The sequence below is a fragment of the Passer montanus genome, unplaced genomic scaffold (genome assembly GCF_014805655.1).
Source record: "Passer montanus isolate IOZ18808 unplaced genomic scaffold, ASM1480565v1 scaffold17, whole genome shotgun sequence".
Lineage (NCBI taxonomy): Eukaryota > Metazoa > Chordata > Aves > Passeriformes > Passeridae > Passer > Passer montanus.
The window spans coordinates 8,342,410-8,414,498 of record NW_024364270.1 but is presented as its reverse complement, the minus strand read 5'-3'; the positions used below and the strand labels follow the sequence as shown (position 1 = coordinate 8,414,498).

General features: G+C 35.6%; 1 protein-coding gene across 1 annotated transcript; it reads right to left on the bottom strand.

The window, feature by feature from the left end:
- Nucleotides 1-53,651: 53,651 nt before the first annotated feature.
- ALX1 (ALX homeobox 1) lies at nt 53,652-71,839 on the bottom strand. The gene is made up of 4 exons (XM_039704112.1): nt 71,575-71,839; nt 69,029-69,333; nt 65,367-65,495; nt 53,652-54,240 (listed from the first exon to the last, which is right to left on the bottom strand). The coding sequence occupies exons 1-4, from the start codon at nt 71,804-71,806 to the stop codon at nt 53,920-53,922; spliced, it is 987 nt and encodes a 328-aa protein (XP_039560046.1). The 5' UTR covers nt 71,807-71,839; the 3' UTR covers nt 53,652-53,919.
- Nucleotides 71,840-72,089: the final 250 nt, after the last annotated feature.

Here is a 72,089-nt window from a genome sequence, read left to right as displayed (position 1 = left end):
AAATGCTGTTAATTAGAAACAGGGACATTACAAGAGAGGACAATTTAAGAATTCAAATGAGTGAGAAATCCCAAACAACCCTACCCACTTTTTGTTTACCCAACAATATTGTAAGTAGGAATCTGACACCATCAGTGTTACATTTCACCAGTTATCTGATAAACCAAAACAAGAGACACATTGACACGCTGGGTAGTCCTGTCAGTCACTGCTAACTAGTATACAAATAGCTCCACAGGATATCCAGACTATGCAGATATATGGTTTAATCTGGTGGGAAGGAAACTTTTCCTTAATTAATCTTCTAAATAAGTATTTTTAAAGAAACATTTCAGTCCATTAAGCTAGGCCTCAAATTTAAGCCAGAGTAGATCACTGAATTTTTTTCTAACCAAATTTTAATAATATACAGACATCCATACAACTTTTGTTTTGGTTTAACTTTCAGAAGTGACTTTCCAGGAAAAAAAAAGTCTGCAGAAAAAAATCCAGAAGGAAAAAGCAACCCTTCTACCTGTGGTTCTTGGGAGAAAAGGAAAAAAAAAATAAAAAGAATGAAAGAAAAAGGTGAGCTATTTAGTGGCCTGAATATATCTCAAATACTGTTACCAAATGGAATTGAAGGGGAAAGGTATTACATGTAAGATGGCCACATGTCCATAGGGTCAGGAAAATAATTAAATTTATTTAAATTCTTTTCAAAACTAACCTTGAACTTTCATGGTTCCCTTTTTGCTCTGTATTGTATTTGCTTTGGTTTTTTGGATGTTCTTACATCTATTGTCCTCCATCCAATAAACATTTTTTTTGGTTTTTGCTGTTTAATCTTAATAGCTGTATAAATTATTTAAGGTTTGGCCCTCAGTGTTTCTGGATAGTAGGAAAGGTCTTTAAAAAGGATTTCTGGGTGTGGATTGTGTTTTTCAAGGAAAGCTTGGAACTCTTAGCAAGCAACTATTTCTTAATCTAAATTAAAAAACAAAATTAGCCCTAATAATAACTGAATGGTATCCAGAAATCAATGTGTTTCAGACTCTATAGTTAAGTAAATGCTAGGGAAGAAAATTAGTAGATTAATTTCAAAACTACACCCTTAATTTACATTTGTTGTATTTAGTCACCAAATTAAAAATAAGGCACTTCCCACTGAGATTAACATTTTGTTTTTTCACTTTTTGCTTGTTTGTTTGTTTTGTTTTGGGTTTTTTTTTAATATATCTTGGCTCAACCTTCTGTTCCCAAAAATTTCCCATTCATGTAATTCATGTCATAGAAAGAAGAACACAGGATGGCTTATGATGGATATTTTCAGCTTTTTACAGATATATATATATGTGTGTCGTCATCTAACCTTTCAGAGAGCCCTTCCACATGACACAAAGCACCAGTTGAGGTTATTCCATTTACCATTTTTAGCATCTATGCCCCTGTACTTGAGCACTGGGGGTTTCTAACTGTAACTAAATTAAGGAAAGCAATGATCTGAATTAAATACCTCAATAAATAGAGCAGAAGGGCATGAACATTTCTGTGAAATTTGTGTATTTAATCCATAAAATTTTATTTAAAACAGAAATTGTATAATTTTTTTTTTAAAAACTTTAAACTAACTTTTCTATGATCTTTGAATATAAAAACTTTGCATAAATTAAGAAATTTTGCTAGGGCAACTTTCCTTATCCTGTAATATCTGAGTATAATAAAGCTAATGGGTGGTTTTGAGATACAAGTGGTCATTCATTAAGTATATGTGTTTCATCAAATTTTAGTTTCATTGAAATTAAAAAAGTTAAAACATTATTCTTTTTTTCCATATCTTCCCAGTAAAATTTTAGAAATAATGTTGTCATTTTAGCAATTTGTATATCCTGAATATTGAAATATACAATACTTAGTTTATTTCTTTATACCAACAGAAATACAAAATTTAGCACTTTATAATTACCAATACTTACTCCATTTTCTTTGTAATACAGGATATTGAGTATACTGAGGATAATAAAATCTTCTTTAAATTGCATTTCCACAGGTTTATTTCCCCAGGTGAAACAAATTTTTTTCTTTTATTTTTTTGAAATTAAGCAATATTGTGACTCTTTCTTGAGAAATTGTTAGATAAACTGAAGTAATTAAAATCTCTATCTCTTCTCTGAGCAACCTTTACTTTCACAGTAGGTCAAAAAACAATCAATAATTAAAACTCTATATCTAAATTAGATTACAGTACTTCAAATCCTGTCATCTATTGCTTCATTCTCCTCTATAATGCTGTTAGGTAGCAATAATTATACTGAACGTCTGCTTGCAAATTCCACAGGGCATTAACCATAGCATATGGTTTTGAGTTTGGGTAGACTATTCCCTCATTTCAAATTGAAGTGCTATATGGTATGCATTTAGAGCAAATATTACTGCCTCAAGTACAAAACTTGTCTATCATTTATAGCTAGAAATTGCATAAAGACCCTTTCCATAATACATTTTTTATTATTCTGTAAGAGTGTGTAGTAATTTCACAGTCTAATAAAACAGCAGTGATATTCCTCACATATGTATGATTCAACAATGTTGAACATGTTCTTTCCCTGGCATCAGCTGAAATTAATTTGGATCTCTCATTAACAAGAACACCATCACAAACCAAATCCATAATGTTAAAAATTGGTTTTCTAGCAAAAAAATTAGATTTCTTCCCAAGTGATGATTAATATTCTTGGTATGGGTTTGAGTTTTTTTTTTCTCATCTGAATGAATTTAATAACTAACCAATGCTCTGGAACTTATTGATTATGTAGGTTCTTCATAAGCAAACTATAAAAACCTAACAAATATTGGTTTTAATCAAAGCCATATTTTATCTACTTTTCTGTTCTTCAAATTTCAGTAACGCATACATTGGAAAGGAATGTGGATGTTTATTGAAACAAGAAGTTTTGTTGCTTTAGTGTTTTCCCTTTGAGTCATCTTGATTGTTTTTGCATTACAAGCTAAAATAGGTCATAGGACAGTGTTGGTTGCCCAAGTGAACATGAGAACAAAAAAAGGCAAATCACTGATTCTGCACTGTGATCTGACTGTGGATGATCACTGAGGTCGCAGTCAGTGCTGCCCCATTAATCTGTAGAGCACAGCATCAATATTTTTTTCAGTCTGATCAGCTAAATGTCATACAAGCTGATATGTGAGAATGTGTGAAGGTCAGCAGTGTTTCAGAAGCCAATGAACTAGATCATAGCTAGCGAGAAAAAAAAAATCCTAGCAAAATTTTACTAGGAAAGGCCTGGAGACTTGTAGCACAACCAGAGACAGTAAATCCTTCAATCTATTTGGGTTACAGTAGTGCCCTACATTCTGTACAGAAATCATATGCAAACAGTTGTGTATCTTTACAAGTATTACCTCACACCTTATCTTACCAACTCTTAAAACTAACTAGTCAACTGTTGAGTAGATGAATCCTAATTTTGCTTGAGGGGGTAAGGAGGGGAAGATCAGAAAAGTGTATTGTGAAGTCTTGCATCAGAGTTGAACGGAAAAGTGCTGACATTTTAACAAAAATATCTTTTGTCCAGAGTCCTTAGAAGTTGGAGAGCAGTCAGTAGGAAAAAATGGACCTAATTCCTTTATCAACCTCTGAAGACTGAGATGGCCTCACTGAAGTCAATTCATTGGAATTGTAGAATACCATGGAGAACAAACCTTGAAAAAGCTTTTTTTCCTTCAAATTTTCCTCTATAACACTATAATTTGGGCAGAGATGTTAATAACAATAACATGAAAAGTGCTGCTGCCATATTATCTGCCATCCTCTCAAAAGTTGTATTATGCCATTTCTCTAGGAACCTGATTCATCTGACTGAGAAGTATTTCATCTGCAAATCATTGAGGACAGGTAGGAACAGATAGGCCAAATTCATTCTATCGTAAAGTAGAGGTGTAGTCTCAAATAAATCAGGCAAACCCTGCCTTAAAAGTTCTGGTTCTAATTTGCTAATTGATGTGACACTTCATATTATTAACTCAGGTATAGGAGTCAGCTGTGTTGGTCCACAGCCACCAACACAGTCACTTTTAGGAGGCCACAATATATTTTGGTGATTCATATGTATATAAAGGAAATCCTTCTTGTTTCTTTTTCTTCTTTAGCCTGCAGTCCATGCCCAAGAAAGGAGCAGGAGAGACGCCAAGGATGACACCTTCTTTCAAAGCTGATAATGGAATGGAGACTCCATTCCTGTTTTTCTGATTAAGTTTTTGGGTAAGTCGTGTTTGATGACAATATCTATTGTCAACATTCTAAACCTCTATCACTTTGCTATAGTTTTGCTAGTAATTATCTTTAAATGCTCATAGGAGAGCATTACTGTTACTCTTGCAAAGTGGCTTTGGTCTGAAATAGGTAGACTCCTGCCATGCTTCTCCATAAATTTCAAAGGAATTTTTAATGCATCAGCAATCCAGCAGTGAATATTTTGTCTGCTGTTAATTGTCCACATTTTTATAAATACCACATGACTTATTTGACAGCTCATTTGCCTCATTGAGGGCTTAAAAGAAATGTGTTATTTAATAAGTTTGTTGCATTCCTTTCTGATGTGTAAAATTTGCTTATTACAAAAGAGAAAGAAAAATATGAACTGAGAATTGAGAAATCCCTTTTTAAAGTCACATGTTGTTTAATTCTACACATGTCAGTATGAGTATGGGTAAATGTACTTACTGGTACTCAAATATTTTAAAATCCTAAAGTAATGGGGCTTAAGACCATGGGTTTGAAATATTGTACAAACTTTAATTCAAAGTGCTTGGTATTTATAAACTAGATTTACCTTAGCCCTACAAAAAAATCTTAATTAAATTAACTTAATCAGCCAAATTCAAGCTATGAAGCTCTTGAGGACAGTTGTGCTACTTAATTACATTCCGATTTACTATATTAACTTGATGTCACATACTGTAACAAAAGTCTTAAGCTATTTTTTTAATTAAACGGAAAAATATGCAGACGTGAAATTGGTGGTGTAGATCAGATCTGTTTAATTTAACTTCATGGCTTTGTCACATCATTTTCCTTCTTTGAAGCATGCTGAGTATGTGTAGTTTTCCTTCTATAACAGGGGTGATTCGTAATAATAGAGTGAGGGAGATGGCTTTTGGACTGTTTCTTCCCTCAGCTCTGTCTGTCTTCACATCATCACATTTCCAGGAAGAAGAATTGGCTGAAAAATGACTCTGAGTAAGCCCCGCTTAGTGCTTTTTCAGTGTAAAACTTAAAAGTGACATTATGGTATCAGGCAGCTGCCTTTTTTTTTTTTCCCTTTTTTTTCCTCCACCAGATGCAAGGGCAATGATATGAAACTGAAAGAAACCACAGCTCAATCGTCTGCCTTCCACTTAATTTTTCATACAAATTTAAGGTCAGGTTGTGGCCTGGTAACCAGTGAGGTGTATGTAACATTAGAACAGTAATACTCTGAAACTGATTATGAAGAGAAACCAGGAAGAATGGACTGGAGCCTGCTCTTGGTTAAACTCAAACTAGATCAACTCTATTACTGTATGAAGTAATGCACCTCTTCAGATTTATACTATTGATAAGAAAATGAGGAATACATCAGAGGATAACAGTGGCACACTTATGCTACACTTTCAATAAAATTATTTTTTATGTTTATGTATATGTGTTTCATCTAATTTACATATTATATAAAAGTTGTGTGTATAAAAGACATACCTTCAGGTATTAGAGCATCCCAATAGGACACTGGCTTCTGCATATTTCTGACTAGATAAAAAAAGCATTGCTTTTAGTAGAAAACTTGTTATTTACACAAACAAAAGTAGCAGTAGAGCAACATTTTAAAAGTTGCTATTGTTTTTTACATTTATTTGGTAATTAGAACACCTCCTTGTGCTTATTCTTTGTGAAAACATTTACATCTCTTCTACTTAAGAGAATATATATACATGTCATGACAAAATATTCTTGTGAGTGCTGTTTTCAGATTTTTTCTGTATTGTTAGGAAAATGTAACAGAATTTACTAAATCTACTTTCTCTTAGTCTTATTGCAGTGCAATAGATCAATTCTGAGCTAAAGTTGTAGGGAGGTTTACAGGCTGGTGGGGAACCCTCAGTGGTTATATTAAGATCCATGGTGCACATTCAAGTTTGAAATTAAATGCAGTGAAATTATTTTCTTTAAATGTTTGTCTTTTATCCTTGTATCAGGCAGGCCAAAATTTCTGCAAATGTGAGAACCATACTTCCATTTTCCGAAAGTCCAGCTGGTAAAATCTGCCTTCCAAATAGTAGTCACTTCTTTGTTATTGTAATGCACAGAAAGAGAAAGGGTCTTATTATTCTGCATAGTTTTAATTCATTTTCAAGACTTACCTCTGAAAAAATTATTGTGCTTCAGTGTTAGTATGAACTGCATAATAATGATTTCTATCTGGTTCTTGAGCAACCAGTGGTGGGGGAATATGATTTTTAAATTGTTAAATGGGTAAAAAGTGAAAAAGCAGATCATATTACAGGAGACATTTTTGATTTCTGCTAAATCACTAAAGAAAAGTCTTCTCATTAAGGCAGAGACCATCTAAATACAATAATCTTCAAGGCAATATTTACTGATTTTTCCACCTCTTCATTCACCATATCGTGAATAAAATTTATTTTACATTGCTCCCTGTTTACAATACCATTGAAGGCAACTGAAACCCTGAAAGGTCAAACCAGACCTCAAAGAAAGGACCTTGATAATATGCAAGATAAATTTATAACTGACTTATAGTGTCTCAAATTTATTCAAGCCAGTTGCAGCAAGGTTCATTCAACTGACAAAATTTACAATGAAGTTAAAGACAGTGAAAAGCATAACCAGCTGGAAAAGTACCATGATTTTCTAGCCACTTCTCTAAATGAATGTTCTGAAGGCAGAAAACTGCCAGTGTTAGATAACATTCATTCCTCTCTCAATGGTCAAAGCAATAGTGGTTTTATTGCAACCATATTCTCAGCTTGACTTAACAGAACCTCAACGTTGCTGAAATAATTTTGAATTTTACCATTAATTTCTGTGAGGTTTTCAATTCCCCTTTTAGGCTTTTAGTACAGTGGGAATGCTGTTGACATTCATGAAAGGTGAAGATATCGGTAAAAAAAAATAACCCTTACATTGCAAAAATTCAATAAAATAATGCATCACAGATGAACAGAATAGCTTAAAAAGAGTGAATAATTTCCTGTTTAGATATTAAAGGGAGACCTAGCATTTCCAGCACTTTAAGCAGTACTGTATATAAACTTTATAAAGGTATAGCACATTCAGCTTGTGAAAGTAGTGTATTTTACGTGAAAATAAAAAAGTGCTGATGTGTAATTGCTCAGTAATATTTTCAAATGAATTCTTACTGTTACACAGTTTGTTTCAGTTCTGCTTGATAATTTTCTTTTTCATTATTTAATGTCCAGGAATGGAACCAAAAAATTCTAATTGCTACTTGTAATTTTCTCAATCGAACTCTGAACTCTTTCCTTAACATTTTCAACAATTCTAGCATGTGGTACTTGAGATAACCCTGAACCCAGTAAGTTTTCCTGATGGCTAGATTTGCCTGTCACTAGTGTTTGCTTACCAGCAGTATCATATGAATGAGGTGAATTTTCATTGGAAGAAGCATATTGAAAACGTGTGTGTATTCTGCTTTGTTAAATCTGTGTAAGGTTCCCCCCCTTCCACTGCAACAGTCCTTACTTTCTTTTAATCTTGCAAAGAAATGTAAAAGTGCAATAGCTGACCCCATGTTCAAAGTCGTTGTCAGAGACAATGAAGTCATAGGCTTCTGTTTTTAATAATGTCTTGCAAAACACAAAGCATCATTAATCATATTCAGAGGATAAAAGACACACAGATTTCCTAGTCTCAAACTTTTCTGAAGCATTGAAGACTTCAGTGTTGTAGATTCACATAGATAACATCCCCCTGCACAGAAAAGGAAATCAGCAAAGCAAATGTGAAACAAAACCAGTTTTATTCCAGTATATAAAAACTGAGACTGTCTTTTATGCAAAACAAAATAAACTAGAATGGCTGTTCTGTAATAGCAGTTCAACAACAGATGACATCTGTAAACAGATTCTCTTATTCCCCCTTTTGGGATGGATTCAGTTAAACTACAGCTAGTAACATAAATAAGAGTGTCTATACAAGAAAAAAGACAGATAATAATCATGCTGTTGCAATATTAACTTTCTTACTTCCTTCCCAAATACATCCACTGTGAGTCCTATGTTTTATTGAGTTTAGATGAATGGCAGAAGCAAAACTGGATTACAAATTCCTCTAAATATTACTGTCCTATCCAATGGTCCAGACTTTCATATCAAGCTGAATTCTGCAAAAACCAATTACCTTAGAATTTGAATCACTTTTGTCTGGAAATACACTCTTACTTCATCTGCACATTAAGAACTCAGGAAAATAATTTTGCTCCAAAAGGAGGAAAATGTAATAGTACAGTTGAAATTTGGCCCTCTTCAACATAGCGTGTGCCAAGCTGGAAAGAAAAAATAGCCATGATGATGTGTTTAGAGATGTTCGTTCAGCAAAGTGTTTGAGAATAGGCTTCACTCTGGCTTAAGTTTAAACATGTGCTTAAAATGCTATGATGAGTTAGGACTATGTTGTCAATGTGCATGCAAGCTGACAATAAGAAAGGAAATGTATAATGCATGCATAATATATGCTACGCTTGCATTTGTCTGATAAGTGAGTAAAGAAGACTTTAACTTGCCTACAGTTACAGATCATGTTGTCCCAGACAAAAGGAGGAACAGCTAGTCTCAGTGTAGTCTCCAGGGGGAAATTCAGCTTCTGTGAAGGCCATGTGAGACTTAACACTCATTTCAGAACAAACACGATTTCACTTTCAGAGTGACACCACTTCGCACTAGGATAGATTTATTCAATGGAAGATTTCTCTCCACTTGCAACAGCGAGAGAATGCAGTGTAATGCTATGCAGAGCAATTGGGTGGAATGGAGAGGACGACCACTGGAAGTCATCAACAAACGAGTGAAATAATCAGTATCAGTTTTTGTAGAAAAAAGCCTCAGAGAAATTTCCACAAATTAAATTGTCCTGCCCCATCAGCCAGAAAGTGAGACCTCAACACTCTCAGCTCAGCACCCAGCAGATCCCATAGACACCAGTGCTCCACACATCCATTCACTGTTAGAGCTGTCTATCTAATCCACCTTAATCCACCTTTTGGGATTGTCTTTATGCACTGAAGTAGTCAACTAACTATATGATCTATTGCTAGGTCAATTTGTATAATAACATCTTCTCAAGGTACTGTACATAATTTGATGTAATAGATAAATTGCCCGATTTGTAAGATATGCAAGGTTATATTTGGAAGAAACAATAATATGTTAAAAAATAAGATAGCTATATCACTCCTAACGAGAGAGATGAAGTGGAAAAAAACCCAGATCATCATTCTATCTTGTCTATGTAACATTTTTTTAAACTAAAATTCATTGAGGTTTTGGCTCAAATTCTCCCTTCTCACTGAATAAATGAAGAGAAAAAATAATTTTGCAGGGTTACAGCATCGAAGTGATAACGCAGAGATTTTCAGATGTGATCCAGATTCAACAGAAGACTTTGGGTATTCAATAAATAAGAAACCTGTTTGTGAAAGGTGAGTTTCTGGGAAGCTCAGAATTTTCATGGATGTATTGAGGAACTAACTGGGGCAACTAAAACAGGGATAAGAAATACTTTAAACTCTAAGCCTGTCACTTTGTCTCAAGTTTTTCTTTTCTGGAATTTCAAAAATTCTTAGGACATACAGTAAATTCTTTCTTAGTCAAAATATCAGTTTTCATTTGAAAATTTGGAACTTTTGGAGAGAGATGGGGGGTTGGAATAGTTTTACTTGCATTTGGTTTTTGTTAATTTTACAAGAAAACTCTGGAAAAATCTCTTCCATGTTATCCAAAGCTACAATTTGCTCATACATTTTTTTCATTAATTCACCACTCAGGAGGCCATTTCTTTGTATCTTATATTTTTACCCATGACTTCCTTTGTCATTTTATTTGCCTTGGTACAAAAGGGCTCAACATCATTTTAATGTCAAATACCAATTCATATGAAATCATGTAAGTTTCCATATCAAGACTGAAAATCATCAATTGTTATTTGTCATCACAATTACATCCCTGTGGGCTGATTAACACACTCCAGTGTGTATGTAAATATAATGGTGTTGCATTTGTGTGGACATTTGTGCACGATGTGTTGCATAAACAAGGCCAAAGACTGATGTACATTCTAATTTAAAAAGTGAATATGAACCAGTTGTCTATATTGGTATCTAACTGAGCTGTAAGAAAAAATGTTGATTATTCATGAATTGTCCTTAATCAGTGTTTTATCCCTTCTGGATTCTATTGGATATCTTTGAGTCTTTTAGATGACAAAGATGACAAAGATAACAGAAAGTCTGGATTTAAGCAAAAGTATGACTATTTATTGAGTAAAATCAAAGCATAAATGAAGAAGTCATGGCAGGATTTTTTTTTTGTTATCTTTAAATTACAGGTTTTTTTCATAAAGCTATATTACAGCAGGTCCAAATAATAAGGATAATATTATGATGTAATTTGTGAACTCTTTTTCATCCAAAGGAGTTTAAAAAATATAATCTGTAAAATGAGAAAAACAAAACAAATAAACACCCCCCTCCCAACCAAAAAAATCCTTAAAAAAATAGCCACTCCATGCCTCACCTGGAAGAATGTGATAAATGCCTCTCTAGCCGAAGCACTGGAAATACAGAGATGACTTTGTGAATATGGAGCAATAGGGTTGTCATTCACAAAACCACCATATTTTAAGGAAGGGCTGTGGAAGGGAGTGAGATCACAGGACCTCATTGCTTCCATATGATGAAGTACTCTCTTAATTTCATTGTCCACTTCCCAAACACTGAAAGTAACTGAGATTCAGTTCATGAACAGTATATTCCAATATGTCATAATCTTGTCTAGAATTGACACAGCCAATAGTCTGTTCATTATTTGCTGCGAGAGAAAAAGCAAGGAGAGTGAATATCTCTGAACTTTCAGAGTTTATCTTCTTTTGAGGTTACCTGCACTTTCCTTTTTCACATAATAAAAAAGCATGTTTCTAACAACTTTTTTGCGGTTTTACTGGATGTAAATGTGGCAGAATTTTTTCCTAACAAGTGGCACAAAGGTCAGCCTTAGTCCATTACCTTTTTTTAATGGATTCTTGATTACTGCTTGCTGATTTGTTTAACCCTGAACCACATAAATCAGTAAATCTTTCTGAGAACTGAACCATTTAGTAATGCAATGTAGAACATCTGTCCCTACAAAAACTGTGAATTTATTTTTTAAGAGGTAATTCAGCATAGCTAATAAATATGATTTCATGCCTTTTACTTTTCATCTGTTTCTAGATTCTAGAGTGCAATGAATTAGTAACTCTTGAAACCCATTGCAAGGGAATAAGCTACCAAATGCAAGTAATATTTCTGAATTATAGACTTCTACCTTACAAAAGTATTAAGATGTATTTCTATCATGGAGACCAACAAATTTTTGAGGCTCTGAACTGTGCTGTACATCATCCTGACACAGCTTCTAGCTGGTACAAATATAAATGCCCATAGTTACTACAGTGAACCATGCTTCCACAGCTGATATTTATCTCTAGAGCTGTGTCTTGAATATCAGTTCTCTCTATACCCTCATACCATTAATTACATAGCAGATTTCCTCAAGAAACATGATAATAGATGAGAAATAAATAGCAAGTAAAAGACCACAGCTGAAAGAGTTGTCCAGACTTTTATAATCAGTAGAAAGAAACAATCACATCCAAACTGTGAAACATTTCATCGCAGGGGCAGTACTTGAAACAAGCTGATAAATCCTGTTGTGAAATCCTTGTTCATTCTTCAGATGGTAAGAGACAAGAATGACTAGTCCAGATCTACTCCAGGGCCTGAAATGTGGCCAGCTACAGTTAGATAATGTGGATTTCTCAGTCTGTGTTGAGAATCCGCTACCCTCAACTCAGTGTTGAAAAAGTGTAGCTCTTCACTGGAAGCAGGGAGACGAACAACAAGAATCATTTTACTTTACCTCAGTCCTCTGGCCTTAACATTCAGGTTTTTTACTCAGGATTATTCCACAAAATACATTTGTTTTATTTTTACTACTAAATATCCTTTAAACATGAGAAGAGTAATTCCAACATTATTCTTAATTTCTTTCTGACACCATTTGAAGACTCCTTGTGAAGTATGACAGTATTTCTAAAGAATCTTGTCATTTCTCCTTATATTATTGTAGGTGTCAGTGTTTTGGTCTTGGCTGGGTTAATGGACTTAGCCACGCCTCCCAATATTCAGAAGCATTAACCTGAATTTGCTGTCTTTGTTTTCCCAGAGGTGAGACATCAATTAGATGCATTCTAGTCAGAATAAGAAGGTGATTTAAGGCATTAGCACTTCCTTTCCAAAGTGGGAGCACCTGCTGTGTGCTCAGTGGTAAACGTGAAAAGGAGAAAAACCTCAAAATATTTGCTCATAAGATACTTTAGGTATCCACCTATCCTGGCCTGTCCATTAGGCTTAACTGCAATTAGAGTGTGAGTAGCTATCACTGTCCTTAATTCGCTAAGAAAACATGAATTCTAATTAGCTTCAGGCAAAATTAGAAGTCTCCCCAGAGGGATTCTAGGTCCACGTGGAAGTTCCCAGTGGGATACAGCCTGAACATCCTCCAGCCTCATAGCAGGAGATGTTAAAGTCTCAAAGCAGGCTGGAGACAGAGCTTTATTGGAAACATCTCTTTTAACCCACTGCTGTGTCTTCAGTACCACAAATAACAGCACATGGAGTCCATTTTTTTCATAAATTCTGGGTATGGCTTGTAAAAAATCCAAGGGATATTTTATGCTAATAGCAACATTATGGGCTCTGTCTTCTCAAGCTTTTCTGAGGCCTAATGTGGCAAAATTCCCATGGTCTTCAGATAGGTGATTTGCCTTTGTAAACTGGGCAAATTAGTTACTCAAATGACTAATTTAAATTTTTAGATTGTCCGTAAAAGCATTCTGACAGCATTATTCTAAACTGTTTTAAGGGGTGGTTATGAACTACTGATGGGGTTTTTTTTATTAAGATGTTCACCATTTATTTCTTGGTTTGAACTTCACAAAAGCATTATTTGAGGTTGTGTGATATGATTGTTACGCTAATTTGATAGCAGCATCTCTGTTCATTGTTGAGTCCCTACCCTGCTTTCCTGTGCAAAATTCCTTAATAAACAATTCTGAGTTTGAATATAGGTTTGTTTTACCAAAAAAATGCTGAAATCTGTCATTGCCTGAGATTTTAGCTGCAGTGATTAGTGATTTAATGGTTCTCTAAATTTAAAGATTCAGCTAATGTAGTATTTTATGCTAGCTATGGAATTAAACTGTTTTCCCTTCTTTGGCAAGGTACAGAGCTCTTCTCTTAATTTTTAATCTTGAAATATCAGAGCACAGACCTCACTGCTGGGGGATCCATGCTAGGCTCCATGTGTGTAATCAACTTTTTAGAACCACATAGAGGGGCACAAGGCACTTGTACTCCCCATCCCAAGTCACTTCTGCCTTGGAAGGACAAGAAGAAAGTATGTAAAAAAACTCACAGTGTGAGCAGGACACTGGAAGCAAGCTAAAGAATGAAGGAGTAGGTGGGAAAGGCAGTGAATTGGCAGGGAACGTCTTCTATAAAGACGACACTTTGTGCTATGACTGCTTGATATTTATTCTGTCATCTTCAAAAGAAGTTTTGCACAAAGTCTTCATTCTTCTTAAACGTCAGTTGTTGCAAGTTTAGCAAATAATTTAAATGTCCATCTACTCTTCCTAACTATACCATTAAACTATTTCTGCTCCTCAGTTTCCTCCATAAGCTGCTATTTTATATATTCCCCCTAGTTTCGCAGACATGGGAGGATGTGATGGTGAGGTCACCTGATGCATTTCCTCATTCCTCCCATTCTAATTATGTTCTTTGTTTTGGCTCTCTTCAAAACTCGGACAGGACAATTCTGTTAATTCATGTGAATTATGTGTTAATTCATAATGAATGTTAATTCATTACATCTCTTAACCTAAGCCAATCACCCACATAATGATCAAGATATTCTACTTTTAATGTAGGATGTCAGATTAAGTCCTTTGTCACTCCAGAGGTTCTGGATTACTGAAACTTTGGTCTGATGATAGAAGTTGGGAAGTATTTATGAATCCTGTGCCACTTTTATATCATTATTCAGATATGAAGAAAGGGAACAAGTAAATACAAGGGAAGGTGAGTCTGGGTAAGGCAAGGCAAAGGATGGGACATTTTCTTCCGACATAATAAATACCTGATGAGAAACTGAATTTAGTGTTAATGAGCAAATAGAGAGAGAGAGAAAGCTAAGAATCAATGCTTTGTAGTTTTCCAGAACCCATGTTAGTTTGCAGCTTTTTATCCTGGTCCATGTAACATTTTTGGAAATATTTAGTCCATGAAGACTGACAGTACTATAAAAGTAAGAATTAATAACAATAATAATAATAATAATAATAATACACAACTATAAAAGGGAAACATTTTAGAAACCTACAAAGGGGGATGAATTAGATAACCTATCAAGCCCCTGCCAGATCTAGTTTGTTCTGTCTGATTTCTTCACCTCGTTAACAAAAAAAATGAGTTTAAAAAAGAAAAATTCAATGAAGGCTAATACCTTTTTAGGTCAAGTGCTCTATGAATTGTCAATCTAGACACTAAGACCATTATTTGCTGCTGCATATTTCAAATCTGACCAGCAACAGTTGTCAATATTTTGTAGGGAAAGATAAATGTTGTACCAGCCAAGGGGAAAATTAATTGTTTTCTTACTACTTCTTCTCTCCTTTTTGTTTTGGACAGAGACTTTGATGTAACACAGTGTTTGGAATGCTTAAGGTAGTCTAGGCAGAGATGGATGAATGAGGCAAGCAAAGGTGGATGATAAATGCAATTTATTTCCTGACCACATATATGGTACATACTTCTTTAAGATCAGTCTGGCAGTGCCCCAGGTATTTACTATTCATCAGTATATTGCACTGTTGGACGACTGTACTTTTGTTTTCATTCTCCTGTTGGTAAAATTAGAGACTGGTCAAATCTGTAAGCAGTATTCTAGGCTTTTGTATAATTTACAACTGTGCTATGGCATGAAAAATCTTTGCAGAATTCTATAAATATTCACTCAAGTAGCTTTTAACTTGGTGAAAAATATCACTTGTTTCAAAACAAACAAAGAAAAATTCAGGTCTGTTCTGCTTTTGCTTAGAAAGAACTGATGCAATTGCCTTGATCATAACCCAGGAAAAAAACTGCATCATTAACTCTGGGCCCTCTCTTTCAAGCAATTCTCATTCCCTATTTAGGATGCATAACTGCATAGCCTGCCCTTTATGAAGAGTGCCCTTACTGTCAGGAATGCAACTGGCTATGGAAGTTCTATATTGGTTCTTCGAGGATCTGCAGAACTCAAGGTAAAATGTACAATAATCTGTAAAGTGACCATCATCATTTAAATGTTATGGGAAAACAACAGGATTATGTGCATGAACAACACCAGAAATTAGTTTTTCATGGATGGAAAATACTTCCCCAGAGGCAAGAGAAACTAAACAATATAGAACGAAATACAGTAATTCTGGAATAAGAACGCATAACCAAATCGTTTCCTTACATGTATTCTTTGTTCAAACTTAGTTTATGTTTTGAAGGACTGCCAAAATAGTCCAACTTGCCTCTCCATAAAGTTCTGTATGATTCTTTTTGGAGTGGGTGTGGAAAGGGGACTCAAGTGAAGCATGCTATCAAGTAACATATGTAGCTTACAGTGTTTTAAAATTGTGGTGCCTTTATCTGACTAATGGAATTTTGCTAAGTATTGACATTAAAAGCAGGAGGAATTTAAATAAGATTGTCTCCTAGCCTGCCAGAGGATGGTTCTTTATGAGGTCATCCCAAACCTTCAGCTCCAGTATTTTCCTTGAAAAATATTTTGGCTTCTCTCCATCTAAAACTTTTGCTGATCCACTGTACTTGGCACATTAATATTTTCTGATTATTTTGGCAGCCATTAGACTTTGCCTAAGCCTACCATAGGGAAAAAAACAAAGAAAGAAAACATGGGTATGCTTGACATGGGATAATTTGTTCCTTTACTTTTGTATTACTGATAGTAAGTACCACTTCATTTACCATATATAAGGTGTAAGATAAATTTATAGAAAAGAGATTATACCTTTTTTATTTACAAAATCTGACCATCTGCTTGCTGTTGGATGCTAAGAGCAGTTGTTCCAAGCTGTAGTATTCACATCACTAATAGTCTACACAAACATAATAAAGTTTCCCTGGCACTGAATGGAGAACTTCAGCCTGAAAGAGAACTCAGGAAAAGTACGTATGTTCGGCTCTGAGTTTTCAGGTTTTTCACACAGGAAGAGACCTCTCGTGGCAGGCACAGGAACCACCACCCAGCAAGAACCTTACAACTAGAAAAAATAGATTTTAACCAAGCTGAGTACAAAAGGAAATAGGGCCCAAGTAAGGAAAACAGTTTAAAAATGTTCATAATATTTTAACAATATATCTTGTTTTAACAATAGAATGCTATGCAATAAAAATAAACAATAGTTAGGTGAAGATCTGGGATGAGGGAACTGGGGAAAAAAGAGCTATTTGGTGAAAGCTATCTAAAGTTTCCATTGAACTAACTAGAAGGCCCTCTAGCAAGATTTAACAGTTTTGGTTTTCTAGTCATTGCCAGTAGGTTTGGGATACAGTACTGTAGTCAACAAATTCTAAAGGGATCTTTATGCCAGAGCTGGGCTGATAATCCCTCCACAGTAGTCATTCCAAGTGCATGTAGTATAAGGCATCTCTTGTGCATCCTGCTGATGCACATAAAACACGTAAAACAAGATAACACCAAGAAAGTAAAAGCAGTTTAAACACAGCAATCTGTTGCTTGTGGCCTGATTTCAGACTGCCTTATTCAAATAAAGAAATTGCAGTTTACATATAATCTGTGGGGGAAACAATCAAATACACCGTGAAATATGGTGAAAAATAAAATACATTACAGCACGCCCAATTATTTTGAAGCTCATAATTTTCAGTTAGTAGAAGATAAACTATTATTTATGAGTGTGTCTAAAATTGGTGTTGATGATACCAGTTTTATGTTATTCACTGAGAAAATAACTACCTTGGCCAAATTCTATTAAAACAAATTCCTCCATCTTTAAAGCAATACTCTTGCCAACAGAAGTTCTAAGTAGGAATTCCACAGTTTAGCCAACTAAGAGCTTTTCTTAGAGAAACCACGGCTTATAATACATTTCTCAGCAATGTCACTTGTAAATTTAGATGGAAGCCAGAAAGTATGAATGAGATCTTAGAATACCCAGTACTCCTCAAGGTTAGAGAAATTTTCCTGAAGAGCCAGGTTTATGCATTTTTTGAAACATAATATGCTAGAGAAAAACACGGACTGAGTGATGACTTTGATGTGAAACCTTTCCCTCTTCCCTAGCATATTACTTCACCCTGGCTTAGTGAGTTGTTCGGTCTGTAAAGTACTCCCATTGAAACTATTTTGCCCTCATTAAATATTCATTAACTGGTTTTTGGAGGGTTCCATGCCACACAGCAGACATATTCATTGCTCTGAACCACATAGTGTTAGACCATGAACATTAATGGGTGTGCTACAACTTAGATGGGTGTTTATTGGCTTTCTCTCCCCTTCCTTACTTTGGAAATTCTTTCTTTTGACATGTCTTCAGGTAGAAGAAGAGAATCAAAAAACCTACAGTTAAAACCTCATAATATTTCTGTGATTCTTTTCCAGCCAGCTGCAGCAAATGTCATCCAAGTTCATTCTCTATTCTAGGGAAGAATGGCAAAAAATTATAAAGCATATTATTCCATCCTTTTGATGATTTTTCAGCAGCTTCTGTTATTCTTTTCTTCTTTTTTATTTTTTTCAGATAAAGACAATAAGATAATTTCTGGTTTATGCATAATAGCCAATGTCCTGACTTTTCCATCTTTTCACTGTTGTAGGAAGCTGCAGGAAGAGATTGCTTTCTAGTCTATCCAGATTTGATAGGAGTGCTCTTATTTCTTAAGAACTGTCTTCTAGAGCAGGCCCACCAGGATATATAGGTGGCAGAAATTCTGTATCATGTCTCCTGGTGTATCACTGTGAGCAAGATCACCTCTGTGTTGGAAATGGTGGGGAAGTTCTGCAAACAACCAGCAGCAGAAACACAGAAAACCAAATTCAGCCAGGGCAGCAAAACTGAGATAGGCTTCAAGTGTCTGAAATTTGGACTTATGGAACTAAACTGTGAATTTTTTGCCTTTGCTATTTTATGGCTGTAGCTGCTGCATTGCTTACTCACTTAAGAAAACATTATCCTGAATCTCCAAACAAGGTGTCCAGATACTACTGGAATACAAATAAACCCCAATTATTTTGGTGTATATTAATTCTCAAAGAGGGTAGCCAAAATGCAGTCATTTTTATTAGTGCTCTGACAGTGTTGTGGGGGTTTTTGTAGTGGTTTGAGGTGGTTTTCTCTCTCTCTTGTGGCTGATGAGTTTCTTAAACGCAATAAGAAGAAAAGTTATGTGACTGTGATAAGAACTTCTATACTCTGACTGTGGACTAGGCAGTGTGTCTCACTATAACCAAAAGCAAGGAACTAACCCTTTAAAAAATTGGATTATAAGTGATGTCTTGCTCTAGGAAAATAAACACTCAAAAAAGCTTTTGGAGATATTTTCCATGAAGTTATTGTGGATAATTATCAGCACCCTTAAGAAAGCCAAAATATAAAATCTTGGAAAGGTGCATATATTTCATGTTACCAAATGTACTTTGATGTCTCAGTAGGAAATACAATTAACATAACTCAACTTATGAATCATCTTTCAAGTTGTTTATACTTATTTCTTCCTCCTCTTTTTTTCTCTTTAATTATTTATTCAATATTCCCATAGAGAAGTAGATGAGGGGGAAAGAATTATTTATATAATGGAAACCACATACTGCATAATGAAACATTTCATAAATAGCATACACACTCTTGTCCTTCATAAGTGTTCACAAAGAATGGTTTTATCCTCCATGAGGCAGGTTTATCCAAAGTAAACAATGTCCTTCTCGAGGAGTGTTATGTTGACATGTTTGTGAAAAATGCACGCAGTATGCAAGAGGGGCATTGCCATGGATTACAACTAAAAGCCAATAAGGATGGATATTTTTACAAGAGATTGGGAAAATGGTTGCATTGAGGGTATAATTCACAGTAAGCTTATTAAATGGAAAACTTTATCTTTAAGAAAAAAATGCAACATGTTGCTATTAATCTTTATTTTAAAGTGGGTACTATAATAGCTTTATGATAAGTGAACTGTTTGACTTCATTGTAGAACCAGTTGGGAATTTTTCAAAGAAACATTTTTTCACATCCCTGCTTCTCATTGAGAACTAAATCACATAATTCTACATCATGCTTCACTCTGTCATGCGGGTGAATCTGTAAAATCTCTTCATCTCATTTCTGTGATAACCCTTTTATTCCATAGTGGCTCACTTGCCCAGCAGTCATGTTCAGTGTGTTTGGAAGCAAATTCTTATTTAGGAGGTTTTTTCCCTCAGGATAATTATCGCTCTGTAATTATAAGTGTAAAATCCTTGAGGAAAGTAGTATTTCTATCTGAAAAGCCATAAATTAAGAATTTATTAGATCTTTTCACATTTGAAAAATGCATCTTTAGAATGAAAATGCTTCACAGATTAGTGTTAATTTTGTAGAAAATATATATCAAAACCATGCAAAATATGATCCTTTTTTTCAGGACCATTTTTGTTCCGTTTGAGGGATCTCCATGTAGAAACTTTGTATCATGTCATGGAACATGCAAGACAAATTCAAATAAAATGTTTTGACAAAAACAAAATTTACCCAAACCTAGCCATTCCATTTGTGGACTATATAGAATCACTGAGTTTATTCTTGTGACAGTCATCATTTGTCAGATGGCATTTTAATTCTCCTGCAAGCTTTCAGTTAGGCGTATATGCATATGCATTTCCATATGCATTTCTGTTATAGTATAGATATATACTCATAGCCATTTAATTGTGGAGGGTTTTTTTCAAAACTTTAATTTTGCTTTCCATACTCTTTTCTGAAAGGATTACCTTTTCACCACTTCCAAGATTATCTTGTTTTGGATGGACAAAAAAATATCAGGAACTCTTACTAGTAAGCTAGTCAGAAACTAGGCATTCAGACACCACTGAATGGAGGTGGCTCCACAACAGGACTTCACAAATCTGGTTTTTGTATCTCTTTTTCTGCAGTTACCCGTGGGCAGTAGTTACACTACTGCATTTTCTGCAGTTACCCGTGGGCAATGAACATGTGTTTGCAGGTCCTGGTTCTGGTGCAGTCCTCAGCTAACAGCAACACTCCATGCTGGCACAAATTCAGTTGTGAAGTCATTGCCCTCACTTGCTCCTTAAAATTCCCTGAAATGCCCTTTCTGAACTTGTTCTCTATCAAACAGCCACAGAGTACTCAAAATTGTGAGTGATCTGCAAAATCAGGCATCCTGCAATGTTATTTGTATCATTTGATTCTATATATCATTTGATTAAATTATTTGTATGCTATGATTATTAATTTATTTCTAGGCTAAAGTTGTGGTCAGACAATTCCATAAAATTAGCATGAAAAAAATTTATCAGTTTATTATTCCACCAATTCTCTGCTCCTTAGAATCAGTGTTTTCTCTATTACTTAAGAACTCTGCCCATCTTTGGGAAAATCTAGATCTTTGGAGATGCCAAGCCATCTATTAGATACTATTTTGTTCAAACATAGATTGTCTTTCTCCTATTTTTTTTCCCTGAAACTATAAATATTCAGAAAGCTTATGGTGGGAAATCTCTTGAGACTTGTAAGCAATACACTTCATGAGATGAATTGGCATCGTTTAATGAAAAAAGAAAAAATGTCCAGAGGAGAAACTTTTGGAATGGGATCAGAATCGCACCACAGGTTCTTTTGAACAAACTCCTAATTACGATAGGATTTATGGTTTATCATGGTATAAATTACTATAATTTACTGTCAGAGTACAGACAAGAGAAAAATTAGTAATTGTAGATAATTATAAAATTAAAAAATATTATGAAACCCCAAAGGAGTGGAATAAAAGGGTTCGGGGTTTTTAACCTAGTCTCCTCACTGAATACAGAATCAGACTTGTTCCCTCAGGTCACAACAGAAGATGATTGCACTAAGAAAGTCCCTCACAATGGTTTCTTCTTCGTTTCATGTACAAAAAAAAGCTAATATTTATCAAAGGAATTAAAAGCATAAGAAATCCATCTGTTAGACAGAAATGCTTATGGTGCTGTCCACATGGGAATGAATTCTACTTGATACAAATAATCATAAAGTTGTTGTAATTAACAAGACCTTTAGTCAAATTAAAAAGTGAAAACATTCACTTACTAGATTATATTTTTACAAGCTGCAATTTAGAATAATTTCATATGACATAGCATAAGACTTTGACTTCAATAATGCTTTTGATTCTTTTCATTGAAAACTAACATTGCCAGGTTTATTACAAAAAAAATAAAAATTCATATCACTCAGTTAAAAGTTAATTTGTCTAATTCTTTTGGGGTTTATTACCTTCTTAAACCATACTTTGAAAAGATATCGTATAATGCCAATATCCAATGCAAGAACCTTCAAGAAATGGTGACTGAATGTACCATGCTGGATGTACTACCCCATGGACATAACTTTTCATATTTTGATATTTTAAAATATGGGGGCTTTTAGAAAAAATAAGTCCTTCCCAAGTCAAGTGTATTTGCTCAATAATTTTGTGTAGTTGTCTGGGAAAAAAAATCAAAAATTAGCTTCAGTTCTTTTTTTTTTTTTTTAAATTGAAAGTCTACCCAACCTTAAAAAAAAAAATCAAAGTACTGTTATGAAGTGTTGTCATAATGGTTTTCATTTACAGCCAAATGCCCTTTCAAGCTTTGTTTATTACTTTTAAAATCTCCCAAATTGATTGTTTGCTTGTGTGCATACATAGGAATTTCTGTATATAGTTTGGAGGTGTTTTCTGTGGGGGAAGGTTAAACGTTTCCAACATTTTCATGAACTACCATCAGATGTCTTCCAGATCACTACTGGTTCCCAGAGCACAGATTGAGGAATACTGCGTTAAAGGAGACATTTCCTTTTCCCATTGACTGTGGAGGGATTCTGAGGGGAGCTGGCACCCCAGGCTAAGGTTAACCTTTGTGAACACCATCTGTAGTTTAATTTTAGTCACATCTTTTGGGGGATGGTGTAATGTGATCACAAATGATTAACATTCGTGGGTAGGCAGTCCTTAAGCAAACAGGGGTCATTCTAAGAAAGAATACAGCACAGGGGGCCAGTAAAATCTGTTGTACAATACTTGCACTATTACTAAGACGTTATTATTGAAGTCTTCATGAGACCACAGGTAAAAGTGGCAAAGATGACTGACTTAGGCTGGGACATTACTGCATTTTCTCTTTGGGTATAAGAAGCGCTGTTTGGTCTGTGTTCTTGAACCTCTTACATTTCGCTTCTGGTGACTCCCTGGCCAACCCCAAATCTTTGGGAGGGGCTATACCAGGGACCTTGGCTGTGAACAGAACTACATACTAGCAACTGAATTGTCATGTTTCTGATAAGAAAGTGGCTTTATAATGACTACTTTACAGTAGCTGTGCTGGGTATTTCTCACAGATATGTTGTAGGACTGTAATTATGGGTTTTAGGAGCTTACAATAATTTTCCAGAAAGCTTCCATCTACAGCACTTGGGCTAGCTTTCAAACCAGAATGATGAGGAACTAAACCAAATACATCTGAATAAATAGACGCCACTAGCACAAATCTTCCTGCTCTTTTCACAGGATGCTCTAGGAGAGCTACAAAAGCATAATAGCAGAGCTGGAATTGTATTCAGCTCAGTAAAAGTGTCACAGGCCACCAATTATTGTATTAAAAGTCAATATCATTTGAAGAAGCAAGTAAAAATTTTAAAGTAGGTCTGAGAAGAGGTAAAATTTACTATTCACAGGGGACTTTTCTTCATGAAATAGAAAGTATTACTCCTTTTACACGTGGAGTGGGTTTATTGTGTAACCAAAAGAGAGAACCACTTAAAAACCCAGCATGATATGAGTAAGTGGTCAACAGTTGGCATGTATAACATATTTAATTTTTCTTTCAACATTTCCCCCTTCCCCCCACCTTGGATTTTTATGCTAAGTTCTGAAGTATTTAAACAGTTACTCTGCTGTTTCAAATTCTCACTTCATCTAGTCGGTAGCCAAAAAGCATGATGTGAACTACCAATATGAAAATTTCAAATAAAACAGTGGGTTTGGACTGTGTTTGCATCTCTGTTAGAGCACTAGAAGTAAAATGCATTTTTGTAAGTATTTTTAACAGATTTTTCTTACAAAAAAGAAAAGCTTGTATTTTCTTAGGGAGTGCAGTATGCCACATAGAAAGATGTATATATCATCTACATCAAAAAACATTTTAAAAATGGATACTTCCTATGTATGAATGCACAAATTATATTAATTCTTAACTATTATACATACAGGCATATGTGAGCATGTAGCTGACATACAGAATAATATAAGAAATTAGATAATGTAATTACAAATCAGACTTTTTTATATTAATGGGCTTGACATATTCCAAGTTATTTAAAAGGAAAAGGAAGGGAAACAAACTTTTATTAGTTGCAGAAGAACTCACCCTAAAGATACATGAGGAGGATAGGTATGAAGTGTTAAAGTATAGCTCTGCCAGAGTTTATCAGGGTTCAAGTCCTGATCTACAAAAACAGAAGGAAGAGACAAGCCCAACTGGGCTTCAAGATCCTCAACCAACAACATTACACTGCTGAAGCTTAGGAAGATTGAGTCATCCTCTATAACTCACTAAGGAAATACCATGTTTGTAGTGATTATGGACATTAAAGCAGGAAAAAAAAGAAAAAAACAAATATGATCTTTTGAACTTTTCAGCAAAATACCTGATTGCTGCTGGGCTGCTGTTTCTTCTCATAATGACTTCTGTTTTTAGAGGCTGCCTCATCTCTACCCTGTCCAGCTAACATGTCAGAGGCAAGACAGATGGAGCAGGTTATCAGTGGCCAATACGGTCAACATAACATACTCTTTGCATATATCACCTGACACTATATTTTTGGACTTCTCTGAAATCTGGACATGTGCTATACCATAGTTTCAAGATACATCATGTGGGAAAAGTCAATAAATTACTAGAAACTTAATCGCTATTATTTAAACTATCTCAGACTATCTAAAATTTCTAAAATACAGAACAAAACACAAACTATAAAATACTAGCTAATGTATATGGTTGTAATATAAGTACAAATGGCACATCTGAAGGGCTTTTGAGCAATTAAAAGAATGGAAAGTTTTATTGTGAGATGATGACAAGAAGGAAAGTGCTATCATTCTGACTCAGCTCATAGGGAATCTGAAGCCCTAAAACCAAAGGAAAAAGGCAAGGCAGACTGTAATATTGCTTCCATAATTGCTTTTATATGTACCAAAGCCACATGCTGTTCCATTGACATTATATCATACTCAAAGGTGTTTCATTAGAGCAAAAGAGCTTCGATCTATGAGACACTATTTTCCTAGCTTTAAACACGTGTGCAACGTTTACATGAATGAGTAGACTTACTGGTCTTCTTGGTACAATTCATACAGGCCAGGATGGGGTCCTGAGCAGTGATGTTTTCTCCTGTGGGTACTTTTTAAGTATATTTTATGCATGCTGTAACAATTCCCATCTTCACACAATTTTCTTCATATATTTACAGCAAAGGAGCAAAGACATGATTGGTTTTGTTTGTTTCAGCTAGGAAAAAATATTTTATTTGAATGACAAAAAAAAACCCAACCAGATTTCTACCCAACTTCCTCAGCTAATGTCATTTTGGTTCATATGTGCACATTTAAACTCTATTAATAAACAGATGAAGAAAAGCAATGATTAAGTATTTGTGAAACATAAAGCAGACATTTGAAGGAGAGTCATTAAAGGCAAAGACAATTAGTCAGACTGAAAAAACAAAACAGTGAGATATGTATGTCTAGCCTAGATACATACAGTAGCTGCAGTCTGGAAGTATTTATCCTTGGATTACATTTTATCTATTAATAACATTTGAAAAATTATTCTTATCCCAAGTTATTTTCATGAGGCAAATGTGAAAATGTAAAATCTTGCACAGAGTCTCAAATAAAAATAGGAACTATGGATTTTACTTGAAGAACCCTCCATATGTTGCAGTCTCTGGAATAAGGTAGCTCCTAAGAAATAATATTCCTTAAAATTAAAAAAAAAAATCCTCTTGTCCATCCTAAACAATAGATAAATTCCAGATTTGTTTTATTTTATTTGCTGGGACTAGCTTTTTGTAAAGATGAAGGGCATTTAAAAAGAACAATTACACACACAGAATAACCTAAAATGATGTGCCATAAAAAGGCATTCATAGCTCGATGCAGAGTCCATTTAAAACAACCAGTGTTCTCTCACTCATCTGACTGCATTTTGAATCACAAAAAAGTGCAATATCATGCAGAGCTGACTGCTGGTAGATTATTTTCTTTTAACTGAATCATATGAAACTGTATGATCAGATTGACAGTGAAAGTATAATAATGAGTGGTGAGGGAGAAAATCCCAGAAGAATATATAATGTGGCAAGTCACGTTCTTTAAAAGATCAAAACCAAAGGAAAGTGCATAAATCAACAGACAGCCTCAGTTTCAGCTCTGGCTGTTAATGCAGGTTTTATTGCAACTCTTTTGTGACTTTCAATAAAATAAAATAAAATCTGCTGAATTATCAGCAGTATTTGATACATACACTGTCCCCAATACAGAGCACCTTCTGAAAGAAATATGATCACCCCTGAGTAATTTCAACTATTGAATCTTTTACTGCATTTTAAAAGAAAAAAAATGCTCTATGTAATTCAATCATTTCTCCACTTATTTCTTTTCCCTTTTTTCCTTTTTTTTTTTTTTGTCTGCTTTAGTGTCAGAGTTTAAAATGTTATTGGTTCCTAAATCAAAAGCATATATTTTGTTCATAAGATAGGACGCAAAAGAGGAAGCCTGCAGATGCAGAACAGTAGCAATATAAAATATATAGCTTTTGCATTAATATTGAGATTTTAGCTTCTTAATCATTGTTTCTATAAACCCATTCTCGATACAATAATGAAAATGAGGTAGAGATGTATGCCTTTCAACATCTTTCAGGGAGTGAAGTATTCTGTTAACCTAAGTATGTTTCCAATCTATTTCTCTGGCAAATTGTCCTTTGCTTTCACATCTGTGGGCTCCATAGAAGGATATTTTCTTTTGCCTGTGTGAGCAGCTTGAATAGAACAGAATATCATCCCTATAGGAAATCTTTGGTACTTCTTGAGGAACAGACAAGGGAAACACTTACTCATCATAAACCTGTCAGTGCCATGGGAGACACAGAAAAGCACTGCCAGCCCTCCAGTGGCCCTTTCAGTTTTTTCCTTTACGTGGTCAGCTGTCAGCTTCTCAGCAGTGCTACAGTTAAGCAGCAGGACCAGCAGCAGTGTGAATTTGATGGCAAGTCCAGTGAAATGAGGGATAAAAATTTCTACTATCTTTATTTAGAGATGTAACATTATTAAATCCTGAGGAAGATAGTAGTTGTGTGGAATATGTGAGCAAACTAATGTAGTGGAAGTGTCTCTGCCCCTGTGTCAGAGGGGTTGGAACTGAGTGATCTTTAAGGTCTCTTCCAACTTAAAACTTTCCATGATTCTATGATTTACAAATGGACTTATTAAATACATACAGGTAAATCTCTCCAAATATACTGCTCTAGCTGTAATAAATAACCATCAATAAAACCCTTTGAGAAAATTTCCTCCCCTAGCAGCTTTGAGATTTTTTATGTGTAGATTAGTGTGTGCAACTCAATGCAAGGCTAGGATAGGTAAGAGAGTTAAGAGAGGGCCGGGAGCCAACAAGGCTGTTTTGCTGATTTATCGAGGGAATCATAGCAGCTAACAATAGCCAGCAGGAAAATAAATGCACAAAACAATTCAGTAGTGAAAGCTACCTCAGATGTAACTGTTTTTCTTCAATGAGCAGGATGAGTTTAATACAACTTTTACAAACCAGAAGGCTAGAGTTTACAGCTGTAGTAAATGACACTTTGAAATAATATGTACTGGTGAGACAAACATGAGTTTGTCCAGTAACTCTGCTCTCACTGCTACAGCCTAAATTAAACCATGTTATTGTTACAGGATGATTTAGCCTCCCTGATCTGGAAAGCTGTTACTGATTTTCATTTAAAGAAGTTGCTAGGAGAAAGACACAAGTGGAAGATTGCTTAAGAGAAGTGAACGGTGTGAGCCAAGTGTTTTTAGCAGAAAATAGTCAGAGTACACACATTTTATGAGCTGGGGTTTGAACTTGGATAGAAAATCATATCCATGCACTCTAAAAAAAAAAAAGACTGAAGTAAAATGTTGTACAGCTTAAACACCTGGATTTTGGCTTTAAATTGGACCATAACAGTAAACATTTTTCAACAGGGGTGCTAGCTGAAAGAGATATAGGTAGGGAAAATATCTGATATCTGATATCCGACAGCACCTATTCTGCTTAGGAAAGACATTTTTTGAGGAGCTCGGGTCTTGTTTGGTGGATTTTTGTTAAAAAACAGGAAAAAAAAAGATAATTCACTGTGTAGTTTCTCTGTATCCAGATGAAATAAAAAAATCTATTTGTGCAGTCTTTAAACTTATGAGAAGGTATAATAATACATGTATTATTCATAATGTTAACCAACCTAACATGTTGCAAACAAATCTTCAAGACTTTCCATTAAGTGATAATAAAAATACTAACACATCTCTAAAACAGTGTGAAATCCCATTTTATTCAGAATGGGAGACATTAAATAAGACATAGAAGTACAGTTGTTTTAACTATGACAATCCCAAGACAATGAAAGAATTGTGAGCCTGAACTGTTCAACTTTTTTCAAATTTATCTGTCAATCAAATAAAATTCCTTTTCTCTCATTTATGTTTCATCATTATATTAAAAGTAGTTACCCATAGAAAAAGCGTCCGGGTTTTTCTGATATGAAAATATTATGAGAAATCCACTTTTAATCATGATATAAAACCAAAGATCATGTCATCACATCTACTCCTGTGCATAGTTTCTTCCAATTATTAAAATCACATACCTTACCTGTATTCCAGAAAATATCTGGAACTGTGAGAAAATCCTACATACAGTCCCAAAATTCTTGTCAGGCAGAAGCCTGATGAAACAAATTTTAGGGACAGACAATTCATATTTTGAAATCAGTGTAAAAATGCTTTTGGCTTTGGTGTCATCAAGATTCCAGGTTCTGTATCTCCTATTAATATACAAAATGCTTTGGTTTTTTAAAAGAAGTAGATGATGTAAAACTATAACTGCCATTTCTTTCTTTTAACTTGTTTGAATGCAAAGGTGTAAGTTGTTTTGCTGCAATGAATTAAGCTCTTTAATTGAATAATTGCAGTTCAAATTTTGCAAACAAGTTGGCTGACATACTTACCTTGCAACACTCCCTCTGAATGCAAGAGTGAAAACCAGTTAAAATTGCTGATTTCAAATTAAAGTAAAAAAAGCATTCAAAATACAAACATTAAAATCCAAATAACAACATTCAACTTCCAAAGCAAAAGGAATTTTTTTTTTGTAACTACAGTGATCTCATAGAAAAGCTTATGTAAAAAGTGCAGTAGCTTGCATTTGCTTAGGGATTCAGGTGAATTTAAGTTTCAGTTTCCTTGCTTAATCAAAACCTGCTTTTTATGAGGTGATTATTTTTTCAGCACAGGATAAAACCATTACCTAACACATCTAGCATACATAAAGTACTAAGAAAAACAGCATTTCATTTAACTGATATGTTCATTTTAGTCCAAATACTTGAGTAATGAATAGTTATGAATTTATGACCAGCCTCCTACCACAACAAAAAAGGTTACTGCACATGATTGAACTAGTAATTAATTTCCTTCCAGTTTAGTTGCACGCTCCTGCACCACACATGGATGCACAACAAATTAGACAGTGTTTCCAGTGGTTACAAATGGGAAATGTTCAGCTTTTTTTTTTTTTTTTGTGTCTAAAATAAAACAATCTTCTTTAACACAATTAAAAATACATAGTTCTGTTACTTCTCATGACATTTGAATTACTGGAGACATTCTGCTTTCCTCTTCTAATGAGGTGCATTAGTCAAGAGCTAAAGGACCTTTGACCCTAGGATCAAGTGCTTACCCTGCAGGGACTGAGCTCAGTATATGGGATTATGGGTTGACAGGAGGCAGCTGGAAGAAATACCTAAGAATTCACACTTAAAAGTAATCCCTGAAAATTGAATGTAGGTATGTGGAAATAACAATTATGTTCTCTAGTGAAGTTCTCTAGTGAAAAGCCTTATAAAAACTTAACTAGGGTTCTGGGACCCCATCAATGGCTGTACTAGTGAATGAAACAATCAAGCATGTTTAACACTACACTCAACAGGGACTTAAGTTTTGTGAATGAGCTTAATGTCCAGTTGATTTTATTGCTGACTCTTTTCCTCTGCTAATGATGTCCTGTGTTGCATACTAGTAAAATGCCACAGGATTTACCCATTATCTGATAGCGAAAAACCAAATGGTTTATTTGTAAAGGTTTTTCAGAAGAAAGTGGTGACAAATACTTATAACTCCTTGAGACACATGGATTGATGAATATGTACATGTGGCAGAAGAACATGGCTCACATTTTCTGTGCACAAGAGAAATCAATTATTAAAAGCAAAATGCTAGTATTCTGTTTGTTTGGTAATTTCCATTTAAAATATAAAACATATAGCTACCTTTTCAGTTTTTCTGCCTTTTTACACTCATACCCATTTTATGACTAGAAATATACCATTTTAAAACACTTAATATCATGTCCGGCCAGATTCCAGCAAGATTCTAGTTTCTTATGGGCTGAAAAAGTAAAAATATCACAATAAAATATTTTTGGCCCAAATTAAAAACATTAATGACAAAAAAATCTTTGAAGAGTTTCAAATTTCTCAGGACTTTAATTAAAATGAGCATGTGATCTCTATTAAATTTTCAAGTAAAAAATTTCCTCTAGGGAAAGAAACTCAAGATCTCTAATCTTTACATAAGTTGAGATAAGAGGCATCTGTCTGCATCTTGAAACTAATGCAATCTTCCCCATCTTTTTTTGGGGGGGATTTTTTGGCTTGGACATATCACTGCCATGACATGGTATCTTTGGCTTTTCCCAGTAAACTAATCTGAGTCTTTTTCCCCTGTTCTGTACTTGAAAATTCTCACGCTGCTTCATTAATTGCTAAAGGTATTAGGAGGAAGTCAAAAGTGTAGCCAAGCCTGACACAAGACAGGAACATTTCTTTGTTGTCCCTCTGTTCCACCAGGAGGACAGAGGTAAGCAGGCTGCAGCTGACTGACTGTGTAATCTGCTGATGCTATGGGATGAAGCAATAAATCCTGCCTGAGCAACTACTACCTAAAGAACTGACTGCAAAATGAACATGGTACATCAGTTAATTTGGTAGATTGTATGTCTGCTTACATTAATGGCCATTTGCACACAGGTTAACTCAAATTTGAATCAGACTCTTTAAAAAATAGTATTACATTGCTGATATCCCAAAGACAGCAAGGATCCTGGGGAGATCCTTCAGGGACTACACAGCCTTAATCTTCCCTCCAGTTTTTGGGGGAAGAGATGGTGCAAAACCAATCTCTCCAAGTCAAGGCAACTAGAAGTTACAGGAGAAAATTTGCTTTCTTGCCAGCATACTTTGGTCTTTTGTGTTCAATTTCTGTATGGCTGATGTGAGCATGAGGTTATCTTGACAGCTTCACTGAATGTTCAGATGTGAACACCATGAATTAGTGCTGTTTCTCATGGAAGAGTATATCATTTTTCAGATATTGTATATACTTTGGAGTTGCCATTTAAAAAATACAACTGTTTTAAAAACACAATTAGGATTTTGCCGCAAATGATAAATTACTATCTAAAGCTAAGTGAACTTGTTCTGTGATAATCCTTTAAGATCAACAGCTGTCTGGCTTACATTGGCTAAAGAAAACCAAATACAAATATATATTGTTCATTATTATAATTGCAGAAGGAAGCAAAGGAAGCAAATCTGTCCTTCCTTCTGGAAAACAAAACAAATTTGTGGCAGGGAGCAGATTTATTTACAATTGCAGCAATCACAAGGATAGTAATAAAATAAATCCTGTAAACAGCGCAATTATTCTGTTTATTGTAAACTTGACATTGCATTTGGAATGAACTCCTGAGAGAGTTCCCTTTTCTTCCACAACTACTGAGATGGATGTTTCTGCACATAAAATGAAAGCCTCTGTCTTTGTGTAGCACATGTATGTTTGGCTATGGGTGGGTGTACCTCAGTTCCTGGTACAGAAACTAGCAGGTTAAAAAACAATGAATTTAAACTAAGTAAATAAAATGTTCCACAGACAAAACTCATCCAATAGCTATATTTCATCTCCAAAATAAGGCAATTTCAGGTAAGTTTTTTTAGTAAAAATAAGCATCACAAGTGTGGGATATTTGGAGCATCGACTGTATGAGTATTGAGGCAACCCATTTTTCTCTATGTAAATACTAGAATGTGTAAAAATAACCAAAGAAAGAGTGATAGAAAGAAGAAAAACATGACAATAATTACAAATTGTTTTTTTTGCCGTCTCAGTGTGTGAGGCACAGATGGACCAACTGTGCTCAAGAAACAACCAGAGTTCATAAATATGAACATACTGAAAAGAAAGTTAAATGGGCATTTCATCCATCTTCAGCATTCTCCTCTGAGAGATTATATGTTTCTCAGGTTTCCTGAAGCTTTGCATGGGATTCTGATGATAATCAGTGGGAAGGGACTATAGCTGCAGGATTGTTTAATGGAAAAAGTAACTCAGAATTATTATTGATTTATTTAGCCTTAAGCAGGCAGCAGCAAGCCAGAGGAAGTCAGCATATGCCAGTAATGTCAGAAAACCACTTTGACCCAGAAGCAGAAGCACATGAGCTTTTCTACAGCAATCCAATCTCTACCTGGGATCAAAATACTAATAATTCTAGGGGAATTTCTAGGTTATTATTTTGTTGTTTGATGGTCCAAGTATCATGGGAAATCAGAAATGTATATCAAAAATGTATTTTCATCCCTGGCACCAACTCAATGACAAGAACCATTAGACAAATTTTAAAAATATCAAAAGGTTTTATTTCTTTTGCCTGATAGCTTTCAAAATGATGCTTCCAAATATTTAGAAATACACACAAATATAATAATTAACTAAACTCTGGAATTGCTACTTCTTTCATTTCTTCTTTTGGGAGACAGATGTGTATATCTCAAAGTCAGATATCACCTCTGTTGATTAGCAGTATTGCAAAAATCAGGTAATAGAAATTCATCTACTCACTGCTCCAAAACCTGTAACTTCTATCTCAGTTATAGCAGCTTTTCAGAGTGTGTTCAAGAATCCACCACATCTGTGAAAAATTGCCCCAGTTGCTATTTTTCTTCTTAAAAACATTTGTATTTCTAGCTAGTGAAATAGAAAGTGTGAAATAGTGATGGATGCAACTTGCAGTTATGCAGGAGGCAATGAAATTCTACGGGTGTCAGTTAAAAAAAACATGGAATTTGAGATTGTGTTACTATCCTCAGCAGCTATATCTCTTTGTTTGTATATTACCAATTGTAAGATTGAGCTCTTTGAGTGTAAAAGCTTTAGAACAAGAATGTTCCTCTTCTGTATGGGACCAAGAAGAAAAGAATCCTGATCCCAGTTTCACTGCTCCATGGAAATCCAAATAAAAATACATTTACAACAGGAATAAGGAATAATGAGAAAGAGACATTGAAATACTTCAGCAATATTGCAAAAATAAAGAGGGATGCCAACTACTTTGTACTTTACCTTAGCATTCTATATGTGCTTGAAAATTAAGTGTTTCCTCTGTAAATATAAATGAATCAATTTTTCTTCAGTTTTTCATGATTTCTCCCCCCTTGGTTTGCCTTTTAGGACTGATGTAAGTGCAGCTGTGGTTTTTTAAGAGGTGTTTATGCCATTTCTTGCACACAGCTCATCCATCACTCTCTGCTCAGATACAGCAAGAATTCAAAATGCAGCCGGACTGGCACAGCCTTTTGCCTTTCATGAAGTGGCTTGGCTGGACCTGGAGCATCAGTGTGTCACCAGCAGTGCATTCCTGGGATGAATGTTGTGGTTTCTCCCATCTTCCAGAACACGCCAAAGATCAGAAATACTAATGCTTACTTATGCTGTAGTGAAAGCAGAGATTCATGCTGGAATAACACCAGTTCATACACACCACAGGTCACACAGGGGCTCTGTTTCAGGTGTTGTCTTTGGTACAAAATATTTTTCTTTGCTCAAACTTATTGTTCCTAACTCTTCCAAAGATAATAGTCTCTGCTAACATATTAACTGTTTTTCTTTAATATAGGAGACCATCTCTCTGATTAAATCCTAGATTCAGATATTTCATGAAAAATATATATTCTCAGTTGTTTTCCTCTGCTGCTCAACAAACCAACTAAGTGTGTCCAGAGTGGTGTCTGTGACTGGTTTACTTTTATCAACTCCTGCTTTATGCTGATTGGGAGCTACAGTTTTATTTTGTATCTAAAATGGCAATTCACAAAAGTATCCTGTCACATTTGTGAAGTTTGAAATGTGCATATATACATATATGTGGTACCAAATTCATATTATCAGTGTGAGGAGACAAATTCTGTCTACTGAAGTTATTGGATATTAAAATCAACCCAGAAGCAGTCCACAATGAACACTACATTTCACGCCTGCATGTTTCATAGAAAGAAAAAGGCAAAACTTTACCTGTATTTCCTCCTCTCTTTCTAACCTAGGTTTACATTCGTAGTGAGAAAGAAAAAAATAAAACAGTAAAATAAAACTAAAAAGTCTGATCACTTAATAATATAGAATTTAAAAATATAATTTTCAAAAATATAATTTTCATTAATTTGAGATAATTACAATAATAGCATAATTTAAAAAAAAAAATAAGGAGAAAAAAAAAAAGAAAGAGAAATCAGTCTTAAGTTCCTTTACTATCTAATAACTAGTGGGAAGCTTAATGGGTGTACCAGACACAAGTCAAGGGAAGTGTAAGCTCTAGATTTTTTTTCTAGGGATGGAATTTCAAGTTTAGTTCAGTACTGGATGAGCTTTATTTCACATCTGCTCACAAAGGTGACAATTTCATAAGCATTCCATTTGGAAGTTAGATTGTCCATGCATCTTGATGTTTTAAACTTACATACTGGGCCTCAAGTGCTCACTCCAAAATAGGAAAATCGTGGATGGCAGTCTTAAATAGAAAAAGATAAGATTTTTTTTTTTTAATCAGAACTCAGACAAATTATAAATTAGAGACTAACAAGTGTTACAAGATTTGCTGGTCTCTAGCAGATGACTTGAGGCTGTAGAAGCTCAGACCAAGTCTGGACTTCAAAACTTATCCCTAAGTGCTCCAGCATGATTCCAGGATACTAATAAATATGCTTGTTGTCACACAGGAAGTGTCTGAACAAAATCTTCTATCTAGATAAGACTAATTAGAAACAATGTCAATATTTATGACAAAGTCACAAAAATAAGTTAGGAAAAAAATGTAGAATGTGGCTTAATTATGTGGCATTTACCTTACTGTGGTCTTATCACAAAATAAGTATGGGATAGTGTTTCCTGCATTCACACGGGCAAAGTTGGTATGCTTTACATTGCTGGTGTGAACCAGACATTATAAAATAACCTAAACAGGTACTTGTAAAGAGGAAAGAAAAGTAGAAAAAAGCCTCTTTTTTGAGTGATCGGTTAAGTATAAAGTAATCAACTAACTTCACATCAAAGAAATATTCTGCATTGTGTTACCATGGTGCTTTTTATCCAAGAGCTCAGAAAGCTGGATTTATCATATCAACAAACAGTAGAGCTTAAGGAGAGAACTCTCTGAGAAACAGGCCTAGCATGCCTCTTCCCCAGCTGTTTTCTCTGAACCAAAGCATTTCAAATGTTGTTTCACTGCTGAGCACTAAATGTGTGGTGAAAAATAATTTCAACAGACTATCTTGCCAAGTGGTTTATGCATCATCTAAGTTAAGCAGTGAAATGCAACCCACGTTCTTTTGGTCTCAGAGTTAGTGAGCTTAGAAAAATGTTCTAACAGAAAATAAAAAGGAAAGAGGTAACAGATATTTTATAATGTTCAAAGAAAGAACACCCATAAAAGAAGAGGCTACTACAAAGCTGATTGAGCTATAAATCTGCAAGTAATAACATGACAATTAATTTCAGGCTTGACAACAAATCATCCTGAGTAGAGCAGAAATGCAAAACCTTTTGCATTTGGCTGTAGAAAACAATTTAAGCATATAGAATAGCAGATGACACAGAACAAGAATAAATGTATTAGGATTGGGGGAGGTTTTTATTTGATTTTAGGATTTAATCTTCTCTGTTCTGTATACACATTAAAATGTATCTACATTAAGGAGCATTCAAAACTTCAGGAATATTCTATTCCATATTCTTGAATTTAAGAAATTTAATTTTTTTTTTCTAGGATTCAGCAGAATAAATCTGTGGTCTATTTAATATCTGGCACTAACCTATCTAAGTGCTTAGGCAATTTCTTCTTGAAAGAAAAGGTAATCACAAGCCAGAATATGCTTACATTTTCATGAAATTTACTTGCATAAATTCAACTTTAATCAGTTGTCTTCAATTGCTTTATGTCACTTTCTACATAAAGTTTCAGAATATTTCTAAATTTTGAAGTGCTGATCTATATCCATATCTTGGCTATCTTAGGATTTAAAATTTAACAGAAACATGTGTGTTTGGCCTATAGTACGGAAATGGTTCGACAGCATGATTTCAGTGTACATGCCATTTGAATTTGTTGCCCAGCAAAAACTTTCCTGTAATCCTACCCAGAATTGCCAGCATTGAGCCAATTTACCATTGGTGAGGTTTTTGGTTGTTTGGTTTCTTACATTGTCAAATATATATTATATATATATATATGTCTGTATATAAATCCATTTCTTCTTCCGGCAGCTCTGCAACAAGTACTACTGTGTTTTCTGTTGTCTATATCTGGGAAACATAAATATGAAATTACACTAAGATAATCACTAAAGAATGAAGCACTAGTTGTCTTTCCTGGCACTGACAGCTGGGCATGTCACTTGCGATGGTTATGGGTCAGAAAGACAGAAACAGAATTGTCTGGGACCTAGCTGGACACATCAATGTAAATTCTGAAACTACAGATCTCTCCACCATTTCCCTTAATTCCAGCCAACTTTGTAGACAACTAGTCTTGGAGCGAACCAGATTGGGTAATTTTGATTTACTGTCTGCCAAAGACATGTTTCTTTATATGGACCTGATCCTATGGGACTACTTTTTCCTTTTAGTGTTGCTTTCACATTTTTGGGGTTGTTTCATGAGAAGGTATTTTATGAAGATGGATAGAATCAAAAGACTCTTGTTCCCTTCTCTTTTTCCCTCCTTTCCTTTATCCTTAACTTTATTGATCTCTTATCTTAGGGGTTTTATTACACATTAATTAGATTTTTGCTTCTAAATAAATACCTATTTAAGAAAAAAAAAGTAGGAAAATAAATCTTTGGGCAATTATTTACTGTCTATATCATTTGCCTTGCCTCTCTTCACATAGATTGTTGATTTCAGTCAATGAAATTTAAAAAGTTGCATTTGATTCCCTCCGTTCCAGTTGAGTTGTATCTAACACATATACTTGAGAAAAAAAATGTTGTTTTGAAGTTATTACTGCTGCTTCTGATCATCTGAGCACAGCTTGGGGCCTGCCTGCCTATGACATAAATTAAAATAGTCTGAAGATCTCTGTGGACCTGACAGTAGTAACCTTAAATAACTTCCTCCACTGTTGTTGTAAAAGAGAGGCAGCCTCCTTGATCAGCTTTGTGTTGACTGGAAAGTCACCTTACTTCAAAGGCGAGGCATGGGAAGATTGCTGTAAATCACTGCAGCAGCTGAAAGGAGGTGTATGAAAAGACATACTTGCAAATTTTCTTAAGCTGTACCTTCAGTAATTATTCTTACACGTGTATGCTACTCAATATATGTATCTGAAGCACAGTTTCAGGGAGGAAAACCTTTCTAATTTGCTAGCAATGTCTAGATTTGTTGATCCGGATTCCTGGTTTACGATTTTCTCACAGCATACATCATCTACTATATGGCAGGTACTCAACGGCAACCAGAACTTTATCTGTGTAGATACATTTATTTTCCTTGAAACACACAGAGATCCTCTTTCTCCTACTTTTCTTGATTAAACTGAGATGTCTAAGCAAAGAAAGCAGGGGAAAGAGTCATCAGAAGACTTGAGGGTATGTTCAGTTTTGGCATAGGGCAACATCTCTTTCTGAGAACAAATAACTGTTGTTCCTGACCCAGTGCTGGAACCCTAGCCTCTTGTCTACTATGTGTCTTCTATACTTGGTTCTACTAGCACATTTTTTAACCTTTGACTAGTTTCTCTTAGCTGGGAAACTGGAGATATATAAAAAGATAGACTGGATAATCAAAAGTATAACTATAGTGCATAATCTTAAGTGTCCAGTCTACATATGAAAGGCTATATTTCACCTGTTCTTAGGTGAAGCAGTAGTTTTTGCAAGACCCCCCTCTTTTGCTGCGAGACACTGACAAAACAAGTGTATGTTATTGTTTGAGGAGACTTTGAGAGGTAAGGAATCATAAAATGAATCTAGCAAAATAATAGTGTCATGTGCATTATTGCAAGAGTCAAAGCACAGGATCAAAGGCTCAGGAAAAAACAAAGTTTGACAAAAAAGAATCAGTTGGGAGTAAGGGTCACAGCCAAACAGGAACAAAGGAATAAAGAGCAGAAGAAAACATCTGCAAGCCTTGCTTGTGGGGAGGGAGAAGGAAGTAGGAAGAGGGAGGAACCTTTCCACATACTTGCCCTCAGAGGTTTGCATACATTTGTGTACTCCAAATTGTTTGAACCTGATTTATAAAAATAGTTAAAATAGTTGCATTTCAGAGATAATGAACATCACAGATGACCTCTCCAGAGGGATTTCCCGTCTCTTTATGGATAGAGGGAAGAGAATTTGCTCAACACAAGAACATAAAGACCCTTAGGAGCTTTAAACACCTAACTCTCATAACTTTTGTGGGATATGTTATATATGTTCAGAGCTGTGAAAGCCTTCTTATTTCCTTTCTAGCTTCTCATCTCAATCTCTGTGTGTGGCTCCACAAAACAGAAAGGCCAGGACTACAAAAGAGAGATCCAGAGAAGGCAGATTCATGTAGAATGAACAGCAGCAGACTTGTTCTTACACCTGGCAGAGGTTCGGAGTTATAAATTCCAACCTGGACAATGACTGAGCACTCAGACAGAGACAGCACAGAATTCACCTTATTGCCTTAATGACCATAATCATCTCGGCAGAAAGCCACTGCAAACCTAGGGACACCTCAATTGATGCCAGTAGTCACTCCTGCAACCACCTTTCATTCTCCTGACTTCAAGCCAGAAAGATACCTTCTGCTTAGTAAATCAGTGGTAAGGCTTCAATAAAACCATTGTTTTCATAAAACTAACTTCAGACAAGCAAGGCCAACTTTCTTAGCCTTCCTCTATAGCCAGTGATGTGAAAAATGTTGGTTAGGAGTTTTATTTAGTATCTGTGCTTAGTGTCTAAGGAGTCTGTCACTTTCCATTTATATGAAAGTTCCCTGTGCAGAAATATTCTTATCAATGTAGAATATTACTTCTTCCTTATCTTGCCACACTCATTTCCTGCAGAAGATGTTAGTAGCTGTAAATTGGTACATCTCTGTGGGCAGGAGTTAGAAGGTATTATATAACTCACCTTTTACCCTTTGCATTTGGTAATGCATCAGGAAAACATCCTTTACATGTGTTCTCATACACAAGGAGTTAGGATACACAGAAAATATTTAGCAAGTAGAAATAGGGCAGAAAATATTCCATGAAAGGAATCATTGTTAGCACTCACTCTTGCATGATTGGTATGTGTTTTACCGTGCATCTTTGCTACTTCTAATATTTACTTGGATATATTTTTGTTCAACTTCTCCTGAGATAACACTATGCTTCTATTTATGACTAATGTGATATTTAAAGTGATATTTAAAGTGATATTTACTAGTGAAATACCTGGTTCTGCAGTATTCTCAGCCCTGTAAATTTTGGACTAGTTTAATTCCTCACTGTATGAGTCTTCTGCAATGCAAATACTCATAACTGCTTTCAGTGGTTTCCAGTGTTTTGTAAACAAAGGTGAAAGAGTAAAACTGGGAGATGATCTTTCAAAGATGTGACATTAAACACAAAATAAGATAGACCTTTTCTTCAGACTCTGACTCAGACTTGTGAAACTTGTTTTCCATCCAACACAGCATAAATGGGTGTTAGATGTGGTCATCAAAGTAATAATGAAAAAGTAAACTACCCAATGAAATTGGGGAACATATTTTTTCAAACTGGGAATGATGAATTATGAGAAACAATGAAAAAGTTTCATACTGGGAAAGACTGAAATGTGAAACAGGTTTGTCATGGGCAGTGGAAGATTTTTAATCACTTGAAAACTGAATCTTCAGCTTGATGACTACACAACATGTCTTAGACCAAATTTTTTTGGACCCAGAAACAATTTGATTTTTGTAGCATGTTAACATTGTCTAAGGGCCAAATTCCCACTCGGATGCTCAGTGACTCTCCATCCCAGCACAAAGTGAGGAGAAACTATCATTAAAAGCTTGCACATGGAGATAAAGACAGGTAGATCACTTACCAATTACTGTGCTGGACCAAACTAGCTCAGCTTGGATAAAATTAACTTAAATTTAAAATTTTGCCAGTTAAAATAAGATTAGGCTATTGACAAGTAAAGGCAAAAATTAAACTCTCCAGTCCCCCAGGCTCAGCATTGCTCCTTCATTCCCAACTCCTCTACACACCCCAACAGTGACACAGGACAGATGAGGAGGTAAGGACCAATATGTAATAATTCCTCTCTTCTGCGCCTTTCCTATCACACCTCTACCCCGGTCCAGCATGAATTCTCCACTTGAGTTTCAGCTCCTGCAGTATCTCTGCCCAGTTCATTGCTCAGACTGCAATGGATAGCTGCTCTGGTGTCCAGAGAATCTCCACACTCATACATTCTTTCTCCTCTTCCTTTGATTTTGGTGTTCCCTCAATTGTTCTTCAGTCTTTTGTTACCTTATCCTCCTCTCTCTTCCCAGGAATTTTGCCTTTTCCCAAGTGTCTTCTTAGAGGCACCACCAGTTTCATTGCTGGGTTCAGCTGTGCTGTGCAAAGGGTTTGGCACAAGGGAGACGCTGCCCTCCTCCCACAGAGGTCTCCTCTGCAGCCCCCCACTGCCAGCAAGTGCATGGGCCAAAATCAAAATCCAATGGCTGGTACTCAAGTTTGAGAACCAACACTATGACATTAAAATTTTGTCTTTTTTAATAATATGCACCAAGTGCTCTCATCAAAACAAGTTCCAAATACCAATGAGTCACTGCTTCCACCCAGAACTTGCAACTACTTGCACAACTGATCTGAAGCCTCTTCAGAATCTGAGAAATAAAAACCATATTTTATGGGAGACAAAGCCAAAAATGAAAATTATTCTCTGAAATTGCATACAAATCCCACTTTAAGACTTGTAAATGTTTCAGGTTCATGTGGTTTTGTCTGAATTACAGTTCACTGCAAATACCGCCTATTTGGAAAAGCCACATAGTTTCAATTACTGCATTTTAACATTTTTCATAAATATTTCTGCAGAAAATTTGACTTACTGTTTGAAATATACACAGAGAAATTCAAACACAAACATTTTATGACCGTTACAATATGTACCTGTACATTTGGAATGTATCAACAACATATTGTATCATTTGAATAGTGCAATATGAAGATACAACCTGCATATCCTTAATCATGGTAACACTTTTAGAAATACATTAATAAATATTAAATCCTGTAATGCATATATGGAAAACGGGCTTTTTGAGGCATGCACAGTCATTTCTGCATTGCAAATCATCTCTCACAGGTAGAATTATCACTAACCTCTGCTTTTCATGACAACAGGCTTAGCTTCATCTTCTACTTGAAAAATTGTAATAATTTTTATCCAAACATCCTTGCAATAAGCTGTCAGAAATATTAGGGAGACATCCTTTTATTAACTTCCACTGAGGCTTAAGAAACCACCGTGGAAGCGTAAAAGGAGAGCAAACATGAGTAAGAATTATTTTAATGATCAAGCAGGCAGACTCTCATCTTAAGTCCCCATTCTGTTCCACCAATATTTGCCAGATTTCTTCAAGCATTCATTGGAACAAAAATTGGAGTTTTGTAACACTTCACCTAGCAGAATTGCCTTTGATGGCCTTGAGTTAAATGATGGCTTTATCATGCCTCCTAATGAGGTTTTCAGTATTAAAGAAAGGTTCCTCTGCTTCAGTTTAAGTCCTGTGCCAAGAGGTAGAAAGCCACTTCTTACCTCCTGTGATCCAAGCAAAGTAAAACTCATTGGGCGCATTCTCAAGGAAGAAGGAATAAAAAAAGGTCAAGTACGGAGAGGATGGTTTCTAATTCCACTTTGGAATATCTTACTTGCATTATTCATTTAGAAAGGTGAGAGGACAATACAGATTATGTATCTGCGGAATAAGTCAGAACAAATGCGATAACTGGGAACTTTACTTAAAATTCAAAGAAAAGGTAAAATGATACATCATGACTACTAATGCTATCAGAAAATCTGTTGTGTTCTGTGACGTGCAAAAACAATTTGTTCTATATTAATAACATACTTTAAAATAAAAAAGTAGTCATCTGATAGGATATATTTCATATAGGATATGAAATTTGCATATAATATTTAGTATATATTCTTTTTTTTCATGTGTTTGTCAAGGCTGCATACAGAAGATCTAATAGGATATATTTCATATAGGATATGAAATTTGCATATAATATTTAGCATATATTCTTTTTTTTCATGTGTTTGTCTGTCAAGGCTGCATACAGAAGATCTCCTCAGGTGATACTTTTGCAATAATGATGGAATCAAGTATTTTTTCCCCATGCCCCCTGAACTTTGCAGAAGGGCAGATGATAGACAAATAACTAGATCCAGAGAGATATCAATTGCTTCTCCTCCAGGATTCACATGGAAAAAATATATAACCTGTGGTTGATTTCCTTCTACCATGATTTTCCCACTACCAATATATCTGTGACTAGAGTTTGGCATTAGTAAAAGCTAGATGCTGACAGCACTTCTGTGGTAAACTCTACATGGTAGAAGTCTTTGAGAATGAATCCCATATGGCACAGCATCAGCAACAACAAAAAATGCATACACTTAAGTGTAAAAATATGTTTCCCAATACATAAAACTGTATCAATGCTGCAAGATAAAAAAGGTGTAGACCAATGAAAAGAAGGATGTAGCTGAGAAAATTGAACCAGCATAGTGTCAAAAAAAGACTAGTTTATGACAGTCAGGTAGTTGAATAGATGGAGAATATCAAATGGGAAGTAATATGGAAGTTTTCTTCTGAATGAGAGCTAAAAGTGAGGAAACAGAGGAAGTCATAAATCTGCTGACCTACAAAAATAATTTTACTGAGTTGTTTTTGCCAATCATTCTGCATAAAATTATGGACAGTTTCTGCTTTGAGATATCACAAGCTGAACATGCAGGAAAATAAATTACACTGGATAACTTTTGTACGAATCCATAACATCGTGCAAAACCAAGACAACTTAAAGAACTCATTTTTGGGTTAAATAAATCATTACATGGGAGGGCTCTAATACTATATCAGGGCTATGTAAAAGGAGCATTCAAGTTGTCATGCAACAACTTTGCTAACATCCATGAAACAGAGACAATAGCCAAGAGCCAGCTTGCATAATAACAAAAGGAAAGCAGAGATTTATAAAGCCCTGAAGAGTTAAAACAAGCTTGATTTTGCTTTGACATACTAGAAGAATGCAACAGAACTATTTTATATAAAAACAAAGAGCTCTAAAGTCAAACTGGAAAGTAGCAGCAACACTTTAAATATGCATATTGGATGCCAAAAAGGAATGGAGGTGGAGAAGTTAAAATAAATAAAATGTCTTCTGTAGCAAGCTATTGCAGTTTATGGAATTCTTGCCTCTGACAACTTCCCAAGGACCCCCATCTGAATGCTGACACACAGAATAAATGGAAAATGGAAAAATAGCCCTTGTTATCCTGGGCTGCAGTTTACAGCAGAATCAATAAAACTAAAGGACAATAGAAATGTGATACCCCATTAATCCACAGGACCAAATTCACAGCCAAATATCCTCTTTGTAAACATTCTAATGAATTTTCAGGTGGATCAAAACTGTGAGGGTTGATTTCAGGATGAATTCGTTTTTGGAGAAATTTTGAGACCTTTCACTAAGTGTCACCTATTTTGGATACTTACTGTCTGCTGTTGAAGTGAAGAGAGGGACAGATTTGTTTTTGTTTCATTTAAGGCAGATAATAAACCATGTTTTCTTCTTTTAAAAAGAGATAAATTTCTTCCCAGGGTAATAAAAATTCTCTGTGAACTTTGGTCTTCTTCTTAGATAGTGTAAACAAATGCATGTTTATAAAAATGTGAATCAAGTTAGAATTATACAGTAGTACTCTGTCACTGGTTATTTGCTACAATCTTTTTCTTTTTTTCTGTAAATTGTATATTTTCACTATAAGTGTGCTGGGTACAGGGCCCCAGATCTTTCCCTACACTTCTGTAAATCAGAGTGGAGAAGTGTTTATAAAACTAGAAAACTGACATCAGAACTGCGTGCCTCATCTCATCTTTGACTCAGGAACACCTCGCATACACACACAGAGAGGTGCATGAATAATGAATAATTGGTATAAGAAGCAGGCAAGTGGCCTTTTCTCTTTTCTCAGTCTAATAGCAGAAGACCTTGAGAACTTGGCCTACAGAAAAATAAGGCATAAATCTGCTAGGAAGCTATGAATATATGCAATATAATGCCTTTTAAGGACTTTGGAAATTCTTTTCATTGTTCTGACCTCTAGAGGGTCAGAATTATTATCTTCTGGCAATGAAACAAGACTGTGGTCTTGGGTTTTGAACAATAAAGAGCTTCTATGATGAAGCAGAGAAGACTTGGACAGCATAGATTTCTCCTGAGCTAAAATATCTATCAAGCTCTTGGCTATTCACATAAGGCTCATTAATGATGGAGACTCTTGGAAGTTTTCAGAAATTTCATGTCTTGAAATTTAATATAGTCTATTAAACATATTAACTATATAGTCTATTAATATATCTAATATAGTCTATTAAATTTCTAATATGAGAAGAACTCCTTCTCACTGTCATCAACCCAGCTATGAATCTAAGGCAATATCAACAAAGAATAAAATAAAAAATTATCACTTATACAGGCTTATTTCTGTAGTCTTTGAAGGAAGTAACTGCATCTGCATCTCTGTTTGGATACATGCCATAGGAAAAGTGAGTCAAAGAAAACTGAATATTCTGGTCAGTTCCCTTCTGCAAATATTCCATGATTCTCTTTTTGTAGACGTAGAGGAGATTATAACACTATCAGCTCTGCTGGCATGACTAAGATTGATATAGATAGGGATGTAAGTCCCAGAAGTCACACTAAAACCTTTTTTTAATTGCTCATGTAGTTTACATATCTAGTGAGACTTTTCTGTTCTTTATCATGCAACTATCCCCTTGGACTGGCACAGAATATTCTCTTTTTATATGGCAGAGTTATATTTGAGCCACTGAATGTTCTCATTTTTTTTTCCCTTCTTATGGGTCATTGGAACAAAACAGAACAAAACATTGGAACAGAACAAAAAGATTTCAGCACTTTTGTTACCACTACACTTTTGTTACCACTAAAATATTGTTCTCACTTAAAAATCATACATGGCACAGACTTGGGAGGAGAAGAGATAGAAATCCTACCTGCAGTTTAAATATCCTGGATGGATATTTAAAGGAAGAAACGTTATTGGTATTTAGTAGGAGTAATATCTGATCTAAATAACTTTGTAGCTAACTATTGACACTTTATATTCTTTTTCTGATGCTGGAAATAAAATACACCCACACTGAATTGTTTTTGTTATTCTGCTAGTGTTCTGGTAGGTAGATGCCGTTCAGTTTCATATTGAACACTATCACCCATCTGGGTGCTACTCATACGAACAACATAACAATGGCAAATTGAAGTATAAATATGTTCTTTGATATGTATCTAAACTTGAAATGAAGATTAATTTGGATAGTGATCAGCAACTTCTACCAAGAATGAGAAAGCAAGGTGGGTGGACATATTTCTATCCAGCCTCTAGGGAGGGAAGTAACCCTATGCTATCCCAGTGTTTCTAGGTACATCTGTGATATCTCTCAGCACTCTATATTTCAGGAAGTCAGCCTGTTTATGAAGTTATTGTAAGGTAGCAGCGGGCATAAGTAAAACACTGCTAATATAGTACTTGGCCAAAAGTAGCCTCCCCTGTAGGAGTTTGTTTATAAATTGCTTTGGTCCACTTGACAAGGTCAAATCCATTCTCTTAATGATGAATCTCATCTGTTCTGGTGCAGAAAGAAATGTTTTCTTTCACTTCTACGTGTGGTAAGAGCTCATTCATCTCTGTATGTTCTAAAGGGAAATCTAGCTACATCAGAGAGAGAAGGAGTATTCAGAGGGCAACTGATGGCCAGGAAGATATATTGAATTCACTTTCCTGGGACAGACATTCAAATGGTAACAAGTGATAGAAAACAGCTCTATATTTCAGCATGATGTGTGCTCTTTCTCTTATGATTAAACCCCCTGTGGGCCATCTGCATTTAATGGGTTAGAACTACTTTGTAGCTGCAGTTTTTTCCTTCCATGGCTCTTATTTATTTGAGATGAGACCAAACTGCACTCTAAAAGTGCAGCATGTAGGAAACACTGCCAAAAGAATGAGAACAAAAAGGCAAATTTATGGGCCACTGTTGTTTTAAGCATTTAACAGTATAAATAGAAAGTGTAGATAAATGTGGACATGTAAGCGGCTCTGTTTATCTCAGATACATTATTTGCCCAAATTCCAGAAGAGAATTAGTCAAATTAGTTTATACAAGGATTAATGCCTCTGCACTAATGATTTAGCATATGCATAGACCTGTTTTCAGACTAAAACCAACAGTCCTCTTAATACACAACTCCCTAAAAACAAAAAGCATTGCTCAGTCTATCCTTGTCTCTCTAATTCTGTAAAAAAATCAGACACAAATATGGAAAGCATTGTAGTAAATCGGATGTAAACCACTGATTTAACAATTCCTGTATTTTAAAAATAGCTGAATGGACTACCCTCTCAAAAAAAACATATAAAATGAGTAATGTTGTTCCAGGACAATTCAATTTATCATAGTAAATCTATGAAGTGTTTATTAGGGATAACATCCTACTCCCAAGTGAGATCACTGGCAAGATTCCTGTTAACTTCAATTAGAATTTGATCATAAGGAGATTTTTGAGTAAAGAAAATTTCATTCCTCCTTGCCAACACTGATTTTTCTGGCTTTAAATATGCAATAAACTCCCGCCAATGAGTGTATTTTCCTCTTTGCTCATTGTATATACTACTTAAGAATTTGTTAAATAATACTCACTAACTGATCTCTATCCCAGACCTTTTTTTAAAAGACCTCCAAAATCATTTAGTATTTATTTACCCTATGTGTTTAAGTAATATCTGACAGGTTTTTCCATATATAAATATGTATTTCATTACATACTAAAATGTTTATAGCAAGTAATGAGGAAAATCGTTCTTAGTACACTAGAATAGTTGTTTCTCCAACATCACTATGAAAAAAAAATACAATTAACATGTTTTATATTGTTATTTTCCATTAAAGGTCTCAGCTGCTTTCCATTTTTAATGATTAAACCAAAGTCATTTCAGTAAACACACCTGAATAAATAGAGTCTTAAAAAGATTCAGATACTTCTGTCTGTCTTTGAGCATGCTGTTTGACAAAGCTTCATTTTAATGATGTCCTTTTCTTCTTTGATGGACAAAAATATTATGAAAGTGTTAACTAGGACTTTATCTTATCTAAAAGCAGTTTGTTAATTGTAATCAAACTGTATTCAGCAAAAACCAAGCAAATTAATGTTTTGAGTTTTAATTTTAAAAAAGGTTTACACAACTCAGTCATTCCTCACCATATAAATAAAGTGCTCACTCACAGAAGAGTAATAGTGCCAAAAATCAATTTTTTTGCAATTACTGAATTAAAGCAGAAGACTTTGTCTCACTGTAATGATAGTGAGACTAAAGTAAATTGCAGTCAGTACACATAAATGGATTTTCTCACAGGAGTACAAGGCAGGGACTATCAAGCATATTTCAATTTTCATAATTATTTTCATAATTAGAGAATGCAGAACCCAGCTTCTGAGAGATGAAGCAGACAGCTATTAGATTATGGAGGTTTGTTATATTTAGAACTAGAGCATAGAAAAGCACTCCTGTAACAGCATCTTGTGAACCATCAAGTTCCACTCCATAAGCCAGTCAGAAATTACAATTTTTGACCTGATCCTATAACCTACATTTTTGAAATTATGTTTTTCATGCTAACATCAATTACTTTAACCAATATTATTTCCTACACATTGATATGTTTATTAGTCTAGTGCACTAATTATTCCTATGGGAATGATCACTGTTATGAAGTTGGGCAGTATGAGTCAAGCTGAAGTTGAGCTGTTGAGTGTGAAGCCTCACAAGTATAAGGGCTCATAAACCCTTATTCTTTGAGACGATAATAGATTTTGAAGACTTATATACTTCGTTTTGTCTTTTTTTCCTTATATTATATGCCTTGTGTGGACTGTTTGAAAATATTTTATGAGGAATTATGTAATTTTAATACTGTCATTTAAACAGATTAGAATAACTGGCAGGAAGAGGACAATATCTCAAATCTATTTTGTGTGGTACTGTTGTGATACATTCCTTCATTTGCATGCTACAGCCATATCAGTTTTCATGAGCATGTGGTGCAAAGGAGAATGTCTGTGCTTCAGGAATTTTGTGAACTCACTCTTTCTACCATCGCTGTGCTTTTGTTTTAATGTTCTGTCCTCCTGTTGCTTCAAAATGCAGAGAAAATAAACTTGAAATTCATGATTACAGATGCTTCTCCATAAAACTACTCTTGATTTCACTATATTTATTGCCAATGACAACCATACACCTACCAACCCTTCTTCAAGTCTTACTCTAGATTCTTTATATCTCTCCTTAAACCCATACTGGAAAGGTGGCAGTAGATTGAGCCTTATGTTGCCAGGTCCTGGTGTGATTTAGAAGGAGTGGTTTGGGAAAGAGAAAAGGGAGGTTTTCACTAGGTTTAGGTTTTTCCCTTACTCCAGGATTGTACTCTGATGTTCCTCCCAAAAGATTATTCTGTCCCCAGCCATCATACTGCACACTACTTCATCATTCTAATGCCAGCCAAATCTAAAAAGATCATTGCAGGTGAATAAGATGTATGCATTCTGGGAATGAGTGAGCCACTTGTTATTTGGGTAGGAAAGTGCTGTGGGAATGTGTTGGATTTTGGCTGGGGTAACTTTCTTCACAGTAGCTGCTGTGGCTCTGTGTTTTGGATTTGTGCTGAACAGAGTTGATAACAGAGATGGTTTTGTTACTACTGAGCAGTGCTTACATGGAGTCAAGACCTTTTCTGCTTTTCATACTGCTACTTTGGCACGGAGGTTGGGATGCCTGGGAGCTTGGGAGGTAACCCAAACATATCAAAGGGATGTACCATACAATATGGCATCATGGTCAGTATATAAAGAGGGGGCAAGGAGGGAGGGCATTTGCAGTGGTGGCCTTTGTCTTCTGAAGTCACTGTTACTGTGATGGGGCCCTGCTCTCCCAGAGATGGCTGAACACCTGGCTGCTCATGGAAAGAAGTGAATAATTTCCTTGTTTGGCTTTGCTTGTGTGCATGGCATTTGCTTTCCCTATTAAACTGTCTTTATCTCAATCCACAAGTTTTCCAGCTTTCACCCTTCTGATTCTCTCCCCAGTCTCTCTGATGTGGGAGTGAGTGAGCAGCTGCGTGGGGCTTGACTGCTGGCTGGGCTTAAACCACTGCAGGGAAGAAATACTTCTTACAGAAAGAACTTACCCTGAAAATATTTTGAAACTAAGAAAAATAACTGGTTTTAATGGATTTTAACTCTGATCAGCCTGATTTAACTCTGATTTTGAAATAGCACAGATGTGTAGAAATTTATCAACAGAACAACCTTTGTAATTTCGGAAAAAAAAGCCTGTAATATTTTATTGTTTGAAAAACAAAATAATTTACTTCTATCATGCTAAACTATTTCATTAAATGCACAATATAGGTTATATTTGTTAAATTTTATACTTTAGGGCCTTACCATAAAATTCAAAGTCAAAATAAAATGCCTTTAACATATTGAACTGGATTTTTTCAGCACTTTGTTGTACAAAATATTATGACAGTAAAGAAGTGAAATGAGAAATATAGTTCATTTTAACTTTTTCTCAGCAACAGAAGATGCTTTCATTGATATGGTCTGGTGGTATGTAACACTGATAAACTGTACGTAGCGTTTTTGTCAAAATTTTCTAATCATCTTGGTCATAAGAAGGCTATCTTTAGCTGCTAAATGCCCATCACTTACAAGTCTGTAAAAATCAAAATATAAATAAATTTACATTTCATAAGTAAATTTATATTTGTTCAGAAATTTTTTAAAACACTGGCTTAAGATTTTCAAAATGTCAATGAATCAATCACAGGAGAAAACACAAAGCATCAATAATTAGCGCAATACTTCACTTTCTCTTTTAACAGGATAGGGACTCTTTTCCCAAAAGTTCTATAAATTTACTTCTCAGCATAGCATGATGATCACATATCTCAAACATTAGTTAACATGCTTGGCAGGAAGGCTATGTAAATCACCTCCTTTTGTTTTTAGTTCATTTTCCACATGTTCAAGGAGCAGTGAAAAGATTAGTTGTTTAAGTGAAGAAATCATTAAAGGATAAAATCAAAACACAAGAACACAAACTCTGTCAAATGTGAGAGCATAATCCAATAGAAAATAAAATCATATCCCTTTCATAGAAACTTGCTTGAATGTTTTACATATATTGAAATGTCTCTTTTCTATAATTTTTTTAGAAAATGAGAAAACTACAAATAACCTTGTCTTGTCTCTTTGCACTATTTGTGGAATAAGGAGCTACTCATCTTGGTTAAAAAATCGGAGTCTGGCCTTAAGCCAGCATGGGCCAGATCCTGCCATCCTTTGCAGAGCTGAATAGTACCTTAAGCTGAGCCTGATTATGAACCGATTACTCATGTTGTGCTGAGAGGCCTTTTTTTTGCATGAATGGGGCCATTGTGAATAAACATTTACAAGTGATTCACAATTTGGCCTATGTGAGTAGTCTCACTCCCATCAATGCCACTACTCACGGAGTAAAGCACTACTAAATAAAACTGGCAGAATGTGACCCTCTTGTAGTACTTGACATCTAACACGAAGATACTTTTTCATTAGCTAAATGAAACGCTGCAACCAACAGGCTATCATTCATTCTTCGAGACGAGGCTGATGCAAGAGCATGACAAGCTTAATGCAGGTCTGCAACTTATCACACCTCAGGTTTAATGAGGGGTTGAATAACTATTTATTTAATGTATAAAGTTATGCTAGCAACAAGTAACAAAAAAATTCCATTGCTACTTTTGAGGATGAAGAATTAATTAGAATTGCATCCCTTCAACTTAACTAAAATCAGCAGGAAGACGACATGGTCTTATATTTTCCCCTTTGATTTTGGAAACTTCAAGCACCTAAAATTATAATATTTTGAAAATGGATATTTATTCTGTACCAAATCTACAATTGCAATAAATTCCTAGGAATTGTTACATTTTACTCCTGACATAAAAAACTTGTACAAATTATTTTGGGGGAATTTCAGAAGAAAACAATAGTAAATTCTGCTATGAAAATAAACAAGTAAATTGAAAGAGGCAACAACAAAAATGGATCAGAGATTGCCAGCCAAACTTTTCCTTCTTTGTCCACTAATTAAACCCTAACAAAAGGTTTTGGAAATCACTTTGGCATGTTCTAAATATTATACCTTAAAAATAATTATGTGGAAACTGAATAAAATTTAGCAAAAAAAAAAAATTTAACTCAAAGCAGTTTGCTAAAAAATCCATTGTATTTCCAGCACTTTCATACTTCTGCATGTTGGAAAATTGTCTATACAAAACAAATGCCTCTACCTGTACCAATAAAATTTTCTTTTTTTTTGCTTTAAAGCATAAGTCTAGTTTTACTGCTGTCTAAACAGACCATAAAAAATGAAAAAGATAACTTCTAGCCAGAATACTCTTTTCCAGTTCCTCAGGCAAAAGTATAAGCTAATTTTTAGAAGGAGAATCGAATCAGGAAACCACAAATTGGAGCATATGTATGTGTTAAAATCTGAGTTTATTACTAGTGGAAAATAGGACAACCTTCATTTCAGCTGTGTAAAACTCTGCTGTAAAAATCCCATTTTTAGTTGATCCTGATGGTTTCAAAGTCAAGTTTGTTTATTCTTGAAAGACCACAGAATGAGTCCATCTCCTATTTTTGTTTCAAGTTTAGCCCCCATGAGTGGCAGAAGAGAAAATCTGAAGATTCCTGTGTGTTTGTTTTTGTGAGTACTGGTAGTTCTGCAGTTGCTGTGGTGAAATCTGCTTCCCGATCTTCCCTTCTTCCCCCATGCGCCCTCTGTTCCTAACTAATGACCAGAGAGAAAAGCAAGAATGAGCAGGGGGTGCCCCGAGAGTTGTATCCTGTTCTAATCACAGCCATGCAAGTCCTTCTTTATTTCAATTAATTTACTTTGCCTTTATGAACCTGAGAGACTGGCTGTTGCTTTCAAAGAGGCTGACATTTCACTCATCTGAAGGAGCTTGGAATGTGACAGGGGAAAGGGAGGAGAAGTAAATCAAAGCAGATATCAATTCTCCAGATGTAAAGTATTTTTCTTCTCCTCTATTTTTTTTCCACCAGAAATGTCAGAAAGTCTGCTGACATTTTAATTCCTTTGTGATAGGCTGGGAGCTGAGAGCCAAGTCCTGCTGCCATTGCGGTCAAAAAGATTTTTCCCATATACTTTAGGAGTAGCAAAGTAGTCTTACACTCTGGAAAGCATATAAGCAAAGTTTCAATAAAATGTAATTAAAACTAAATGAACATTACTCGAACATCATATTAAGATCATATGCAAACTGAAACTGACAAACCTTGTTGGACTTTTTTGTTTCAATTTGACCATAGAGTACCAAAACCTAGTAAAATGGACTGTACTGGAAGTAAGACCTCAGTGTTGTGTTGTTTGGGGTTTTTCCTAATCTGTTAAAATTGCAGGAGTACTGTTCCATGTTGTCTGTAAACCAAGCTTCATGACACCCTATCTGTAACCTTTAAGATTTAATTTAAATATACTAGTTAACACATAATGTGTGCACATCTTTTAAAACTCTATTAAGCACTGTGATCGACTTTTAGAGTTATATGTGACCAAAAAAATCCCATTATCTTTAATAGAAATGCACTCAGGTCCATAAGATAAAGTAGTTCTTTCTATTCTAATTGCATTAGAGGTTCATTCATATGAATTCAACAAGCTCAACATGCATGTAGCAAAACAGCACAGCTGGTTTAGAGCAGCAGTGCAGTGCTGAGAGAACTCAGTCTACAAATTCTACCTACAACATGAGTGGTCATATATTTCCTTCTTTGCATGGTGTGCTTAGAGATTTACATCATAGGTTCACTATAATAAATTTATTTTCCTTTACCAAGTTGTTCCTTTATGAAATATTCATTTGCAAAGCATGAATTTTTTATACAGGACAGCTAAAAACCATGGACTAGACACATTTGTTTAGTAGTTTTATTTTTTTTTCAGGTTCTATAATCATATTTCATCAACTGGTACAACAAAACATATATAAAAAGCAAAACAAAGAGGGCTTGTTGAGCTTGATGCATGGTAAATCTATTTGGTTTATTCTTGGTTTATTGTTAAATATTATATTGCATTTCTTAAAGCAGACATCGTGTATATTGTCATTTCTAGCATTCCACACACAGCAGCTTATTGTTGTTCCCTTTAAATATGGAAAATAAAAATGGTTTTAGTTTGCTTTAAAAAAAAAAAAAATTGAGAGAGGTTACTGCTATATTACATGGCCCAAGAAATATTGGCAGCATGCTCTTTGGCTTTCATCCGTAGAACTGCAATGCTTGAGGACCTCCTTTCAAACTCTGGCTTGGTTTCAAAAGCATGTCCATTGGTTGCCCCAGAAAGCAACGAGTCAGTGAAAAAATTATTGAGGGGCATGTGGCTAAATTGATTCTGGTGGTTTGAAAAGCCTGTGTAGCCAGAATCTGTCCGGGGTGAATGGGAGTAAGGTGTCATACAGGAGGACGTATCTCGTGGCAGCATGCAGGAGGCAACCACAGAACCACTGGCCGCATTCCCTGCCCACAGATTGTTCTGAATCTGGAACATATAAAATGAACACAATTAAACTTAGATAGTTCATCTTTTGTTTTCTGCAATGCTTGGTTTGCTTTACTTCACTTATAATTGGTTTCCCTCTGAAACAAGCAAAAAATATTTAACAAGTTCTCTGCAATCATGTCAGAAAATAGTGTGAAGAGATCACACCAGACAAAATATGAGATCGTTCACTTAAGAGCAAGGGCTGATGAGTCATGTTCCTTACTTTGTCATCCATTTGTCCTGTGGTTCCATATATATTTCTAGTGTAGAACCTCAGGATGCCATCAGCCCAGCCAGTCAATAAAATTAATAGAAACACACAACTGACATCAGAGAAAAGGTGTCAAAAGAGTGTACAAGATAATAGATATTTTCAACATCACTGCTTCTCCTCATTAGAATTCCCACTGTAATGGTTGGAAAAGGGTGAACAAAACATACCAATTTGGATTTCTCAAGTGATAAAGCCCAACAAGTATTTGAAAAATTTAATAATGAGAGGGCTTGCACAATTACTTTAAAACAAATGAAACCCTAAAACACAGAGATTACTGATAATACATTCAAGACCTTTTCTTAAATTTGTTTCAAAGATAGATTTGACACAAAATTTCTTTTCATGACTTTTTATGTGAAACTATACTTTGAAAGTATTTCTGTTTCAGCATTCAGCCCTAGCAAGCTGCATTGTGCATCCCTGAAAAACATTGCATGACAGACTAGGACACAAACTTTGTGGTTACCAGCAATGTCTGGAGCAACCACGTATTCAATCTTTAATGTGTAATCCTTTCTATACTTGGCAGTTGCTTAAAGCTCCATTATGACTCTCAGGCCTTCTACCATCTATGTATAGATGCTATTTAAGGATAGGTATTTTTCACTTGTTTGTTACTAGATGAACAGACAGGAAGATTTTTAAGACCTAACATAAGTCACTTCTTCTTGTTATCTCAGACTGCGTGGTCTTTCATTCATGCTCTATTCACTTGGATTTGACCAAGCTTCACACTCAGCAATTGCCCTTCTGTTTTTCCAAACTCTCTACTCTATCAGTACTACTTGCATATAATTTCTAACATTCTCAAACTTCCTCGGTCATTCCTCATTTACACAATATACAATTTGATATACAGCTTTATATGTCTTCTCCACTTTTACCTATATACCTTTCCTGAATGCTGATTTTTTTAATCTACAAATAACATAAGGCAAGACATTTTTTCCCCAATTCACACTACAGATCTTGTCAGCCAGTAACTATATCCTTTTCTATTTGTTTTCCTTTGCTAAATTTGTCTTCACTCTAAAAATCTGTTGTCTGTTCAGTGTATCCTTGCCCTGATGCACTGCAATTGAGCCCACGTGTCTTTGTTCTCTGTGATATGTTGGAGTAACTCAATTACTCTTCAGTTAGCACTGAAAAGTGAATTCCTACTTCAAACTTAATTCTACATTCACATTCCAAATCCACAGACAAAGGAATTTTGACTTTAAGATATAAAGGTTATCTCCCTAGCTGAGTGATTTTTTCTGTCAAAGTAGAGGTCAGAGGAAGTAATGAATTATGACAGACACACACATACGCACACACAGAATGAAAACATGTTTCTAAGGCTGATGAGTTGTGTTTTCTCCCATTGTCCTATCACTTTGCAACAGCACATACCAAACCACCAACAAGCTATAGCGATACATCAGGGTTCACTGAACTTCTCTAGCTGAGATCTAGTGCAGATAGGAAGGATGAAATAGTCTTATTTTAAAAGTTAATATTTTAAACGTATTAGCAAGGTCATCAGGAGCTGACAAACTCCTTGGGAATTCCAGCAGCAAAAAAATAATCCAGTAACTGCTCCATTTTGGTTTCCTCTGAAAGCCAGGGGGAAAATCATGGTAGCAATACATCTCCCCAAACTCTGGGTCTGCTCAGCTTGTTTACACAGATGTGCATGCATGCAGTTATAGTTCCACACCCACTCATGGATGTGCCTTTCCATGCACACCCACACAGCTGGGCACACCTCAGGCTTCTGCTCTTGCATATTTTAGGTGATTGCTGGGAGGCAATGGGGGAAGTAAGGTCATTGAGGAAGGATATGGAAGATTTTTCCTTCTTGTGGGCCTCCTGACATCCATATGATGAAATTTAAAAAAAGTTTCAGAGCTTTCCAGTTGCCTCCTCTTATAACCACTTTTCAGAAGACTCAAACACCAGCCCATGGGAGACTCTGTACAGTTTGTCATGATTCCCAGCTGCCTCATTACTCCTTGATTAACCTACCTGAGCCAGTTTTGACTTATAATCTGATAAATTTCCCCAGGGAGAAACCTATGCAGTGTCTAATGCATGAGCTATTTCTGAAGGAGCTCATAATCTCCAAAACTAACTTACATGCAACAAAGTCTTATTTATCTGACTTACTGAAATTTCTTTCTAAGAAATGTATGCCAAATGCTGCAGTCACCTAGGCAACACAGATATAACAAAGTCTTATTTATCTGACTTACTGAAATTTCTTTCTAAGAAATGCTATGCCAAATGCTGCAGTCACCTAGGCAGCACAGATATAATTAGGGGAGCAATTTTCAAAAAAAAAAAAAGTTTAAATACAAACATGAACAAGTTTGCCTTTAATAGAATCATGATGGGAAATCTTCAAAAGGTTCAGAGGCTCAGTTAGAAAGTGCCCAATAACCTATGTGGTCTGGAGGAATCACAAAATCACTCTTTCTTTTCATATTTTGAGTAGTTTTGTTTGCAGTAAACTAAGTTTAGTACCACCAATTTTCCTGATATTTTTATTCTAGACAAATCTCTTTCAATTTAGGTTTAGTGAGATTGCACAGGTGTAAATGAGAACAAAATCCAGCTGCAAATCCAAAAATACGCCAATATCTTTTTCAAGAAATATGTGAACAAGCTATTAATTTCTAAAACTTTTAAAGGGGTACACTAGGTTTCTTCCTTAGAGAAAGGAATTCAAATTATTAAACTTAACTTCAGGAATGCCACAAGATTCTAGGAGAGCTTTACATCTCCTCTCGTGAGGCAGTTATGCCTTCCAAAATAATGTTTCAGTTATATAAATTTTCTATTCATTTTAGTTGGTTGAGTGACTTCACATTTGGTATTAAATTTTCATTTCTTTATAAGGATTTACAACATAAATATCTTGTAGTGAAATTTAGATGCAGAAGGTATTTCTGTATTAAAAATAAATATAGTAAGTCACAATAAGTCAAAATGATCAGACCTTCTTCTGGTATGTTAGAAGGAAAAGCAACATTATGTACATGAATTTAAAGAAAATATTTTTCCTCTTAAAATCTTGTGTGATCTATGAACTATATAAAAGGCAATTCAGAGTCTGTGAATGAGGCCATACATACAGCACATCTCTGGTTTCTGTTAACATCACAAACAACTTGAGCTTTGCTCTTGTGGTTACCATGAAATTACCAGAGCCCTTCAATATATTTACCTACTGTATGTTTTATACACACATACACATGCACACACACACTTCCTGATAGAAAAAGAAATAGGATTTCATAGCTGTGACAAGAACATAACTGGAGAGTTATGGTTGTTAACATGGTTATGATATAATTTCCTAGGCACGTGACCTTCTGTTAGACACTGCAGAGGAAAATGAGCTAAGGTAATTGGTCATCCCACTTTGTGTCATCACTTTTTTTCTATTGAACTTTCAAGCTCCCTGAGCTTCAGCCTTTTTATGCAGCCTTTGGAGAAATCATGTAAACCCAAATATCAAATTTTTCTGGGAGTTTGGCTATCACTTCCCTAGCTTTGTTTTCCCATCACCAGACTCTTGACTTATGTTATTTCAGCCACTTGCCTATCCAGACTAGAGAATATCTCTGTTTGAGTGCACGTTTTAGTGCTTCACATGGGAAACAAAATTCTAATCTCTTTTAAGATCTCTAGATAACAAGAGATATTATTATATTACATAATAAATGGTATATGTGTTGAATGCTATTACAATTACTCTAGTCATTAGAAACTACACATTTTCTCTGTGGTAAACAAGAGTGGCACTAAATGAAGAGTTAAGAATTTATGTAATTATAGAAAACTTGTGAATGTCAGACTGATTTGCTAAATTTCTGTCACTCCTCTCCTTGCACTGCCAGAAAATATCAAGTACGTGCTAGCACAGGCAGCTACTTTCAGGAGATTGAATACAATAGCTGTTAAACTGCTCAAAATTACTAGTTCACAGCTCATATCTGTTGGTCATTCCTAGTCCATCACCACAACTAATTTGGTCTGTAATTGCCACTTTTTTTTTTTCTGGGTGCCTCTTTAGAATATCTGACATACAGGCAGAAATTTGCCTGTACTTCCTAAACTTGTAGATTGTCAGAATAATTTAAACTGAAAAAAGGCTCTGGGATTATTTTTCTAAACCCTTGCTTGCAGCTACTCTTGAATTTACATAAGGTTACTCAAGCCCCATCCAGCCATGTTTTGAGTCACTCCAGCTTCAGGGGTTCATTAATTTCCATGGGCAATTTGTCCCAATGCTTCACCACTCTCATTGAATTTTTACATTGATATCTAGACAGAGCACTTCTCAGTGTTTAATTTGTGATCATTTTGTAGGAGCTGTTGGACAAGTCCACATGTGAAGATCACCTGCACTGTATTGGGTTCATGTATGAGAGAGATGCAGCACACAATTTTCAGATATAAATAAAATGCAAATTAGCACATGACAGTGGAGGCTTAACAATACAGATTTAAAATATGTGATAGACCCCTTCAGTCCACATTTGGTTTACACATGGTGAACAAAATAAAAATCTCACCATTAGATTCCACATTTAGACAAGTTTGCTAAGCTTCAAAATAATGTAGGATTTGAAAAGTCATCAAGCTTTCATTCCTGTATGGGATGTTTTGTAAACTGTAAATTCCCTCTACTGCAATCTCGAGGCGTCTTACAATGTGGATTAATTATATTTCAACTCCATGATACAGTTAAATACAATGTTTCATCTCTTGAAAAGTACTATTAAAAATTTTGTGTATCTTCGGGGGGAAAAAAAGAATTTGCTGTATAATTAAGCCCCAGTAAAGTCACTCACACTTAAAGAAATACATGTGTCACAAAGAAATCCCACAGAGCAACAAACTGAATGTTGAAACTATGAGAAGGACCACATAGAGTGGTGGTTTATGACCAAGGAAAAATAAAAGTGCAGTGCATAAGCTACTTTATGTGAAGCAGACACCACCCAGAAGGAATAGAAGTGTCACTCCACCCTTGTTGGAAGATCAGGCACAGCAAGGCAAGTGAGCACACATGCAGCGAGACACACACCATGCAGGTGGTGGCTCAGCCCGAGCTCCACGCTGTCACAGCTAGACAGCATGAGTGTGTGACAAAACTTCTTTGAAGCCAGCTCAGAGATGTCTGCCACATCTACTCATGCTCAATCAGTGTACCCCGAGCCCTAATGAACTATTGTGATTAACTGTCATTTATGTGTCTACTACAGTTAAAAGAAATTTTAAGTTATATAACATGTGGTGTCTAATACATTCCATATGAACATTTAATTGGAGCATGTAACTTTGATTATTGTTAACGAGGATTAGCCATATGTACCAAGGCTAGAGCAAACGATAATGATGATCCAAGGACTTAGTACTTAACATATGTATACTGATACCACTTCTACACTCTTTGACTGCCAACACATCATCTGATGCCATGCTGTTTAACATATTAATTTGATTTATCATTCTGGTGGATGGAATGCAAATTTCAGCCTCTTCCTTCTATTCACTATATTTCAACATTTTCCTTTGTTTCTACACTTTCTGTATAATTCCTGTTCCCATATTTTTGAAAAGCTTTCGTTGTTTTAGGATTCCCACCTGCACTAGATTGGATTTTTTCAACTGAAACAAAAAAATTAAATTCTATCCTATCCAAGTCTTGCCTGTATTTTCAAGAAAATTTAAAAAATACCCAAACATTTTGCATGTGATATTAAGAGGGAAAGTGGAGTGGTGTCATAAAATTATTCCTTTTGAAAGAACTTTGAAGAAAAAATACAACAAATTATTCAAAGGACAAGTAAGGAGGAATGACACAAAGAAAGAGCCTAGGTGGGAGAAAAATATTGACCTTTTTTATCTGCTTTTCAATGATACAATTTAATGTTTATTTACATACTGATGCATTTATATATGAAGATAACATCTTTATCAGTTTGATTCACACAGGGAAAGATGGGAGTCTGTGTGATAATAGAATAGGCTCTTGTGTGTATAAATAAGGGAGGGTAAAATGAAATTTTGTCTTACATTTTCTGGTTAGTTCTCATAGGTAATCATTGAATCTGATGAGATCAAGTACCTTTGTAACAAGAGCCTTCCCCCTAACACAGGGTGGCAGAGGGAATCAAACAAAGACCAATAAGGTAAGAAAAGAACAAAGCTAAAGAGACTTTTTTATTGTTCCTCTTCCAACATATCTATACATCTCTGTAGATAACTACAGATGACTGCAGATGAACTAGGTATCAGAATAAAAAAATGTTGACGAGTCATCTTACCTATTTTACATCTTATGTTTGAGGAATAAAAATTTTAATTGATCAGATTTTTGACAGCTGTAAAGGGAAACCATGTCTGGCATAAAAGTCCCTTTGGTTAAGTTTCCTAAACACAAATGTCTACTACTTATCTGACCATGGCTGCCTAAAATGAAGGATGGATCCTTCATTTAAATCCTGTTCATCAACACTTCAACAGTGTCTCAGATATCCTGAGACCATGTTTAATAACACTCTACACTTTATTTAAGTGACCAGATTAAGTATGGCTTGTATACTAACATTCACTCAGGTGAAATGAAGTAAACCTCCCCATGAAGGGAATCTTCATTCATTTCCCACTGATGATAAGATGTTCCATGTTCACTTTCATATCGTTAGTGGCATATTGCTAGTTAAGCTAAAAATGTCTAGGATATGTGTTTTCCTGAGTGCACTTAAAAATACTTGACCACAATGTGTTGTATCTGCAAGAAAACACTGAAGTTCAAACATTGAAAGAAGTGAAACTGAAAACTTTTACTAAAATTAATGAAAATCACTGTCCATAACATTTTCCTAGAAAAATCTGATTTTCAGCATAATGTTGTTAGAGCTTTGAAAAAAAATCTGAATAACAGATGATTTTTCTAGAATATTGTACAAACTGTCCTTCTCTGTAACCCAGGTTTTTGGTAGTATCATTAATAGAAGATATATGCATATAGAATTTGGCCAGTTTAGGAGATGTTCAATTTCTTGGCAGGTTCAATTCAGGAGATATTCAATTTCTCAGACAAGCAACTAAAAAAATCCAAACAAACAAATAAATCTGAAGTCAATATACTGTAAAAATAATTAAAATTAGACTAAAAGAGCAAAGCAAAGATATATGATCTACCCCCCAAAAATATAAATTGTTAATATTCTGAAGATAAAGATGTGGAATTTAATAGCAAAATTAGACTGGATTATAGACACGGGTGTTGGACCAGATCACCTTCAGAGGTCACTTCCAACCTCAACTTTTCTCTGATTAAGAGCCCACCTTCTGTCTAAAATGAGTTGAAAGATTCATTTTTTCACAGGAGAAACATTTCAGGTTTATGAAGTCACACAATGCACAGCAGCATTATGTTCTTAATTTGTATTTGATGAAGATATTTGGTGAAGAGACTAAGCAGGAGTCTCCATGACACCCTCTGTTGACTGCCAGAGACTGATGCTTCTGCTGGAAAGCAACCAAGATGTGTTTTCTCAACATATCCATGGCTGGACTCAAAACAGAAAATCTGCAGGCTGCAAATCCTTATAATGCACACCAAAAATTCATATTTGTTCCTGCTCTTTCTGCCTTAAAGCTGTAAACTTCTCAGCTTGATTTCATCCTTTTTCAACATTCAAACTATATTTTCTTCCAGCAACAGGGAGTCTGTTTTTCTCTGTGTTGTTTCTTAAATAAATTCTAGTGATCTGTGTTCCATAATCCAGAAGAAAAAAATTACTTATTTAAAATTATGGCAAAGCTTGCCTAATATTTGTCTATTTCATTGTCACAAGAGAAGTGCCTGTGATGGTGGTCATATAGGAATAAAAGTAAAGGAAAAAAAGATATTTGTTTTCTTCTCTTACATTAACTACAATGAAATAAAGGAATTTTTGGGGAAATCGATTTATAACATTAAAATGAAACCATTTTAAATACCTTTTCTGCCTGAGTTGTGGGATTAATTGATGTATTTATAGCAAGTCAGGAATTGTATATTTATTTTCCATAAGTGAAGTACTTAATAATGGGCATTTAGTTCAAAAGATTTGAATTCAGTGATGTTAGTAGTCATTGTGTTTTTAAAACAGATTTTCATTGACTCAGTCATTCGAAAGGTTAAATGTACAACAGAGATGTGGTTTTACTGAAGGACAGGATTTCAGAATGTGAAAACTATTAATTACCACCAGGTTAGCAAGAATATGAAGTTTTACTAAATGTTCTGTGATAATAGCCTGTATACCTACTCATATACAAAAAAGTAGCCAAATCTTTCTCTGAGGAGAGGGCTACCTTGTTTTTAATATGTAACCAAGCTATGCATACCAGGCCTCAGCTGAAACAGCCAAAATACACTCACACCTTCATTCAGCTCCTTGCTCCTGTTCTTGAAGTACAGAACAGCACAACGCAGCATTCTCATGCAGGTGACCAGACCTGATTACACATTTGTGCCTCTCTGTTTACCTGCAGTCTGTTAGTCTGTGCTTGCAGGTGAAAATGTGGCATTTGTGCTTTTGAATGAGTACACATTTTGTATTTCTACACACTAAAGATGTTTGATCTAAGATGATAGTACAGCATTTGCATTTCAATCTTCTGTTTTTAAGAATCTATTGGTTAGTGATGGAAATATTTGTCAGGCCGAAGCGTAGCTGTGTCATCTGTTTAGCAGATATTTTTTGACAAAAATATAAACAGAAATACAGAGAATTAATCTTTTTAACAATCTGAAAGTGCAGAATAGATATTTTATTTGGTTAGAATTTTATGGTTCATATTACTATATAGTTAAAAATGTGGGATTATTGAAAAACATTAATTTTAGGGCAATCATTTCAAGTGCTTACCAATGACATATTATTCCATTATCTTATGCTAATGAAATTTGGTCATTTAGGAAAATGTGTAGATGATATCCTACTAAAAACACAAGGTAAGCTAGCAGACACAAATTTAGTCTAGGAATCCCAAAGCTTCAGCAATGTTCCTTGTATCACTTGCTGTGATGCTATAAGTCAGAAAGACCTTGAAAGGAAAGTTGACCACCTTGAATGAGATCTCTGAGTGAATGCAAATCTATGCCTTTGTGAATCTACCTGGGGCTACCTAAGATTGTGTCCACCTACCTAAACACAGACTCATGCAGTGGTTGCTAATGCAATTTGGGTTATTGCCGTGCTACATTTTAAAATAAAACCAGACTACTTACAAATGCCACCACAGCTGAAATGGTTGTGTTCATGTTCTGAGCTGCTGGAGAACAGGGCAGCTCTGGCCCAGGCACCAAACCTAGAATTATGTAACCTCTTCAGAGGTAAAGCATGTTAATCTGAGTAGATGACACATGAGCCAAAGACCCCTGGTTCATAGCTAATCACATTCATAGAATCATAGAATCATTAAGGTTGGAAAGGGCCTTCAAGATCAGCAGGTCCAACATTTGACCAAACACTGCCATGCCACTAAAGCATAGCCCTAATTGCCATTTCCAGCCAATCTTGAACTCTTCCAGGTATGGTGACTTCAGCACTCAACCACCATTTCAGAGAAAAAATTCTTCCTGATGTCTGATCTGAACCTCCCCTGCCTTAGCTTGAGGTCATGTCCTCTTAACCTCTCACTTGTTCCCTGGGAGAAGAGACCAAGGCCCATCTTGCTACAATCTCATTTCATGCAGTTGAAAGTAATTTCATGCAGTAGAGAGTGATAAGGTATCCCCTGCAACTCCTTTTCTCCAGGCAGAAAAGCCCAGCTCCCTCAGCTGCTCTTCATAGGACTTGTGCTCCAGACCCCTCCCCAGCTCCGTTGCTCTTCTCTGAAGATTCTCCAGCCCCTCAATGTCATTCTCATAGTGAGAGGCCCAGAACGGGACACAGAATTTGAGGTGCAGCCTCACCAGTGCCAAGTACAAGGACACAATCCCTGCCCAGGTCCCGCTGGCCACACTATTGCTGATCCAGGCAGGATGCCATTGGGCTTCTCGGCCACCTGGGCACATGCTGGCCCACGTTCAGCTGCTGACAACCAACACCCACAGGCCCTTCTCTGCTGAGTCAATTTCCACCTATTCTTCCCCAACCCTGAGGAACTCTTCATTCAGCCAATTTAGAGCATGACCAAAGCAAGCTCACATAGAATATGAGTATTTTCTAAAGGTTGGTAGAGACCCTGCTACCTAATGAAGCTGAAGAGCACCAAAACACGAGTAGTGGAAGGGAACCATGAAAGATTTTTTGCTTTGCATGGTGCTTTTTTTTTATTAATTATGTGGTAAAAGCAATGTGAAGCCACAGACATGAAAAAAAATGGCTCCAGAATACAAATATTCAATGTGATAAAACAAGCAAGAAGACAAAAGGAGAGTGAGGCAAAGCAGTAAACCGATGGACTGGAGAAGAGAGACAGAAGATTACAACCTTATTATGTGGTATATCTTACTATTCACCAGCAAGGAACTGGGAAAGGAAAAAAAAAGCAAATTAAACCAACTGCAATAGTCTGAGAGAGCTGTCCTGTCCCTCTGCCACTCTCCCCCAGTGATATACATTCAGTTCTGATTCTGCATGGCTATATTACAATTTCATGCTAGTAGGAGATTTGTTCTATTTAATGGTCAGTTGAGGTCCATAAGGAAATGGTGCATGTTTAAAACATCAAAAAGAAGCTGTCTAGAGATCAGATACCTTATACTTCATCTTACCAAAGTATACAAAACCAGAGTTGTTAGCATGGCTGCCAAATGTAGAACTAAAGTACGGCTTGGTCTTCACCATACCTGAGGGTAGCTGTCAGTCCTTGGAAGAACAGATATATCATAGGTGGCAGCAAAGTGGCTCTTGGCTTGCTGGATCTGACCATAACGTTCTCTTTTTCTCCATTTTGCTCTTCGATTCTGGAACCAAACCTATAGTATACAAGGAAAGAATCATCGGGGTAAACAAAATTACATACTGTGCAAAGGGCGTTAGGAAAATAAGAGATTTTGGAGAGTGGCTTTGAAAATTCCTGTTTATCTACAAAAGAGAAGTTCTCCACCTGAAAATTAATTTTTCACTGTTTCGATCTTGTAGATGTCACACCTACTTAACTTACTGCTGGCTATTTTAAACGTACATACTGTTTCATTTATATTATCTCAAAACAAACAAACAAACAAAAAAGACAACTTGAGAAAGATCAGTCTGAAGCAAGTAAAGAAACATTTTCTCAAATTCCCATGCCCACTGACTTGCTATAACTACCCGTAATCTGCCTCCTAGAGGTGACCATAATCTTTATCAAGTGCAGCAATCAAAAGGCAGGAAAAATTGGCACAAGGACAGTAGTCTGCACAGCCAGAAAGGTTCCTATAAGGAAGGCTAAAAGGCCAGGAAAATAATAAAAAGTCACCATCTCACAGACAGTTTTCAAGCTATTGTGAATTTATTTTTTTCACTTTGGTGTTAGGAGATATCTGTTTCTTATAATGGAAGACAAAAGAATTGCACTTTCAACTATGGAATAATTTAGATTTTATGCTTAAATTTGTTTGTAGTCCTTGGTCTGTTCTATAACATTTTGTATGTCAAGTACCATACCAAAACTCATAGCACAATTTCTTTCTGTCACTGACAACTGACAAGCCATAGTCTTAATAATTTATTCTTGTCTTTCAGACAGTTTAGTTTGGACTGGTTAGGAATTATCCTAATGAATAAAGGGGATTGCTAAGAAAAGTAACTAGGTATAAGAGTAATATCCAACTAGTCACTGATGTTCTGGTGTAAGCAAGCTCACTGAGGTGTTTTTAAGAAGTCACACTTTTAACTGAATCATTATTTTTTTTAAAGGAAACAATGGCATTGGTTAATCATCCTGCTAAATTGATCATTAATTCATTTCAATATATATATACATGAATGGTACTTTTTTTAGAGATACTTCCTGTATTTTCTGATTCCATATTGTGGGATATTTAAAATAACACTGTTTGATTTATTATTCCATTCTTGCATTGACCTTTGGAGAACTCAACTGTCTTTTGATACTGCTTAAGCAACCCAGGCATAATTTTGCTCATTTTGATTCCCAAGGACTTATGGCAAATGTGCCATCTTTTAAAAGATTCAGCAATCAAAGCAAGGTTCATGTATATAACTACTGAGTATATATTGTTAGGAACCTTGGTGGTAAATTTGTGTTATGATGCCTGAGGTCCAGCAAAAATAAAACAGAAGGCAAAAAAAAATCTCCTGTCTCCACAGGAGGCATCAAGGACACGATAAGGAAATTTAGTCATGAAGTTCTTTCCTTGAAAAAAGACCTTGACAATTTTCTTAAAATGGGTACCAATTACTGGACTGACATGCAGCAGGAAAGAGAACAACTTAGATAAATTAGGTTCAGGCTGGCTCTCCCTGCATGTGTGCAGGACAAATATTAAATTGGATGTTGATGAAATGGTGGTGAAGGGAACTGTGGGTAAGGTATCCAGCTGATCACTCTGCTACACTAAATCAATTTACTTGAATTCATAGAAGTAAATAAGAAAAGGCACTTTTTTTTTTCCTTTGACAATCCCCCAAAATGTTTCTGTTTACACCACTTTACTAGAAACTTACTCTTGGCAGAGATAAAGTAACCATTTGCCTCCACAAAGCAATGTAGAAATCTGCTGCTTGTTATCCTTGAATTGCCAGATGCTTGCCTTTAATGACGTAAGGCCTTGCAAATTGCTTAATCTTGTGATGGAATACTCTTGCTACTCTGGATAGAAATGATCAACAAGTCCTTCCATATTTAGCATATTAGAATGCAAAGATCAGTTATCTTTTAAGAAAGGTAAGAACATGTTTAAATAAAATAGAAATAAATAATCTGTGAAAGTTTAATATAGACAAATATTTTTCATTTACTGTCTTCTTTTTAATGGTCTTATCATGTGAAGCCTCTAAATTTTAGAAAAAAATGTGATAAAAAAGTCAGATGACACGTTTTAGTTCAATTTTCCCCTTCCTATTCTCACTATTAATTTGTTCTTTGTAGTTGTCCATATTCCAGTGTTATACATTTGTTAGAACAGTGTTTCAACATTATCCTACCTTCCTTTTTTTAAGTCAGGACTAAATCACAATGAATGGACGTTATGCTTGGAAAGCTGTACCAAATTCCAGAGAGTAATTGCACAGAGCCTAAAGAGTTAAAAGCCACTGAACCAAATTCCATCGTCTTTGCGGATATCACATCGATGTAACTGAACACACGGTTTTGGACTCTATTTTCTGATGACAATGGCAAATGTGATGCCTGCTTGAATAGGCATGAAAAGAACACTTCTTTATAAAATTAATTAACTGATTTTTTTCTGAAAGTGTTTCTGATTTAATTTCAGTTTGCATGCATGTGCACTGATGTATATTTCTCTACATGCATATGTGAGTATGCGTTTAATTACAAGTTGTGAAGTTGTTATCATATTCAAGCCACTAAATTAAAAAAATTAATCCCAGTCTGTAAGAATCAACAGGACTGTTATTCTCTAGATTCAAATAATGATTATTGCCAGAACAGGAAATATATCTAAAATGAAGATAAACTTGCAAAATGTGGCTCACACCCTTTTCTAACAGAAGACCCCTAAACAAGGGAAAGGCTGCCTTTCCTGGATATTTAGCTTCTTTTCTCACCATTGCACATCAAAAGCCATAAATATTATTGAGATTACTATATGAGCACATACTGAATGAATCACATTTGTACACAGTTACGATATTCAAATAATGTACTAAGTGGTCACTAGTATGTTTTGTTCCAAAAACTAGAATAACATTATTAATAAGTTATGAAAGTTTAAAAACCAGAAATTGTACCTTCTAATTTTGTGATTTATAAGATCATTCCACACAGAAAAGATTAATAGATTATGTCCTTGTTTTAGACAGGCACAAAACACACACACACATATCTATGCAAATATATAGGTATATAGATACTTATACATATTTGTGTTTGCGCAGTTTCACTGCACAGTCCTTGAATAGAAACAAGGAATTTGGTTACTTTACTCCAATTTTCATGCCATGACACACACAGAATTTTCTGCATCTGGGTTCTGCATTGTCATCAGTCTGAACTACATGCAACAAGTCTTTAGTGGGATCTTTACATGTAACAATTTATGTTTTCACTGCCTGGAATTCTACAAGAGATCAAGACAGTTTTACTATTGATGTTGTTTTCTCATCCTTTAAACAAGTGTTCAGAACTGCAACACAAGCTATTTAAAAAAATAACAAGTTATTTTAGCATTACAGCATAACAGCTCATGTCCATAAAGAAATGAGGCAAAACAAGCCATTTACTTTAGCTTTATGGGCTTTTGTACAACCCGCGAGAGTGTAATTTACTCATTCCTACAATGCACAGTTTGTCATAGAAAGGCTAAAATCTGGTTCCTACCTGGACTCTGGCCTCAGTGAGCTCTGTTCTCAGAGCTAGCTGTTCCCTTACATAGACATCGGGGTAGTGAGTTTTCTGGAATACTTTCTCCAGTTCCTCCAGCTGCAAACTGGTGAAAGTTGTTCTGTGTCTCCTCTTCTTGCTGCTGGAGACATTGCTGTCACACTTATCACCAAGTTCATCCAGGTCCCCCTTCTCCTGCAGCCCTTTCACTGGAGACATCCTGAGATTGTTGCAATTGTCCATGGGCCTGCTCAGCTCTGTATGAAGCGGCTGTCCTTCCACTTTAGTAATCCCGTAGTTCACTGTGTACAAGGTGGGTTAACAGCTGGTTAATAAATGATCAAGGGGGAAGGAGAGGTGTTTAGATTCAGGAGTTCATATAAAACAGTTTCACAAGGAACCGGATTCCATCGTGGCAGTGTTATTTCTATTTGAGATCATTGAAGAGGCACTTGTAATATTAACTACAGATAGAATAAAAGTGCTAAATCACACTGAATTTTAACTGAGAATGATATCTGAAAATATCATCTGAAAACTTACAGAGTAAGGAGACTGTGCAAGAGACTTGGATATTTTCACCCTACTACTGCTGCTAAAGTAGTTAACAATGCATGAAATCAGTCTCAGCTAGAGTTGTACAGATAAGGAATCTTAGCCCAAAACAGATTTTCATTGAAGAGGCACAAAGCTGTTGACAAATGTGCCTTTAAACTTGGAAGCAAATGTTAAAAACTTCTATTTCTATGAAAATACAAAGTAACAGTGAAGTAAACTTAATAGTTGTAAACTGACAAATCAAGAAGCAAATGAAATTAAAAATTAAATTCTCTTTTAAAATTCAATAAATTCCATATACCTTCTTTTGCATTTGTGAAGTGGAGTTGTTTCCAATGAGGTTTGTTATGGTTACAAAATATAGAGCATTTCTGCAAAATGTTAACTCATTAAAAGAGATAGTTTCATATACTTTGTAAAAGGATTGCAGAAACCATTTGTCTTTAGGTAAAACTTGGGTGGTAGAGATAAGAAATATTCCACAGTATCTTCTTAATAAAAAATGAAAACATTTCCTACTTCTCAATATTTTTTCTTATCACACCTCACTGGAAAAATAAAGAGGTAAGTTAAAGAACTCCAAAACACTTTTTAAAAAATTCTTTTCTAAGAAAAAGGTGGAAGCAAATATTCAAACGCTATAGAAATTAAAACTTACAACCACGCTACGTAACATAATAAGCTTGCTTTGAGATTGTCTCCCGTTCTCAGTAATTTCTCTTCTTTCAATTCGAGCTGATTGCAATGAAACACAATTTTTAGATACTTACCATCAACACATACATAGATAGGAAATGCCCCAAAGCCCTCGAGGCACACAATAAATTAGCTAATTAAGAAAAACTTTAATGTATAAATCAATTTCCTATAGGTTTTTGTTTTTTAAATTACACTTGAAGAAATCTATTCATTTCTTACCATTTTTTTCGTACAAATAAAAGAACTTTCTCAAAATACATATATATACTTCCATGATTTATGAAGTCAAAAAGAATATCGTATTGTTAGTCTTACTGCAGCTGATCTTAACCATGTTCTTCAATTTTTCTAGGAAATTAGTTTTTAATTTATTTTCTGTAGCGATTTTCATCATGTTGGAATCATGAGGAAGATTTTTAAAAGAAAATCTGTTTTTAAAAATGTGTTTTAAAAAGAAAATCTTCCCCATTCTCCTTGCTTATAAGCTAGAAAATTTTAATACTTGATAAAATGTTTAACACTATTCTTTGGATGACCGACGGCGTTTTCGGAAAAATCACCTTCACGCATCAGTGGGAAACACTGCAGAGAGCCCCGCTACCGTCGCAGGATTATATTTGAAGGAAGCAGAGATGACCAAGCGGCCTTCCGTCCCCTGCCTGGATCGGCACGGGAGAGCCGGCCGTGTCCGGGCTCCGTGCCACACCGACACGCCGGCCGGCGATGCTCTTTCCCGGGAGTTTGCTGGGTGAAAACGCCGCGGCTCGCAGCGGGGGCGGCAGCGCCCGGGGAGCGGCCGGAGGGCGACCAGAGGCCGGTCAGGGGGTGTCGGGGTGCCGGGGTGGCCAGGATGTGCCGGAAGGTACCGGGGGGCTGCCGTGTCCTGCAGCACCCGCCGGGCACGCCGGCCGGTCGGTGCCCCGGGCCGGCTGCCCCGGCGGGCGCGGGCTGTGCCGGCGTGCCCGGAGCTGTGTCCTCGGCCAGCCGGGGGACCCGGGCCGGGGCTGGTGGGGAAGGCAGTAGCTGAAGAGCTGCACTGAAATGAAAAGAGCTCTTCAAAGTAGTGGTTTGCTTTCTCCCGTTTTTTTTTTTTTTTTAATAGTAGCGGGAGTAGTATTATAACAGTAGTATTGTTACTGTTATTGTTATTTTACTACGACCTGACAGCCCCTTGCATGCCCACATCCGAAGGCTGCACAGCTGCCTTTGGTCTCCCTGGGCGGGAGAATCCCTGCCTTCCCCCGTACATCTGCGGGAGGGGGAATAGCCCTGGGATGACCACTCACCGTTGCTGTCCTGGCAGGGTGATGTCCTCTCCAGCCTCACATGATGCTCAGCTCTTTGCAGAGGGTTGAAGGCCTGTACGCATTTGCTGCCTGACGTTTTGCTATAAAAGGACTCATTGTCCAAAGTTTCCATAACGTGCTCCAAACTGCCTCCTGCTCCCATATAAAAGTCACTGTTCTTGCTTGGCTGGCTCTTCAGGGCAAACTTCTCGCTCAGAAAATCCATAATCATCTAAGGCTGCTTGAGAGCCTCTTCCCTAGACAGAGGCTGGACTGTGAGCAAGGGAGGGAGAGTGAGTGGATGGGAGGGAAGCAAGGAGGGAGGGAGGGAGGGAGGAAGAGGCGTTCAGCGCTTGGAGAGCTGTTTTTCCTCTGAGCCTTTGATTTGTCTTGTCTTGAAAGGGGAACCCGAAGTTGCTCTTATATCTTGAAGCTCAGCAGGACTTCTTGTGCAACCTCCCATTTCTAATGAATATGAAAATAAGCAAGCAGTCTAACTCCACCCCAGGTCCCCC

Bases quoted from the DNA above. Each gene is read 5' to 3' on its own strand.
- ALX1 (XM_039704112.1), bottom strand. From the start codon at position 71,806: ATGATTATGGATTTTCTGAGCGAGAAGTTTGCCCTGAAGAGCCAGCCA. The intron at 69,334-71,574 runs GTGAGTGGTCAT...CCTTGTACACAG, and splicing joins ACCCTGCCAGGACAGCAACG to TGAACTACGGGATTACTAAA. The intron at 65,496-69,028 runs GTAGGAACCAGA...TGTATACTATAG, and splicing joins TCACTGAGGCCAGAGTCCAG to GTTTGGTTCCAGAATCGAAG.